Source organism: Mustelus asterias, chromosome 12, assembly GCF_964213995.1.
Source record: "Mustelus asterias chromosome 12, sMusAst1.hap1.1, whole genome shotgun sequence".
In the NCBI taxonomy this organism is placed as follows: Eukaryota; Metazoa; Chordata; class Chondrichthyes; order Carcharhiniformes; family Triakidae; genus Mustelus; species Mustelus asterias.
The window spans coordinates 79677833-79749921 of record NC_135812.1 but is presented as its reverse complement, the minus strand read 5'-3'; the positions used below and the strand labels follow the sequence as shown (position 1 = coordinate 79749921).

The 72089-nt window shown below is 43.7% G+C and overlaps 1 gene segment (V, D, J or C); it reads right to left on the bottom strand.

Annotated features, from left to right (window-relative positions):
- Positions 1–43215: 43215 nt before the first annotated feature.
- Positions 43216–68653, bottom strand: LOC144501965 (Ig kappa chain V region 12F2-like). The segment is given in 4 exon segments: positions 43216–44762; positions 47204–47346; positions 50754–51092; positions 68531–68653. Coding segments are annotated over 4 exon segments (591 nt in total).
- Between the last annotated feature and the right edge of the window lie 3436 nt (positions 68654–72089).

The following is a 72089-nucleotide window of genomic DNA, read 5'->3' as shown; positions in this document are numbered from 1 at the left end:
ACAAATTCTAAGTGCCAAATGAATGTGAAAACAGGAGAGAGTTGCGCTCATTTTTTGGGCGAGCTCCGTGTGGCAATGGCATGGCACTTAGAAAAAATGAGGCTAAATGTGATTCTCACCAGCAAGGGGAGTGGGTGGAGTTTATTTACTAGTCCGTCAGCTGCTGAGCTGTAGGGTCGCCATTGCACAGGCGCCCCGATCTCCCAGTGCACTTTGTACAAGTGTGTCGGATGCGAGGCTGATTTTGCCTGCAGAGTGGGGCTGGTAACATCACAAGAGGTGAGCAACTGAGCGTGAGCCTACTTTTTTGCCTCTCGCCTGATCTACTGGCTCTCCATGGCTCAACCAGCGTGACGAATCGGTAAGATTGCTCCCTAGGTGTGGGATGAATGTGATCAGATTCGCACTGGCATCACACTGGTTTTCTCACCCAAAATTACACTTGCGGCGCAATCTTATGACCTTGTCCCACTCGACCTTTGGCGAGACAAGGTGGTAAGATCGGGCGGTAGGCAAACATTCAAGTTCACGCTGATTTTTTGCCTCCCCTCATTTTACGGACACCATTTTGGCAGCAAAATCGGCTTGGGTGCGAAGCCGATTTCTCCTCAATGAGAATCACATATGGCCCCCACCAATGGGAACCAGACGTGATGGCCTCACCAAGTGGCCATTGAAGCCCCTGGGTGGTCAGCTAATACAATGTGATCCATGATATTCAATCATATAAGAAAGCAAAATAAAGAGAGGGGAAGAAAGATGGGGTCAAAAGAAAGATAAAAAGGACAAAGAATATGTTAAAGTACTATAACTTTATTTTTTAATATACTTTTATACCTCCAGTAAGAATTAAAATCTGAAGGAATGTGATTCCATAATTTTGTAAGTAAGATTTCAGTGCCAGAGAGAGTCACTGAAAATCTCCAACCTTGCCTGCGGCTGGGATTCTCCAGTCCCGCTGCAGTGAATGGAGTTTTGACTGAGCCCCAAATTCTCCATTCTCGCTGACAGCTGTGTGGGAACGGATGAGATCGGAGAATCCAGCTCATTGTTTGGCAATATTTTCACATCACTAAAAATTAATTTTCGCTGGAACGGGCAAGACCTAACATTTTCTTGTGCACTTAGTGGGTATGGATGAGTAAGTACCACAACTAAGACTTGTTCATATTTTGAATACTCAGTGTATCTGCGCAATATAGTGAAGCTTCTGGGGGAGCAGGCGGCTCAGGTAGCAGCTTCCTGATTTCCCTGTTCAACTATGCATGTGTGGACACTCGTGCCAGAATTTTACCGGCAGGTCAGCTCTGGGATCGGGGCGGAGAAGGCTTGCTGAATAGCATTCTCCATTGGCCTCGGGCGGGATCTTACGAACCTCGGGCGGGCAAGGCAGTAAAATTCCGGCATAGGAATTGCCTCATAGTTTACTTGTGTCTGGGCACGAATCATTTCACTGTTATTTTGACTGCAAAATTCAGCCATTAAAACTTCTCCTGGTGTGAGACGTCTATGCCCTCTTGTAGCACAACTGAAGACTCACCCAGGAAAGCTCTATGTTCCGAAGGCTTCAACTAACTGCTTCAATCTAAGTAAAATCATATATCTGGCTGAACCACTTCCCATTGTGACTTTGGCTGATATTGACTGAACTTAACACAGCTCCAACTTCCCTCCATTAAGATTTTACTACATTTTTTATTGAAAGTCCTGGAAACAACCTACACAGCACTGTAATGAACAGCAGATGAAAGCAGAGGTGGCACAGAACGTTGACTTTAATTACTATTCATTCATTTTAAGAGCCTTTCCTATAATTCAGATTGAATGAAACTCCAAGACAGTTAAGTACCAAAGGCTTGAGTTTCTTTTGTATTTAATCTCACTTTTATTTCACTGGTATAGGAAGGGATTTGAAGATATTTTCATCCCTCTCTCTGAATGAGCATTTGGTCATATTCCATCTCATGTGAAAGGCTAGGACGGAAAACTACTCCATGCTTCCATCAGTGACACTTTGGAACCAAGCATATTTCAATGTTTCCAATGAGGAACCAGATCCCCAAAACTTTCAAACACCTGAAGTAAAATGATCGGTTTCTTACTATTTTAGATTTAAGTGACTTATAATAGTGTTTTGTTTTAGAGATAGATGCTGGTGTTCCACTTTCATTTTTGTGTATCATCCCCAAATTTGGAAATCTAAACAGGTATCCTTTTAACAGTAAGTATTTCCAAATATACCACATCACTTAGATTACATTTGATCCACTCTCTGGAATTTTGAAATATTACCTTTTTGTTTGAAACTCAGTTAAAGTGTGAAGAAAGCTTCCTCAATGTGGAATGCATGATACCTCATTCTGTGAATAATTCCATACTTCAAAATTGGATAAGGTCAGCAATCAGGGCTAAGCCATTCTGACGCCTATCTCCTTAGCAAGTGCAAGCAGAAAGTCTGGTCTTTCCCCAAGTACCTGGTGACAGGGAAGTCTTCAGGCCAGGACTATGTCTTTGCCAAGAGCCCGCTCACGAGGACCTTGGTTGGGCGTTTGGCGGTAAGTAAAGTTGGCATATTCTCGAGGAATTAAGGGCTATGGGGAGAGAGCGGGTAAATGGAGTTGAAATCAACCATGATTGAATGGTGGAGTGGACTCGATGGGCCGAATGGCCTTACTTCCGCTCCTATGTCTTATGGTCTTATGGTCATATGACGTGGGGCTTGGTCATCATGGCGGCACGGTGGCACAGTGCTGGCAGCACAAAGATACAGTGGTTAGCACTGCTGCCTCACAGTACCAGGGAACTGGGTTCAATTCCGGCCTCGGGTCACTGTCTGTGTGGAGTTTGCACATTCTCCCTGTGTCTGCATGATTTTCCTCCGGGTGCTCCGGTTTCCTCCCACACTCCAAAGATGCGTGGGTTAGGTTGATTGGCCATGCTGAATTAACCCTGGTGTCAGGGGGATTAGCAGGGTAAATATGAGGGGTAACGGGAATAGGGCCTGGGTGGGATTGTAGTCGGTGCAGACTTGATGGGCCGAATGGCCTCCTTCTGCAGTGTAGGAATTCTATGATCTAAAGCATTGGATAACTAGAACATCACATGTTGGCCCTTGTAGTACTTTAAACCATTCTGAAAACTGGTATCCACTGTACTTCTGTTGAGAAAAATCCAAAACATGGGATGACAGCTGGCAGAAGATTGCGCTGTATATTAGCTTGGGAGTTTGCATTTTCCCCAGTTTGATCACCTGCAAATAAAGGGGGAAGGCAGTGCGGTACCAGGGTCAATAATTAAACACATACAGTTTGGAGAACTATTCCATGAAGAGGAAACCTCAAGGGCCAAAATAACTAGAAGGTTAATTTTATTTGACAGTTTTTCTTTGAATGTTAAATCTTGTAGCCTGGGCCTTGGGTGGTTACAGGACCTCCCTTCCTTCCTCTGCTTAATGGAGAAAGAAACGGAGGATCATGTAGGCACTGCCAGGCTGATTAGGCACTGTGGGCTACTTCTGCCCTTTACCCACTGGCGCTCACACCTCCCTGTCCATATATCCACAAACGGCCTTTTTTTATCATGACCACTCAGCGATGATTCAGATGGCTGTGCCTAGCTAAGGGAAAAGGAACTGAATTGTGCCATATGCCAGACAGCTGCATGCTTCATAAAGGAGGCTTTCAGCTGCCTAAGATCTGAGCTCATTGCCAGATGAATCCTGCCATTGTTGTCCCCTTTTGGAAATTAATGCAATTCAATTGTCTACTGACGTGTTCCTCTTATGCAAAACTAGCATGGCTCACTTTAGGGTGATTATTCTACTGATCCTTCAGGCAGGAATTCCCCCACCTTTCGTCCAAATCATTTTGTAGAAACCCTGTTCGTGACAAAAAGATCTCACTGAAAGCAAATCTGACACATTCCTACTGCTTAATGCTACACGCCTCCCCTTAGTGCTTATCTTTGCTATTCTTGCATTCCTAATGTCCAACTTCAACAGTGGCAGGAAGTGTTAAGGTGGCTGGCTGAACATTGGAGGATTAAGGTGGTTCTTAATTTCCCTTTAAGAAGAAAGTAGAATGAGTAATGATATTCTCTGCATGAAATTTTGGGAGAGCTTCCTTAATTATTTAAAATTCATTTATGGATTGTAGGCATTGCTGGCTCAGCCAGCATTTATTGCCCATCCCTAATTGCCTGAGTGGCCATTTTAAGAGTGAATCACATTGCTGTGGTTCTGGAGTCATATGTAGGCCAGGCCAGATAAGGACGGCAGATTTCCTTTCTTAAAAGGACATGAGTGAACCAGATGGGTTTTTACGACAATCGACAATGGTTTCATGGTCATAATTAAACTTTTAATGCCAGATATTTATTGAATTAGAGGGCAAGAAAAAGTGTTGACAAAACATCAAATGTAAGTCTTTCACTGCTTCCCTATGTGTTCGGCCGTGCAGCAGCAGAAGAGCCAGTGCATAATAACCTTGCAGAATTTCATACAAGTTGCAGATAAGGAGGAAGTGGGAAAGGAGATTCATAGAATCATAGAATCCCTACAGTGCAGGAGGAGGCCATTCAGCCCATCAAGCCTGCACCAACAACAATCCTACCCATCCTTCTAACCCCACGTATTTACCCTGCTAATCCCCCTGACACTAAGGTGCAATTTACCATGGCCAATCCACTTAAGCTACACATCTTTAGACATTAAGGGGCAATTTAGCATGGGCAATCCATTTAATCCGCACATCTTTGGACTGTGGGAGGGAACTGGAGCACCTGGAGGAAACCCACGCAGACACAGGGAGAATGTGCAAACTCCACACAGTCACCTAAGGCTGGAATTGAACTCGGGTCCCTGGCACTGTGAGGCAGCAGTGCACACAGTTGCTTTTTTACAAGTTATGAGCATGATTTTAGTGGGATTATTAACCATTCTTTCATAAAGAGATGACTGGAGTTGTCATTCCCTGGCAAGGCCACCCTTTTCTACTGGAACCAGATCAGGCCACTCCAGGGAGGCCACAAAACAGAAGTCCTCATTTGGCAGATTACTGAGAGTAACACTGTGACTGAAGTGGCTTTAAACTTGTGGACATAACGCCCTGAAAAAGCAGCATCAGATATCAAACTCAGTCACAGTGTCCATGAGACAAAGCCCTTTCAACTGCTGGAACATTGGATTCCTCCTCGTCCCCCACAGAGGTGGAGACCAAATAATGGATGATGTAAGCCCAGAAACCCATTATAAATCGGTGATGAAGGTATATCGAGGAAGATTGTAGTGATGTGTGGCGGAGTAACACTTAATTGTACAAGAGTTCCCAGCTCCACAATCTCTACCACCAAGGAGGACACGAACAGCAATATCATGGGAGCATCATCATCAAAGCCACTCACTGTCCTGATTTGGAATCCTTAAATTGTGCTGCAGCCAACATTCCAGAGCTCGCTACATAACACAATAGTGGCAGCACCATCAATCTGCAGGAGAAAGCACAGCACCCTCTCTCGGGGCAATTAGAAATTAGCCATATTGCTCAAGACAGAAGTGCAGTATTGGCAGTAAATCCACTGATGAGGAAAATCTCGTTACAAATAATGCGAATTCCAAACTCGAAACCTTTCCAAAAGTTTTATTTTTTCCAAACCATATGCTTTGGACAACTGAAATAATCACATGGCTATCCAGAAATATCTTTGCCTGTTTCCAAGATTTACCAATTGACATTTTCACATTGATTTCTCCTGTAGCATTAACATAGCGCCCTCATGTGGTCTTCCCCAAATAAGCATAAAATCGCTCGGTTATACAGCAAATAACCCAAATAAATCTTATTTATTTATTTCAATGTAAGCTTTCGTTATTTATTTTAGAAATATAGTTAACAAAATGATTAAACGTAAAGCCATGTATACCTATTTTGTTTTTATATAGATATAGAACCATGTTCAGGAGGTGAAAAGTTTATAATCTAATCGAAGAATTTAGCTGCAAACACAAAACCCAAGGCCTAGAAATCATAGAAATCATAGAAACCCTACAGTGCAGAAGGAGGCCATTCGGCCCATCGAGTCTGCACCGACCACAATCCCACCCAAGCCCTACCCCCACATATTTACCCACTAATCCCTCTAACCTACGCATCCCAGGACTCTAAGGGGCAATTTTTAACCTGGCCAATCAACCTAACCCGCACATCTTTGGACTGATAACTTGAGTGATTTATAAATGCTATCTGAATGCTGAGATTAGGTTACAGTCTTCCAGTTATGTATAATAATTAGTCAACATCTTTATTTAAATTAAATGGATTACTTGTCTTTCTTTCCCTGTAGCCTAATGGATGGAAGGGGGTTTTGAGTTGGCATTTTGACAAATACCTTCTGTGTTTTAAGAATCTTCTGTCAGTGAATAAAGCTGGCATCTTGATAATAAAAGAGTGAAGGAAGCTAACAGTTGTGAACTTATTTTTGATCGCATGCATTTTTGAAACATTTTGTGAGCACATGCCACTAGGATATATTTTCTGAAGTGACGGGCGGCATGGTGACAGTGGTTAGCACTGCTCACAGCGTCAGAGACCCATGTTCAATTCCGGCCTTGGGTGACTCTCAGCATGGAGTTTATACATTCTCCCCATGTCTGTATGCGTTTCCTTCGGGTGCTCCGGTTTCCTCCCACACACCAAAGACCTGTGAGTTCAGTTGATTGGCCATGATAAATTGTCCGTCAGTGTCAGGGGGACTAGCTGGGTAAATACATGAGGTTATGAGTATAGGGCCTGGGTCGGATTGTTGTCGGTGCAGGTTTGATGGGCCAAATGGCCTTCTTTTGCATTGTAAGGATCCTATGATTCTTTGAATGTTGTACACGAGGCAATGTCACTTCACTCATTATACTAACTACACACTGGGCACATCACCTCACTGTAAGACTGTATAACAATCATTACTAAGCATTAACTATGCCAAGCAGACTTGGAACAATCCAGAGCATCAGTACAAGCAACTGGTACAACTTGCACTCACTCACAAACCTGAATAGATGCCATCCTCGAATTGAGGGAGAGTTGAGGTTGAGAATTTTCACTTTGTATTCGCTTGCCCATGCACTGGCAAACCGCGGTTAGACTCATGCTGAAGCACATGAATTCAAATCTGGGGCATTGCCTCGAGATCTCATACTGCTTTATTCGGATAATTTCCTCTAGTAGCTCTTTGGGGTGGTAAACTGGAACAGAATCTTGGTGACGTGTTGGGAGTCTTGCCTGCCAGCTGAAGAGCTACCAAGGAATATAGTTAGTCTAAGTGAGCGGGTGAGGGTCTGGCAGATGGAGTACAATGAGGTCATCCATTTTGGTAGGAATAACGGCAAAATGAACTATTATTTAAATGGTAAAAAATTGCAGCATGCTGCTGTGCAGAGGGACCTGGGTGTCCTTGTGCATCAATCACAAAAATGTGGTTTGCAGGTGCAGCAGGTACTTAAGAAGGCAAATGGAATTTTGTCCTTCATTGCTAGAGGGATGGAGTTTAAAAACAGGGAGGTTATGTTGCAGCTGTATAAGGTGCTTGTGAGGCCACTCCTGGAATACTGTGTACAGTTTTGGTCTCCTTACTTGACAAAGGATGTACTGGTACTGGAGGTCAGGGGCGGGGTGGGGGTGGTGGGGGCGGGGGGAGGTGAGATTCACTAAGTTGATTCCGGAGCTGAGAGGGTTGGCTTATGAGGAAAGACTGAGTGGACTGGGACTATACTCATTGGAATTCAGAAGAATGAGGGGAGGTCTTATAAAAACGTATAAGATTATGAAGGGAAAAGATAAGATAGAAGCAGGGAGGTTGTTTCCACTAGCGGGTAAAACTAGATCTAAGTGGCTTCAAAATAAGGGGGAGCAGATTTAGGACTGAGTTGCGGAGGAACTTCTTCACCCAAAGGGTTGTGAATCTATGGAATTCCCTGCCCAGTGAAGCAGTTGAGGCTACCTCGTTGAATGTTTTTAAGGCAAAGATGGATAAATCTTTGAACAGTAAAGGAATTAAGGGTTATGGTGAATGGGCAGGTAAGTGGAGCTGAGTGCTCGAAAAGATCAGCCATGATCTCATTGAATGGTGGAGCAGGCTCAAGGGGCCAGATGGCCAATCCTGCTCCTAGTTGTTATGGTCCTTAAGAGACCCACGCAACCACTCTTTTGGAAGAGCTGCCGAACCACAAGCCAATGAGGCAGTGGTGATGCTTGTGGTCGGCCTTTCCCTGGGATCAAGAGCCCAGAGGTGGAAGGCTTGCCTACTGAGACCTTCAGACCCTAAAGAGGCTGGCAACTCTTGTGCTCAGCAGTACCACTGGGGAGGAGAGACACTGGAGTCCCAAGATCATGGAGTGACCCAGGCCACTGGTGAGTAATGTGGGGAGGCGAGGTTGGTTTTTACAGGGTGGTTGTCACGAGGAGAAGGGGGTGCAGTCTCTAAGTGGCCCTCACCATTCTGATGTTGAGTTCCTCGCTAGGCACTGAGTGCCTTTGATTGAGAGACCCGGGACCTCACCACTCCTAAATACGACAAGCTGGCTGCATGGTTTTATCTGTAATGAATGCCGCATCATGATAGGCCTGCCTACAACTGGGTTAATTTTTTAAAATATCAATCACCTTTCTTAAAGTACTGTGTATAGGAAAAGTGCCTGAGGATTGGGAAAGGTCACTTTTCTACCTTCATTCAAAATAATGTACAATTGGGAATTTGTACATTACCAAAAAAAAGTGTGAATTCTATCTGTGGTCAGGCCGCTGTAACTTTTTGTGTTCTTTTTATATTTCTTTAACACTCAATCAATATTGCAGAAGGTTGCCCTCCTGCTGGTCACCCTCAATGATTCTGTGGAGCAGATTTCACAACATCTGATCACGGTTTGTTCCTGTTCGGTTGCTTCAAAGTCACAAATGTTGTGTTAAAACAGCTGTGCACTAGTAAATCAATGCAGGAACAGGTGACACCAAGTTGACAGAAAGCCTGGAAAGGTCACTAATGACTAAAGTGCATTGTTGGCCTTTAATGCATGTGCTGGGAGGTTAGCCCAGTGTAGCCATACTTGAAATGGCAAAGGCAGTTCAGTTCCTAGTGGGAAATGGCCACTGACCAGTGCATTGCCAAGTTACACCGGCCAAAAGGTCTTAGGTTCGATCCCCAGTCTGTGGTAGTTAGCCAATCTCACTGAGGCAGCTTTTATTAGAATAGAACAATTACTCTTGTGTCTCGGGCTGATGAGGGGAGGAAAGTTAAACTTTATGCTCCTGATTCCATCCAACAACTCTGATTAGAAAATGCACATGTGAATGATAGATGACAAAAAGGGATTAGGCTTGGCTTTCTAGGTTTATACATTCAGAAAACCCTAGATAGGTTATATGCTCCAACAGACCCAAATCCATCAAATGCCTCCACAAAGAACAGGTACGCTGGGAAAAAAAACCTACTGTATACAGAAATACTAAAGGAAAAGGGAAATGATTTCAGCCAAACCATGAGTTTGGAGAGACTCCAATTACTAAATGGAAATGTTTCCATGAATACAAAAGAGTGAATAAGTAGAGCAGTTGCCCGAAGTTTTGTTAACCCTTTCACTTCACCGATTGTTTTAGTCTTCACAATCGTACAATGGGCAAAATTCTCCTTTCAAAATAATGGGAGGTGGATGACACTTGCCTTTTTTTGTTCATTCATGGGATTTGAGCATCGCAGACAAGACCAGTATTTCTTGCTCATGCCTAACTGATCTTGAAAAGGTGATGGGGAGCCATCTTCTTGAACCACAGAAGTCCATGTGGTGCAGGTATAACCTCAGCGCTGTTAAAAAGGAACGTCCAGATCTCAGTGAAGAAATGGTGAACAATTCCAAGTCAAGATGGTGTGTGACTTCGGGGCAACTTGTAGATAACAGAATTCCCATGCAGCTGCTGCCCTTCTCCTTCTGATGTAGGAGCCATGTGTTTGGAAATGCTGTAAGAAGTTTAACAACACCAGGTTAAAGTCCAACAGGTTTATTTGGTAGCAAAAGCCACACAAGCGTTTGGACATCTCCACATTTGGAAATGCTATCAAAGGATGTATGGCAAGTTGCCGCAGTGCATCGGATTATAGCATCTATGGTACACACTGCTGCCATTGTACATGGATGATACAGGGATCTTCCACGTCCCATGAACTAACAAAAGAAAATTAACAATACAAATATAGATGCCTTAAAAACTATCTCTGTTTCCCTGATTCTAAGCCAATTCACAGATGGCAATTCTGGAATCTTCCACTCCAATTCCCACAATCAATTGAAACATATTCTTGGAGATCAATGTGACCACAAGACTCATTGACCTTCATTTAACTTCTGAATAATATGAATATATTCCAAGGTGCTTTAAATTGACAATTACATTCACGGAGGGGGCAAATAACTTATTGGGAGGCAAGACTAACAAATGTGGCAGCCAACTAAGTAACACATTGTTGTAAGGTTGTTAGGCGTCTCACTAAGAGGTCTGGGCGTTTATGCAGTTGCACATAAAGGCTGGAATTTTACCGTCCTGCCCAGCATGGGAATCGGAGCGGGCGAGGGGTGGACCATGGTAAGGCCAGTTGACCTCAGGCAGGATTTTACAGTTTCAGGACAAGCACCCAACCTGTTTATTGTTATCACACAATCATCTCCAAGGTACAGTCTAAACTAGGTACCGCCTCCATGCTAACTTCTCTCAGACCCTTGTGGTGAACCAATGTTACTACAAGTATGTACCTGGACACACCCATGCTGCACCTGCCCCGAGACTCCTCCCTTTCCACCTGGGACCCCTCCCTTTCCACCCAGAGTGGGGTATAAAGGTGATGGTCCCTCCTCCTTGCCTCAGTTCTGACCAGGTCAGCTACAAGGGTGTGCTCCTGTTCTCAGTGAATAAAAGCCTATTAGTTTTCTTTCACTCTCAGAAGTCTCCGCGTCGTAATTGATAGTGCATCAATTTTATTCACTGAGAAAAAAAGAACAGGATGGATCAACCCTCTCCCTGAACCATCCTATGTCTATTGTCATTTGTTTTTCTACATCATAATGTAGGCTGCACTATTCTCCAGTCCCATCTTAACCCTTGTTATGCCAGACACTCTTATCCTACACCTCCATCTTTACCCTCCGTATTAATAGCACAATCTTTCTTTGCGTGCTGCCCCTTATGCCCCCTCTCTGATTTTACAAATTCAGATGGCCTGGAGGCTTTATGACTTCCCCAGACCTTGTTGCCTTCCACTTTCAGAGGAGTGGTAGTCCCAGTGGGTCTGGGCTGACTTTGTTGGTTCAGAATTGCGATTGTAGCGCTTGGTGTTTCTGGTATTCGACTGTCTCCATCTGATTCATGTTTTGAGCTCCTTCATGTTGAATTTCTCTTTATCCATCATCCATCTCATGTGGTCAGATACCATTTACTTTTCCAGTTCCTTCCGGAGGGAATAGTCACTCTGTTCATTCATTGAATGGACACGGATTTTGATTTTCCATGGGTCTACCAAGTTCTACATAGAAGCTGATATTTCAAAAAAATTGAACATCCGTTTCCATTTTTTTGTTTCAGAATTTCACGCAGATATTTGTTTACCCCTCTATTTTTCGATTCTTTTTCAAGTTTATTAATCTTTCATTCAGTTCAGCTACTACTCTGGTGGGTACAGTTGTCTTTGTTTCAGAGTTATCTGGAGAACTCTTATACAAGCTTAACAACTTCACTGGGCATTCAGATCCTGCAGCAATCGTTCTTCCTTGGTCACTGACTGCTCTTTAAGCTCAGTCGATTCACTCGTTAGATCCTCAATCAGTTTCTTAGAATTTTTCATTATCTGCCTGCAAAGTCTGGATTTGCTCTTCTATACTGTGCTGCTCATCTCTCATCTTCTTCAGTTTGGATTGGAATCAAGAATTTTATTGCTTTTTCACAATGAAGTTCCAACATTTTGCCAGTTCTGGTTGTTATTTCTGCATTCAACCAACTGTTCTGATTCATCGGTAATAATTTTTCCCCTTACAGGCATATTTCACAATCCTTAATAGAAACATTTGATACTTGAAATTCATCATTTAATTTTCCATTCGCAAACTCATCTTCCACATGTGAAAGTTGCTTCTCCCGGCTGAACAATTTCTCCTTAACAGTGCTTTAATCCTCTGTGTTATCATTCAGGCTCACGTTCTTTAATTTAGTTCTGCTAATAGTTTCTGAGGCTCTTCATTCTAGGTTCTTGATTTTCATTTCTGCCTTGTCATTTTACAACAAGTCAATGCTTGGAATTTTTCCATGAACTCTGCCCTCCCACCTCACCCCTGCGAGTTCAGTGGTTGGTGTTCGAGTGTGGGGAGAATTTGGCGCGAGGCCCAAATTTCAGTTGTACACCGATGTGAGCTTAGATTGGGACCTTCTGCTGGTGCTTGACATGGTGGATTGGGAAACCTTCTGGAGGCAGACGGGAACCTCATTTACATCCTGCTAATGGGATGCAGATGAAGGTCTGACCACCACTCCGCCCATGCTTGATTCTCTGTGCCGCAAACAGGAAAACATGCCAGTGCAAAACAATGTGATGTGCAGATGTTGGGACTCAACTGAGAGAAATACCTTGGGCTATCTCCAAGGTTCAGGATGGAGGCTGACGGCAACCCTGGACCCCAGATCACCTCAGCAGTGGTTCGGAGAAGCATTTTCGGGTGGACCTTCCATTTCCGTATCCTGGAAGGAGGTTCTTCTTCCAACATCAGAATGTTCCCAGAGATCTAACTTCATTTTCTGGAGGTCCACCTTCTTTCTTCAATAGTGGGTCAGTGATGTTGGGTGCCTTTCAATATGCTGCCTGGATAGGAAGGTGGATGATGCACCATCAAGCCTACCCTGCCACAAAATATGGTACAAGACACCCAGCTGCATAATTAATCAGGTTGGGTCTGGAAGATTTGGCATGCTTTCCCGTTGGCTTCTGCAGCGGGAAATGCTCCATGTCCCCACTCCGCCACAGGATTTCCACCACAGATGGAAGAATTCCACCCAATGATTCTCAGGCATTTGAATCATCCAATGCTTTTACTTTTAGTTCTTTGAACTTCAATGTCAGAATTACATTTTCCTATCTTTTTTCTATCCATTCTCTCTCCGCCTGTATCTGAATTTTGTCCCTGTCATTCAATTTGGTTTCACAGTTGGTCATGTCTCTCTCTGGTGAAGCCTTAACCTGTTTCTGTTCTGTAGTTCTGTTACTCATGGCTTCTGTATCCACTCGCAGCTTGGAAAGTTCTGCAACTTTTCCTTTCAATGCCTCCTCTTTTCCATTCAGCTGGTTCTTCAGTTTCTTTCTTGTAGCTTTTGGCTTCCTCCTGAAATATTGAACATTTCTGAGTCTTTTCTGTCAACTGGTTCATTATGAGTGACATTACATTAATTTTGCTTCTCTTTGCAATTTTCCAGTGGAACAAACTTTGACTGGAGGGTTTCCTTGGAACACGTGAAAGTCCTTCAACAGACTTTCTTTTCTTTGCAAAGTTCAATTGCTTCATCTTGAGTTTTGTAATTCAACCCAGTTTTCTCAACCTTTTTCTGCAGTTCCTTCATTCTGCTATTCAATGCAGTCTTCATTTCTTTATGTTGCTGTATGATTATTGAAGGGTGATTAGCAATTCGTTCAACTGTTTATTTTCTTGTTGATCTCATGTCAATGGATGCAATACTTCAGTGCATCACTTTGTCACTACTGATAGTTCGAACACAGCTTATTCTGAAGTAATATTCAACATCCTTTTTAACTCCTGATTTTGTTTTTCCAGGGGCACATATTGTTTCTTCAAAGAGGCTTTCAGAGCAACCATTTCTGCTTGCTGTTGTGCCTGAATGTACTTCTGGTTGAGTTCTCCTAACTCCACTTGGATATGAAAATTTTCCTGTTGAAAACATTGGTTTTGTTGCTTTGCACAACCACCTATTGTTGCAGTGTGGGTACTACGTCAGCATTTTCAATAGCTCTATTTTTAAGTATTTCTGCTGTTTCTAAGCCTATCCTTGCCCCTGTAGTAAACTCTTTGACTTTATTGTGCTGACATGGTCTGTGTAATAAGTCTTCGGAGGCAGAAGTTCCTTCATCAAAATCCCTTTATTTACAATTTCCAACAGCAGTACACAGAGTGCTATCAGTCAGCAGTCTATCTTCGGGAGTGCCAGAGGAACTGACAGGCCCGGTTAAATACAAGGAAAAGACTCCCTGATTGGCCCATCAATTGACTCCTTAATCAGGGAGTTAATATTCCAATAGGCCAATCTCAATGGCCTGACTGAAGTCATTGCAGTCTGTGACCATGCTGTGTTTTTCTTGGGTATCATTTCCCTTCCTTGGGGTTTTGGTGCTTTATTGGGAGTCTTTTATACCTTTTGTAAAAAAGATTCTGTGCTCTTCACAACTTCAAATATACAGCAAAGACTTTAAATATCTCACCAAATTTTGCTGAGGTTTCATCTACACCTTGTTTTATGATTACACTGTTGGCAAAATTCATCAACATGGACAAGAATATAATAACCTGTACTTCTTCTGATTCCCTATATAATCCTGGCATGCTCCTGTGATCGAAAAAACATTCTCCATGGTGCCAATTTTGTATCTGGTTTGACCATTGCAGGAGCTCACATTAGTCTGATAGGTTTAAGTTACTATCCATAGCTGTTTTGCATAACGGGGGAAGTGCAACTTTATTTTTTTCCTTCCAATATGATGCTGCAGTAACCATTTTGTTTTGTTCTTCCCACGCTTGTTGTGTTTTGGCAGCCTGCTGTTCTGATTTTTGATTTGATTTGATTTATTATTGTCACATGTATTAACTTACAGTGAAAATTATTGTTTCTTGCCCGCTATACAGACAGAGCATACCGTTCATAGAGAAGGAGACAAAAGAGTGCAGAATGTGGTGTTACAGTCATAGCTAGGGTGTAGAGAAAGATCAATGTAATGCGAGGTAGGTCCATTCAAAAGTCTGATGGCAGCAGGGAAGAAGCTGTTCTTGAGTCGGTTGGTACATGACCTCAGACTTTTGTATCCTTTTCCCGACGGAAGAAGGTGGAAGAGAAAATGTCTGGGGTGCATGGGGTCCTTAATTATGCTGGCTGCTTTGCCGAGGCAGCGGGAAGTGTAGACAGAGTCAATGGATGGGAGGCTGGTTTGCATGATGGATTGGGCTACATTTACGACCTTTTGTAGTTTCTTGTGGTCTTGGACAGAGCAGGAACCATACCAAGCTGTGATACAGCCAGAAAGAATACTTTCGATGGTGCATCTGTAAAGGTTGGTGAGAGTCGTAGCTGACATACCAAATTTCCTTAGTTTTCTGAGAAAGTAGAGGTGTTGGTGGGCTTTCTCAACTGTAGTTTTGTCTTGGGGGGACCAGGACAGGTTGTTGGTGAAATGGACACCTAAAAACTTGAAGCTCTCGACCCTTTCCACTTCGTCCCCATTGATGTAGACAGGGACATGTTCTCCTCTCCGTTTCCTGAAGTCGATTACAATCTCCTTTGTTTTGCTGACATTGATGGATAGATTATTGTTGCTGCACCAGTTCACCAGATTCTCTATCTCATTCCTGTACTCTGTCTCGTCGTTGTTTGAGATCTGTCCCACTACGGTGATGTCGTCAGCGAACTTGAAAATCGAGTTTATGGGGAATTTGGCCACACAGTCATAGGTGTATAAGGAGTACAGTCAGGGGCTGAGAACATAGCCTTGTGGGGCATCGGTGTTGAGGATGATCATGGAGGATGTGTTCTTGCCTATCCTTACTGATTGTGGTCCGTGAATGAGGAAGTTCAGGATCCAGTCACAGAGGGAGGAGTCGAGGCCCAGACCACGGAGTTTGGAGATGAGTTTCATAGGAATAATGGTATTGAAGGCTGAGCTGTAGTCAATAAATAGGAGTATAACATAGGTGTCTTTGTTATCTAGGTGTTCCAGGATTGAGTGCAGTGCCAGGGAGATAACGTCTGCTGTGGACCTGTTGCAGTGGTAGGCAAACTGTAGTGGATCCAGGCAGCCTGGGAGGCTGGAATTGATCTGTGCCATGACTAGCCTTTCGAAACACCTCATAATGATGGATGTCAGAGCCACCGGACGATAGTCATTAAGGCATGCTGCTTGGCTTTTCTTAGGTACCGGGATGATGGTCGTCTTCTTGAAGCAGATAGGGACCTCAGATTGTTGTAAAGAGAGGTTGAAGATGTCTGCGAATACCCCCCGCCAGCTGATCCACGCAGGATCTGAGTGCTAATCCGGGTACCCCATCCAGGCCAGTCGCTTTCCGTGGGTTGACCTTCGAGAAAGCTGCTCTGACATCTGCAATGGTGACCCCAGGAAGACGTTCATCCAGGGCTTCCAGGGTGGAGGGCATGCTCTCACTGACCTCTTGCTCAAAACGGGTGTAGAATGCATTGAGCTCATCAGGGAGGGGTGCGGTGGAACTGGCAATTTTACATGCCTTCAACTTGTGATCGCAGGATCAATTCTTTCAACTCAATTCAATTCTGCGGGAAACCTTCAAAAACAAGCCTTTTGGGCCAGCCACTGTTGTTTTTAAGCTTAGAGAATGGAATTGAAGGCAATTCTTCTGTTCTGGCTGCTGTCATAAAACATTTTCTTCGTATTCATTTGAGTTTGGTTACCATGTGGTATGACATTGATTCCAGGCTCAGCTGCAGTGTTCTTCCAGCTGTGCTGGTTAAACAATTGATAAGCTCTGGCTGGTTAGTGCCATGGTTATTGTTAAATGGTTAGTTCAGCCTCAAAGTGAATTTTGCTCACCCTTTTGAGATCTGGCTAGGTTCTTTGACACTGTATTCGATCAGGTTTGCAATGGTTTCCACATGCTCTACTGGAATCCGTTAGCTGCTCAGTGGATTTTGTTTTTGTCCTTTCGCCTTTAATTTCTTTTTGGAATTTTATTTAACCTTTTGTGTCCTGTCTGGATCCTTTGACCCTGGGTTCAATCAGGTCTGGCAATGGGGCTTTTTTAGGTAATCTCCAGCTGTGTCTTCAATTTAGGTGCATTTCACACTCAAGTTTCTTTAGTATTTCATGCTTTGAGATTCTGGATTCCTTCTCCAGAATTTTTGAGGTTATGGTTCATACTTTAGTTGCCACCATGTTGTATGTCTCCCATGTCTGCGCGTTCTCCCTGTTCTCCGTGGGTTTCCTCCGGGTGCTCTGGTTTCCTCCCACAGTCCCAAAGATGTGCTGGTTAACATAGAACATAGAACATAGAACAGTACAGCACAGAACAGGCCCTTTGGCCCACGATGTTGTGCCGAGCTTTATCTGAAACCAAGATCAAGCTATCCCACTCCCTATCATCCTGGTGTGCTCCATGTGCCTATCCATGAACCGCTTAAATGTTCCTAAAGTGTCTGACTCCACTATCACTGCAGGCAGTCCATTCCACACCCCAACCACTCTCTGCGTAAAGAACCTACCTCTGATATCCTTCCTATATCTCCCACCATGAACCCTATAGTTATGCCCCCTTGTAATAGCTCCATCCACCCGAGGAAATAGTCTTTGAACGTTCACTCTATCTATCCCCTTCATCATTTTATAAACCTCTATTAAGTCTCCCCTCAGCCTCCTCTGCTCCAGAGAGAACAGCCCTAGCTCCCTCAACCTTTCCTCATAAGACTTACCCTCCAAACCAGGCAGCATCCTGGTAAATTTCCTCTGCACTCTTTCCAGCGCTTCCACATCCTTCTGATAGTGAGGTGACCAGAACTGCACACAATATTCCAAATGTGGTCTCACCAAGGTCCTGTACAGTTGCAGCATAACCCCATGGCTCTTAAACTCCAACCCCCTGTTAATAAAAGCTAACACACTATAGGCCTTCTTCACAGCTCTATCCACTTGAGTGGCAACCTTTAGAGATCTGTGGATATGGACGCCAAGATCTCCCTGTTCCTCCACAGTCTTCAGAACCCTACCTTTGACGCTGTAATCCACATTTAAATTAGTCCTACCAAAATGAATCACCTCACATTTATCAGGGTTAAACTCCATTTGCCATTTTTCAGCCCAGCTTTGCATCCTATCTATGTCTCTTTGCAGCCTACAACAGCCCTCCACCTCATCCACTACTCCACCAATCTTGGTGTCATCAGCAAATTTACTGATCCATCCTTCAGCCCCCTCCTCTAAGTCATTAATAAAAATCACAAATAGCAGAGGACCAAGCACTGATCCCTGTGGCACTCCGCTAGCAACCTGCCTCCAGTCCGAAAATTTTCCATCCACCACCACCCTCTGTCTTCGATCAGATAGCCAGTTAAAGTAAAGTTTATTTATTAGTCACAAGTAAGGCTTACATTAACACTGCAATGAAGTTACTGTGAAATTCCCCTAGTTGCCACAGTCTGGCGCCTGCTCAGGTCAATGCACCTAATCAGCACGTCTTTCAGAATGTGGGAGGAAACCGGAGCACTCAGAGGAAAATTACACGAACACAGGGAGAGCGTGCAAACTCCACACAGTGACCCAAGCTGAGAATTGAACCCGGGTCCTTGATGCTGTGAAGCAGCAGTGCTAACCACTGTGCTACTGTGTACCCAGTTAGGTGCATTGGCCATGCTAAATTTTCCCTCAGTGTACTCAAACAGGCACCAGAGTGTGGCGACTAGGGGATTTTCACAGTAACTTCATTGCAGTGTTAATGTAAGCCTTCTTGTGACACTAACAAATAAACTTTAAAACAAAACTATGCTGACTTATCTCAGATCCTCTCTGCATCACTCTCTCCCCTGTTAAGTGTTTCTCTACATCTTATTGTGAGTGATAATAGTCTCCAGTTCCAGCTTAACCCTTCACATCCTGACCTGGAGAGTATCCACCAGATCTAACTTAAATAATGTACATTCATTTAAACTTACTGCATTTTTATTATTACTTCAATATACAAAAACGTATTTTTTTCTTTGGCCAATCATATTTGTTTGGTTCATTATCATTGCATTGGAACAGCACGGTGGCACAGTGGTTAGCACTACTGCCTCACAGCGCCAGGGACCCGGGTTCAATTCACGGCTTGGGTCACTGTCTGTGTGGAGTTTGCACATTCTCCCCGTGTCTGTGTGGGTTTCCTCCGGGTGCTCTGGTTTCCTCCCACTCTCCAAAAATGTGTGGGTTAGGTGGATTGACGATGCTGAGTTGACCCTTAGTGTCAGGGGGGCTAACTAGGGTAAATGCATGGGGTTATGGGGATTGGACCTGGATGAGATTGTTGTCGGTGCAGTCTCGATGGGCCAAATGGCCTCCTTCTGCACTGTAGAAATTTTATGTAAAAACTGAAACCAGTCAGTCTTGCATTGTGATTTTAATTTTTTTCCCCGAACATCCTTGGGGATGGGGTGGCATGGTGGCAGAGTGGTTAGCACTGCTGCCTCATAGTGCCAGGGACCCAGGTCCAATTCCAGCCTCGGGTGACTGTCTGTGTGGAGTTTGCACTTTCTCCCTGTGTCTGCGTGGGTTTCCTCCCACATTCCAAAGATGCGCGGGTTAGGTTGATTAGCCATGCTAAATTGATCCTTAGTATCAGTGGGATCAGCAAGGTAAATGTGTGGGGTTATGGGAATAGGGCCTGGGTGGGATGTAGTCAGTACAGACTCGATGGACCGAATGGCCTCTTTCTGTACTGTAGGGATTCTATGATCCTGGTGGAAAGCCTGCTTCAGCTTTTAAGAAATATAATCTGATCTGCAGCAGAACATTTCTCCAAATCTGTTCAAAGATCCCAGTGTGACACAATCCGCTTTTGCTGTGGGTTTCGAACAGAGAAACAACTTAGCCAACTTGGCGTCTCCTGGTCTAAACAGCAGCTTGTAATTTTTTTTTTGTTCAAATGCCAGATCATCGTAAGATGACTCGGCCAACTTTCCTGGGACCACAGCAAGAGGCAATCTTTCCAAGTGTCAGCCCGCACATGAAATGGAGGTCTGTATGTTTCTGGTCACGTTGAATTTGCTCACAGATGCTAGCAGCTGGTAAGACACACTGCTCACTGTACTGAACACCAGTTTTAAAGCTACTGCAGGAAGACACTGCTGGCACTGTAATCACTGCCTGAACAACAAGTACAGTATAGTATGGAAATAAACCAAATTAAAACTACATTCCAAAACTTCCCAGGCATTGATGTCACTTACTGTAACTATCCAGACAGAGAATATGTATTGAAGAGCCATTGACAATAGTACTGGCCCATATTAACAATATCAACTTTCCTTAAGTCGGATACAATTAAGGCTTCTTCTCAGAACACAGGGAGCCATTTTACAACAAAGTTGGCAACAATAATTTACAATGAATTAAGTTGCAATAAAATGAAGCGTAAAGCATCCCAGCGTAGTTACTTTCATTCACATGCTTTCTTACGTCCAACTCTTTCTCATGCGATGTCCTGATCTCACATACCTCATTTTTAATGTTCAACTTTACAATCTGTCATGTTCTCGGTAAAAGATATGTAACTTGTAGATTGCCAACAGATATGGAGAAATTCCACAACCTCCCCCAGAAGAGGGTGGTTAGTTTTCAGCCAGATACCACAGTGAAAACGTCATGTTATTGCTGTTGGTGGGGGGAGCATTGATGCAAAATAATTGTCATCTGTGATGAGGTGACAAAAGCAAATTAATTTCAAAAGTAATTGATTGCACAAAAAGCTTAGCATGTAAATGTGCTACATAAACAAAAACATTAATCAGACTTTGCTGACAATTTGGCAAAATTACTGTTCCTGTTTATATCTCGGCCAATTTAATATGCTGCATGAGACCAGAGAGGTGGTGGCAGGTGAGGACATGGAATCATGCAGCTAACCTAACCATTGATGTCCTACTACAACCTCATTGTTTATTTGCATTTTAACCCACTCTTCTGAGCAGGCAGCAAGGATGCCCACTATGGAGCTTTTCTCCATAAATGTAATAATTGATGCCAACAACATCACCAGATCCCAGTTGTGACTTTATCATAGAATCCTACAGTGCAGAAGGAGGCCATTCAGCCCATCAAGTCTGCACTGACCACAATCCCACCCAAGCCCCAACCCTATAACCCCATGCATTTACCCTAGCTAGTCCTCCTGACAGTAAGGGGCAATTTAACGTGGCCAATCCACCTAACCCGCGCATCTTTGGACTGTGGGAGGAAACCCACGCACATTCGGGCAGATTTCCACACAGACAGTGACCCAAGCCGGGAATCGAACCCAGGTTCCTGGCGCTGTGAGGCAGCAGTGCTAACCACTGTGCCACCGTGCCGTCCCTGGCCTGAGTGAAGAAGCAGCTGCTGCTGTGCCTTTCCCACCAGATAGATGGGAAAGGCAACCCAAGGACAAAATGGACCCAAACATAACGGGGAAGATTCTCCCTTCCTACTGCACTGCTGGCATAGTGGGCTGGAAGACTTAAGTGGAGGCCATTTAGCGGGCTTCCCACTGGACGCCATTGCTGTCGGTGATGTCAGCTCCGAGCCAGAAATCGGTGTGCAGCTGTATAATTTATTTAAATTGAAATTTGCCTATCATTAGCGGGCCTGGGACTGAAGTCCCCCCCCCCCCCCCTCCCCCCCCCACCGGCCAGGGGTGTTTCACACCAGCGGGGTTTACAGCAGCTCCCACTTGCCGGGAGCTGGTGACCCAACCCCGCTGGAGCAAAGGGGGGTCATGGAGGCCCTCCAGGAGGTTGGGGGTGAAGGAGGATGCCCCCTGGGCATTGCCAGCCTGGCAGTGCCATCCTGTCCCCTGGCACAGCCCAAGAGACAAAGTGGCGCTCCCCACTGGGCATCGGGCAGAGCCTCTGTGAGTGGTGATCGGTGGGGGTGGGATGTCCTGCTACCATTCTGCACTCAGCGGTGACAGAGGGAGGGAAGCCATCGGGGTGGGGGGGATGGGGTGGTCGGGGCTGGCCAGGACACGTTTAGCGGGGGCCAGTGATTGTGTGGTGGGGGGGAGAGGGGGGTGCGGCTCACATGGCCTGTAATGCAGGGTCATGGGCCTGGCCAGCAATTGAGCTGGCCAGTGATTGGGAGGCTGGCAGTGAGGGCTAATGCGCATGCGCCTGCTCAGCGCTATGCTGCTGGCCTCTCCAACGGGAATAGGCCCCAGCTCCTGATTGTTAATGAGATTGATGATGGCCCACTCTTCCGTTGCACAGAGTGAGGGAGATTCATTTTGAAAATCCCACTTAAAAAACCAACAGGATTTACTTCAATTTCTATGCAAATTCGACACTTTGAATTTTTTTGGGAGAATCCCACCCAATGTTTTCAAAAACAAAGCATTCTTGTTGCTACTTTCTTTTCACAGCACAGAGGAATTGAAGGTTCCCCTACTCCAAGCTCCCTCCACTCCTTTTCTACAAAATCATCCCCAAAGAACCCCACCCGGTGATTCATCCTTCCTCCTGTAAATGTCCCTTTGGTCTTGGCTGGTGACTTCCTGCCATTATTCATGTTTCTAACCTGCCCATCTAATTGCTGTTCCCAGTATAAATCAAGGCTAGAATTTTCAGTTTTAAAAGTCAATATGTAGATGTTTATTTAAATAGTTGTAGAGAAGTCTCTTGTCTAAATAAAGTTCATTATATTGGATAATGTTCAGCATCTGAATTTCTAAACTGCTGTAGTAATCAATAATTTACTAAGTGTGAAGTATCTTGGAAAGTGATTTTAATCACTCCATGTCTGGTCCATTTTCCTATCGCGCGCTATTAAACTGGGAAGCAAAATCAACTCTGTCTGCATGTTATTATGTTCCAAGGATCATTTGAGGAATGGCAAATGATAAAATGTGAATAAGTATATTTAATTAGATCAATGATTGTTCAGCATGAGACAAAAAGAGCAAAAATAATAATTGACCCAAAATTCCCCATCGGATGGACCACACATCATGAGATTCATCATTGTCATTCAATCTCTAAGCATTTTTACAGTGGTGCTTTATTATTTTGTTCATAAGCCATAACAAATGATACGAAAAATGATACGTGTGCCAAATGCAGGAATAAGGGAGAGACAGTAGCCTAGTGGTATTGTCCTGGACTAGTAATCCAGAGACCCAGGGTAATGCTATGGGGACCCAAGTTCAAATCCCACTATGACACATGGTGGAATTTGAATTCAATAAAAATCTGGAATTAGAAGTCTAATGATGACTATGAAACCATTATCAATTGTTCTAAAAGCCCATCTGGTTCTCTAATGTTCTTTAGAGAAGGAAATCTGCAGTCATTACCTGGTCAGGCCTACATGTGACTCCAGACCCACAGCAATGTGGTTGACTCTTAAATGACTCCAGGGATGGGCAATAAATGTTGGCCCAGCCAGCGATGCCCACATCCCATGAATGAAAAGAAAGAGATATACAGTGGGAATGACTGAAATTGTAATGATATATTGAAGGAATCTAGCTGTGGCTTTATATTAACTACATTGTATGCTTAATTCCCCGGGGTCCTTACAATAACTTCTTGTTTGCCACAAATCCATTTCGCAATTTGGTCTTGAATGTTACAACTAGGAAATGAAATGAAGAGCCAAAGCACACCGTTTAGGAGACCCACATCATGAAGAAGGATTGTTTGGAGCATTATTTATATGGCTCAAGCTTAATAGCTGGGGTTGGTGCGTTCGTAGTGTGTGGGCATTTCAAAGATTGTAGGTTTTTTAAATTTGTGAGCTAATTACTATATATATTTCCACACATTCAACTTTATTATAGGTTTCTCTGTTGAAACAACTCTAAATTATGGGCCTAGTGATTTTATTTAGATCAACTTTTTGTTCCAGGAGGTGTGATAACAATAACATGATATTTGGCTTTGCTTAATGATATGATCCAACTTGTCAAAATTATGCGGGGAAAGATTGGATCATACACAGCAGCCAGTCTTGTTTACACTATGTATTTATGTTATAAAACCGGAAAATGGTGCCATCACCTCAATTATGCATATTGTTCACCAAAGCTCATCAAACAATTCAGAGATTGTAGGTGAGCAATCAAATTTAATGAGACGCCAACAATAATCTTTTATTTATTGACAAATCACTCAGGTTCATAATAGTCCGATGGATTTGATTCCTTCTCTAGGCTTTTGGTACACGTTACCTGATTTAAAAAAATGTATTCCTTCGCTGTCAAAAAAAAATTGTGCTTTACTATTGGATGGGCACACCTGCCACCTGGGTGGCATGGTGGCACAGTGGTTAGCACTGCTGCCTCACAGCGTCAGGGACCCAGGTTCAATTCTGGCCTCAGGTGACTGTATGTGTGGAGTCTGCACGTTCTCCCCGTGTCTGCGTGCGTTTCCTCCAGGTGCTCTGGTTTCCTCTCACAGTCCAAAGGTGTGCAGGTTAGGTTGATTGGCCGTGCTAAATTGACCATTAGTGTCAAGGCAAATATGTGGGCTTGCAGGGATTGGGCCTTGGTGGGATTGTTGTCGGTGCAGGCTCGATGGGCTGAATGGTCTCCTTCTGCACTGTTTGGATTCTATGATTCTATAAGTTCATTGAATGCTCGTGGCAAATCTCGAGTAGACCTCAGCACCATAATGGAATAATTTGACTTTGTACACTCATGTACAGTCAAATTAAAACCTCATGTCGATACAAATGTACAAATTGGCAGTTCTGCAGGCATCACCTGTCTGGTTTAAGTTAAACCTTCAATTAGAACATCTCTTACATTACCAACCCAATAGGCTGGATTTGCTTCTGGTCTGTCACCTGGCATGGAACTCTCATCAACCCCCAGCAACGAAAACACTGCTGAGAAAAATCCATTCCTGTATTTCTGAGGCCCTGTTCTTTCAATTGGCAGGATTTTTAGGTCCCGCCTGCTCCGAGACTGGGAATTCCCACCCAACAAACCTTTCAATGGTCCATCAAATTGTCTGTCCTGCCCTCAACGATTCCCGTGGCGAGAAGGACTGGAAAATTTACCCCAGCATCTATAAGGCATATAGTAGTTTTCCCCTATTGTCATTACTCCCAGAACCTCCCCCAATCCCCATCACCCTAAAATCCTAAAGGGAGTCCTTTTCCTTAAAAATTGCTGCGGTGGAGGCTTTGATCCTTGACTACATTTCATTAATTAAATCCGCTATGTATCATAGAATCCCTACAGTGCAGACGGAGGCCATTCAGCCCACTGAGACCGCACCGACTCTCCAACAGAGCATTTTACCCATCCCTATCCTCATAACCCCACACACTTACCCCCCTAATCCCCCTAATTTAACATCTTGGGACACTAAAGGGCAATTTAGCATGGCCAAATCCATCTAACCTGCACATCTTTGGACTGTGGGAGGAAACCGGCGCACCCGGAGGAAACCCACACAGACACGGGGAGAAAGTGCAGACTCCGCACAGACAGTCACTGGAATCGAGCTTGGCTTCCTGGTGCTGTGAGGCAGCAGTGCTAACCACTGTGCCACCGTGCCTCCCCTGCAGAAGTTGACAGCACCGACTTTAGAAATGTTAAAACCCATAAAACCTATAATATATCAAAAAGCATGTGTGTGATAGTAAAGTTCATGCTCCTTGCTCCCCAGTGCTGAGGTATTTCACCACCTGGTATCCCAGACACAGTGTATTAAATATCTGTCATTTTCAGTGTAAATATCAAGTGCTATGGATCACATTGCCGACACTCTGTCAGCTCCTTCTTAAAACAGACGCCTACAAAAGGTCTCTCTTGTGAGTGTTAATCGACAGCCTGCTGAAACTGATTCTCCATTGTACACATGTATAATGAGAGGAAATTGGTAAACAAAAACATGTGCGTGATATAACATTGAAAATAGAAATCTCCAGCTGGGAGCATTCTTTATCTAGCAAGCATTTTATTTATCACAAATGACACCCTGTATGATTATGACTAAGGTAAAGCAGACTGGAGAAGCTAGGCTGGTTCTCCTTAGAGCAAAGAACACGAAGGAAATTTGATAGCTCCTTAAAATCAAAAAAGGGTTTAGATTGAAGAAATAAAAGGAAGCAATTTTCAGTGGTCTAAGCAGGGGCCACTTGGTGCTCAGAAAGGTAATTTTCACAGGCAACGCACAATGCCTGCAATCAATGGTCACATTAATTAACACTCAACAGATTTTCCTCTAATTAATTCTTAGCGAGGATTTTTGGAAGCTTTTTCCTGTGCTTAATTGTTCTTGGGAGAAAGGAATTAGCTAAAGATGCATGTTGCTGGTGTATACAGTTGGATCTGTTGGTTATAATTCTTTGAGTTTGATCACTTTTGGGCTTGATGTATTGTATTTAATTGTCCTTTCAAAGCTTTATAGAGACATGTCAACTTGTGGGTCTTCCTTCCGTTCTAGAGCTTGTGCCAGCCTAGCGATGTGTTCAACTAGGAGGTACTAGTGAGCTGCCCAGTGTTGAACTTTCTCGAGGAGGGTAATGCTTTTGGCAATATATGGGTTGCAAATGGTTATGTCATTCTCAGGTTGTGATCTGAGTAGTGTTTGGTTCAGCATTCCCATTACTGTTGCTGAAAAGTGAAAGAAGTTCTATTTCACGAACCCAAGTATTTCGGGTGCATTGGAGGTTGCTTGTTGACTATGCACATTCCACTTTTAATTAGTTTTGATATGGATTCCAAAGTAATCTCAATCTTTAGTAACTTCAAGGGGGTGGGGCGGGGAATCGTGTATTGTATAGTTGGGTGCTAATGGACATCAAGTATTGCTGATTCACACGATGATGCATTTCTAAATGTAAAACTTAATTCCCCAAAAATTGGCCCATTTGACAAGGTTACTCAGAACTTCCTGAAGTGGGCATAAATTTAAAGTGATTAAAGAAATTTTGCTGAAAAGAGACACATATCGCAGAAGTTTTTTGTCTTGCACCCATCAGGCCAAATGCCGGGATGTTGAATTGTAAACGATCACAACAATTTATACTATTAGACAATAGGATGTTGATTGGTTGGTGAGTCAACTCCAAGTAACAGGGAATTATTGGCCCCAAGCTCACAGAAAATTCTAGAAAGGTAAAACGTTGGAACGCATTTTTTTTTTGTTGAGCCTGGGTTGCTGCATGTGAATGTACACCACTTATAGCGGGTATAAATGAAGCAGATGATGAGCTTGGCTGATTATCTACAATTGGCTGCTAGTGTACCTATTAGCATATTCAGAATTATTCAGTAAGTGCTGTCCATTTGCAGAACCACATGGCAACACTGAAGCCAGAGCATCACATGCAATGGCTTGTCTTCCTGCTCCCATACCATTATTTCTGGTGTCCCCCAAGGATCTATCCTTGACCATTCCTATTTCTCACCTACATGTTGCTCCTCGGCGATTTCATTTAAAAACACCACTTCAGTTTTCACAGGCAAGGCTCGACACCTTGCTCGACATCAATACCACCTCTCTCCACTCTGTTATTGTTCCAAAATGATCAAGTTGCTTGTATGATATCTAGTACTGAATGAGCAATTAAATATTTGAAAGATAAAAGCTATTTTCTTGAGACCCCACTACAACTCTGTTCCCTAGCTCCCAGCTCTTTCCACTTCTTTGGCAATTAAGAGAGATTAAACCAAACTGTTTGCAAAAGGTGAGCTTCTGATCACAAAGCCGCACCTTCACTAAGACCATCTCCATCTCAGCTCATCTGCTGCTAAAACCTTAATATAGGCCTTTGTTATCTTGAGACTTGACTATTCCCAAGCACACATCAGCCTTTCACATTCCACTTTCTGAAAACCTTAGGTCACCAAAAACTCTGCAACCAGTGGCTTAACTCACACAACGCCCTGTTCACCCATTACTCTATGATCGGTGACCTACATTGACTCTGGTTAAGTAATGCATGGATTTTAACATTTTCGTCCTTGTTTGTAAATCCCTTCAAAGACACAACCCCTACTTATCCCTGTCATCCCCTTCAGCTCTACAAACCTCCAAGATATCTGCGCTCACCTCATCTGGCCTCGAGTGACCCCGATTTTAAATTGCTCAATCAATGGTAGCCATAGCTTAACTGCAGCCTAAGTTCTGGAATGCCCTCCCTAAGCATTCCACCTTTCCTTTTTCCTTTAAGACATTCTTTAAAATCTACCTCTTTGGCTCAGGCTTTTGACCATCCGCCCTTTGCATTGGGATGTTTTATGGTGTTAGAGGCACTTTCCAAGATGTCATTCTTGAAATTCGGTTGATAATGTCGCATATGTGGTTGGGATATTCTGTGTTTGAATCCACAACAGCACTTCTATCTTACAAGCTGACATCTCGGTACACATTGTGGGAGGCAGCATCCCTTCGCAGCAGATGTTAAACCACTCAATCTGGTCTAGTGGTTCTAGGAGAGGGCTGAAGATCCCGCAGAAAAAGAACATGGTGTTCTTGCTGTGTGCTGCCAAGCATTCATCTCGTAACCAATAGCGAGAGACACCACTGATCATGTGGTTTTGTGACTGAGGGAGCTTGCTGGCACAGAATCGTTGCTACATTTATCCTCATAATTAGTTAGATTACATCAGGCAATGCACTTCAAATGTCATTCATTGTGTAATGTTCTTTGACATAGGGAACTGTATGGGAGGTCCAGTAGCTGTAATATATGGGGTAGATTAAGAATACACAGTAAAAAAGGTTTCTAAAACCACTTTACTCTTTCAAATTACACATCGATTAAAATTAAGCACCAATAAAATTTGGAAAAGTACCTTTTCTTATAATATCTATATTCAAACATAATTATATATTTTGCAGTTTGTGGAGGTGATATTGTCATTTCACAGGAAATATTCACCTTTGGAAAGCAATGGTCTAAAAAGTCAGATTTTCAACTCAACCCACACGCCAGACAAGTTAGATTCACAATTTAGTTCAAGCTCCACGGACGTACATTGCAATTACTGAACCGGCATTTCAAGCAATCAGATCAACAAGGGGAGGGAATGGTCTAGTGGTATTATTGTTAGACCATTAATCCAGAAACTCTGCTAACGCTCTGGGGACCCGGGTTCAAATCCCTCCATGGCAGATGGTGAAATTTGAATTCAGTAAAAAAAATCTGGAATTATGAATCTACTGATGACCATGAAACCATTGTCGATTGTCGGAAAAAACCCATCTGGTTCACTCATGTCCTTTAGGGAAGAAAATCTGCCGTCCTTAACTGGTCTGGTCTACACGTGACTCCAGAGCCACAGCAATGGGGTTGATGCTCAAATGCCCTCAGGCAACTAGGAATGGGCAATAAATGCTGGCCAGCCAGCGACGCCCATATCCCATGGATGAATGAAAAAAAGGACAATTAGAATTGATCAAATCATTCGGAGAACTGTACCGAAGGTCAAATGAGTTCATCAGAATTCTGACAGGTGAGTAAGGAGGCTGCTTGAACCAATCATATCAATCTCAGGGCAGAACCAGGGGCTGTCAGGAAAGGACCAGTCAGATTGGTTGGAAAGTGGAACTAAAGATTGTGGGGGGGGGAAAAAAAATCACAGTACTTTTCCAGTGCTCATTGAGTACCTATAGCAGTAACCATGTTTTCAGTTGCTTCCCGAGTCACCGGCCTGTGTTTGCTTGTTTTGTGTTTGTCCAAAAAGATATTATGCACTCCAAACAATGTGCTAAAATGCAGCTTTTTACATTTCCCTTCAGACTTCCTGGCACATGCCAGGGAATCGTCTTTACGTGAAGGCTTATTTTCTTTGGGGATTGCTGCAGTTAGATTTTGGACAAGGATGGTGTTCTGAGCTGCAAACAGGCTTTATCTGAGATTTACCATTGCTACACCGCTGTCAGAGTGCAGACAGATCCGCTTCATTTTTTGTTGAACATGGCACAGACACACACAGATTTACAGGAGGCTTAGAAATTCTAGAAAATATGTCACAGGCTGAATTTTTGACAAGTTAGGGGATTGCCCTATACCCACCTAAAAAGTAAATCTTAATCCTTTCGTAAGCACAACTGTTTCCAAACATTTCTGAATCCACTCCGCCTTCAAATTCTGAAACGAGAAATTAGAAGCATTGCACAATTCTGACATGCTCTAGTGGCAGGTCAGAGAATTTCACCACTCGCTTGAACCAGGAAATTGACCTTTTCCCTTTAGATGAACACTGAGGGATGCTGTGTCCGCGTAGCCCTGTTTTGTTTCAGTCCATGCAAAGGCTTCGTTTGAAGATATTTCCGCCTATGCACAATTACATTTCAATGCTAGACTGTAGGGGTTAACTAACTCTGCTAAGCTGAACAATTGTAGCTAGCTTGACAACATGTAGAATCAGAAGGCATGATGGGTTAGCTAAAAATTGACTGCATTCCTGAAGGGTACACAATGCAGGCAAACAGTAGTTTCCCATAACAACAGCTGCGAGGATTATTTTTCTAGACAGAAACAGCATGCAAAAAACACTTCCAATAATGAGATAAGGGTTGAAATATATTTTGATTTTAGAGTGTGTATATTCAGTACTTAGATTCCGTTCATTTCAGTAGATGTTTTTTTTTGTAGAGGGTCTGACCGAGAAACTAGTCTCCAAGTTTGCTTTCTGCTTTTGTCATGTTAATTTTTAAAGTTCTTTTCAAGAAAAGAAAACCATTTTAAACTCGTACCAGTGCAGTCCCCTCATCTCTTCAAACGAATGAATGGACCCAACAGCACTGAAGATTCATAAAATGAATCCCTCAGCCTGTAAAAGCTCAGTCTATTTATATTTACTGATCTGCGCTGAACATTCAGTCGACCACAGAGGGAGCTGTGTTCGCTATAAAAATTTATTTTAAAATTAAACAGATTTTTATTCAAGAGTGCTACTTTGCCACAACTCTCCTTAAAAACAGAAAAATCCTCTCACCAAAATTAAACACAAAAGGGTTTTTTTAAAATTTAATGTTTACTATCCAAATTTGTTAACTTTTTGTCTTGGCAAAATTATTTTTAAATTTCTTTTGGAAAAGGCAATTTAATATATCTAACTGAATTTTATACAGTTAAAGTTAATAGAGTAGAAAATATGGCAGATAACTGTTTCTTCCCAGATACTGAGAAAGTTAATTTCCTTTTATACTATTTTTAAAAATTCCTTCTGACAATCATAGAATCCTTACAGTGCCGAATGGGGCCATTTGGTCCATCAAACCTGCACTGACAACAATCTCACCCATATCCCCAGGTATTTACCCTGCTAATCCCCCGACACTAAGGGGAAATTTAGCATGGCCAATCCACCTAACCCGCACATCTTTCGAACTGTGGGAGTAAACCGGAGAATCCGGAGGAAATCCATGCAGATACGGGGAGAACATGCAAACTTCACACAGTCACCAAAGGCTAAAATTGAATCCAGGTCCTTGGCGCTGTGAGGCAGCAGTGCTAACCACTGTGCCACCATGGAGGGTGTAGTGGATGTGGGTGCCAGGCCATGTGGCACACAGTGAATAGTGTTCCTACCTCTGGACCAGAAGATCCAAGTTCAATTCCCATTCAGGACTTGATGGCCATGGAAGGTGGATGCACGATGTGGCCAAACAGGTCGAATTATCAGCCAGTAAATCCATCCAATGCATCTGATGGCAGGTGGTAAAGAGTGGGAGAGTTTCCTGGTTAGCCACCTTGCAGAAGGTAACTACTGCAGTACTTTGCCAAGCATCATCATGGGCCAATCCAATGGGAGTCCATGTTTGCCAATGCCCTCTTGGGGCATGGTTCCTGCAGGAGGAGGATGGATGTAGGTGTTCCTGGTAAAGGTGAGCATTTATTGCTCATCCCTCATTCTTTGCAAAAAGGTGCTTGTGTGCGCCCCGTCCCCATTGAATACAAGTGGGAGGCATGCCAGGCAATTCCAAAGGGCCGTTAAGAGTCAAGCATGGTGCTCTGGATCTGCAGTCACATATAGACCAGGCAAGAATGGCAAGATTTCCTCCCCAAAAACCTTATGTAGAATACTTCAAATTAGAACACTGGTTACTGAAGTAAATAAATTGCTCAAGCAGCATGATTTCTAGGCTTCTCCGCTAGAGGTCAGTTATAGCTTTACAGTTCCTTCCTGTGCTCGTGGTTGGAAATTGCAGGAAGTACACCAACACTTGTTCCAGGTGAAGCAGCCGGAAGTATTCAATGCGTTAAGATTTGTTTTGAATTTCTATCTTGCTTAAACTGCAGCACACCCAAAAATGCATAGCAGCCATCTGTATTAACTGCCATCACCCCAGTAATCAGGTCGGGAATAAATATCTACATGTCTATATTTGAGAATGCCATTTACAATTCAGAAATTTTGCCCAATGCATGCGATAGAGACCATGCAATTTCTAATCCCAATTCCACTTCTACCAGTGACTGCCATGCTTATTGTCGACAGGGTGCGTGACCACAACTCACCACGTTTACTTTGACCACCGTTACTGCAGAGCAGGACGTGAGTAGCAAGCACGCAGAAATACCGACATCTCTGAGTTAGCACCCAATGCATATCCCATCCTGACGTCAACATTTAAAACTGTCCCTCATTATCATTTAATCAGAACCCTGAAATTCTCAAATTAACACCAGGGGCACCACCTGCCATGGGGCTATGCCCCTGTATATTGGAAATAAGCCAAATGGAAATTCTGCAATTTGAACTGAGACACATCTGTCCGTGGGAGGTTTTCCTGTTTTCTTTTTATCAGGTTGGGGCGCAAGGTTGCTGGTGGGGGTGGAATCATTCAGAGCACGGTTTGCCCAATCAATCTTAAAGGGCAGCGACCCTATTTGAGAGCCTTTTCTGCCCGCTGTTGTGTCTGGCTGTGCTACTGGGTGAGTTCTTCCAAATCAGCTCTGATGTTCACATTTTCCTGCGGAATAGCTTCATTTTCCTTTTGCAGGGTTTGTTGCTTTTGGGTGACATCAGAGAACTTTCCTTCACTCACACCTAGCTCTACACTGCCACCTGCTGTTGCTGGTTGGGTAGTGTGTCGGCATTTTCAAAAACCTCCAGGCGGAATCTTGAGCCCACATTCGCCGCCCGTGGGATTGACGGCGACGGCTCAATATCCGGCAAAAGCCGGATATAAGCGAATCTCGCTGGCAAGGTCGTGACTTCCAATTTTCACCAGCAACACAGTGGAACAGTTGTTAGCACTGCTGCCTCATAACGTCAGGGACCAGGGTTTGATTCCTGGCTTCAGTTACTGTCTGTATGGAGTTTGCATGTTCTCCCCGTGTCTGCATGGGTTTCCTCCAGGTGCTCTGGTTTCCTCCCGCAGTCCAAAGATGTGCGGGTTAGGTTGATTGGCCACGCTAACTTGACCCTTAGTGCCAGGGGGATTAGCAGGGTAAATAAATGGTGTTACAGTGATGGAGCTTAAGTGGGATTGTTGTCGGTGCAGACTGGGTGGGCCAAATGGCCTCCTTCTGTAGGGAGAATATGATTCCATTATTCTATGGACCTGACTGACATACATTTCCATGGATTTTAATATAATTAACACAGCCACTCGCTGTATGTTCGCACACATGACGTCAGCACAGTTTATGACAGGTTCATTCAAGTGTGAACCTGTGATTGGGGCCTCCCCAGGGGCATAAATGTGAATACAGCCCCGGGGGGAGAGGGACGTGGCCAGGTAGTGGCCTGGCAATGCCTCTGGCACTGCCCCTGGCACAGGTTGGCACTGCCAGGTTGGCACCATGCCAACTTGTGCCAAGGGGCGGACCCCAGTTGGAGCCTCATGGTCGGGGGGGGCAATTTATTTTTATGTGGGTGGTAGCTGGGAGCAGATGTGGGAGATGGGGATGCTGGCAATGCCTTTTGGGGGGGGGTGGGTGGTGGGGGTTTGGGTGCCGGCATTGACTGTGTGGGTGGAGAGGTCCAAGTTTGATCAAAGTTGTGGGGAGCCCCTTTGACCTCCATGGTAGGCTGGGGGGCGGGGGGGGGGCGGGGAGGGTGGGGGGCGGTGGATCATTCATGTTCTGATTAGGGTGCCCCTTAAACACAATGCTTCAATCTTTGTGCAGCTGGCTTTTGCTGGTGTGTTTCAGCCCCACCGCAACCCACCCCCCCCCCCACCCCCCCTCACCCACCCACTCCCCATGACGGTGTGAAACTTTTGTGCCAGTGTGGTAAGATCTGGAATTTAAAATGATCTGTTTCTCTGGAGAGAAACACGTTGGGAGCAATCTTACCAGCTCATCACACTGATTGGTGTGGCGAGCCAGTAAAGAACCAGTCTTGTGCTTGGTTTCTCAGCCTCTCGTGATATTACCAGCCCTGTCTGCTGGCATGAGCAGATTTGCACGCAGGAAGTGTACAAGGCTGATTTAAATATGTATTAATTAATTTAAATATTATTCGTGAGCCTGGGACGCAATCATCTGGGGTCACTTGCCTTAAGGCCTCCCAGGTGGTAGTCCTCAATGGCATGGATCACGTATGGTCCCCCACCAATGGGGACCAGTTGTGATGGCCTTGGAGGCGATTGAAGCCCCTTCGATCACCTTCAAGAGTGGTCAGGGACAGGGGAGGGCAGTGCCCTTTGAGCAGTGCCAGCCTGCCACTGCCAGCCTGGGACCCTGGCAGTATTAGCCTGTCACCCTGGCACTGCTCACTGGGCTCTGGGCAGTGCCAAAGGACAGGGCCTAAGGGGAGCGGCAGAGCCTGAGGGGAGGCAAGCTGTGGGGAGCTATGTACTCTGTGTCAGGTAACATCGGGGTGACAATGATCTGAGTACGGCGGGGGGTGGAGTCGGGTGTCGGGAGCAGAGATTGGTGGAGGGCAGGGTGTGATTGGGGGAGCTGGGGTGCGAATCCTGGAGGAGTGGGGGGTAGTGATGGATTCCCAGTGCTCTCTGTACTTGTGTACACAGTGCACTGGGAGATCAGGATATATGCACAATTGCACCTTCTAGCAGTCTGCAGCTGACTTCCTGGCGTGAATAGACTCCGCCCACTTCCCCTCCTGGTGAGAATCACATTTGGCATTATTTTATTTTCTAAGTGTCATAAAATAGCGTATGGGAGCTCACCCAAAGAATGGGTGAGATTCGCTCCTGTTTTCATGCTTGTTCAGCACTTAGAATTGTTTTGGTAAGATTGCCGCCATCTTTTTCTTGCCAGAACCAACATGCTGCAAAGCCCCCTCTATTTGTAAGCCTTTAGGCTGCTTGTCTTTCCCCTTCATGAAGGCCGCAATTTCCCCCAATCAGCTCTCAGTGTCCAGGCCAGCGGGAAAACTGAAGGCAGCAGCTTTCAGGTGGATTCACCCATCTTTAGAATGTAATAATATGCATAATGGAAGACACACCGGCCAGCCCGGCTTCACTGAGATCAGGGCATCCTTGATCTCCATGTTCAGAGAGAGCCCCCCCACTCCCGCCACCATTGAAAGGGTGAATCTCCCCCACCAACCTCGCAGGAAAGAGAAACATTCTCCCCCCACAACTAAAATAACAGGTCACCCCCCCCCCCCCCCATCCCCCAACATCACATAGGCAAGAGGGTAACCTGAATCACCCCCCTCAGGCATACCCTCAGGCCACCCCTCTTGGCAGTGCCAACAGTGCATTATCTCCTGGCACACTAGCTGTGATACCCTGGCCTGGCGCATTGGATCCCAAGGGAGGTCAGGGAGTTAAGTGCAGTACCCATGTGCCCCTCTGTCCCTGACACTGCAAGGCTGCAGAGGAATGGTCCCCCAAGGGTCCAGGGGATAGAGTCGGCTCAAGCTGGTGGCAAGGGGTTGACCTTGGCACTCTTCCCTGGGATAGGTGCCTAATGGCTAAATTGCCCCTTCTAGTACTGGGAAACCTGAACATTGCTCCAGGCATGGTGATTTCAGGCATCTCACTGATCAAAGTCTTCATTCCTGTTTATCAACTATGAAAACTTTGAGGTGGCCTGGTCACTTTAATATCTATGTCTGTTCCATGGCACCTGGCAGCCTTCCAAATCCCTATGGCATTCTAATCAGCAGAAGAGATTCCCTTTTCTCACTCTAAGAAGCTGCAGGTGTGAGAAAACCCCTTTCAAGTCCTCTGGCTGTCAGGAGAAATCATTTTCACTAGAGGAGGAAGGCTCCCTTCCTCATTCACCCTCATTCCTTGAACACAACATTTATTTCAAGTCCCTGAGCCTTCAAAGAAAGCTCATAGCCTTTGAAATCTCTTCAAAGCCTTTGAAGAGCCTTGTTTCCATTCAGTTTCAGTCCAGTCCTTTAAACTCTCTTTTGGTCGACAGCTTAATGGTTTTTAGACAGTATGCAGTTAGCTTTGTTTGTTGATCTTTCCTTTCACAGTTGAATGCATGTCAAGTACCTCCCATTCTAACCACAGTTTATTCAAAGAATGAGTTGAGAGCACTTGGCTGCCTCGAAGTTGCCAGCAGCTGCTTGTGGTCACAAGACATATCGGACAGGATAGACATAAAGCTTCAACAAGACGTATTTCCTCAGCAATACTCAAGTTCTGTACTACAAAACGATTATATGTCTGATTTCTTTCTTAACCCTGAAATGCTCCTGTAATCTACAAATTTACTTCTACACGATGCCCAATTTTGTACCTGGTTTGCCCTTGCCTGAACACAAATTGGTCTGGTAGTTTTAATTTGTTATCCATGGTTGTTTGTCATCACTTGGGTACAGCTCTGATTTTTTTTCAAGATGGTGCCTCAGCAATAGATTTTTCTCTTCTTCGCCGCTTGTTAGATTTTGACAGGGCTCCCTTAGTGATCACAGAATGCTCTTTAAAACTTTGTGATTCTGCAGGAAGCCCCACTGAACCCACACCAGTCACCTTTCCTGGGCCCAACCTGATCCTTCTCACTCATGTAATTTGTGCCACTCAATGACCCCCCCCCCTCCACATGAAAACTATACCCGCCATACCCAGCTCTGACCCTACCACCCTACCACTCCCTCCAGCATCACCATCCCCTCCTACCAACAGCACCCCCAGGCATTCTCCTCTGGACAACCTCCCCTCTTCGTGTCTTATACCGAACCACCCCTTCCTGTCCCATCTCCTCTCACTTCCCTACCCTGTATCTTCCATGTGAACCATACCTGTGATCAACTCCAGTAGTACAGCCAGCTGCGACTCTGAGTGCTCTAAGAGTTGCAGTCAGGTAACAAAATGACATAAATTCCCGCTGGCGTGGTGGAAGGTTTGACAGGAACGCACAATTTTTCTGCCGGACATGCATGCACACAGCCGTCCTCCAGATGTTGTCAATGAGAGATGGACTTCATGTATGTGCCATTGTTAAGAACCACCTCCATTCTGAGGACATCAGTGTACAAAAGCAGACCAAAACATTTTTGGCTCCAGTGATATATATTTGAAGTGTTTAATTATGAAACATACAAAGTGATGTGAAGTGTTACCATGGTGAATCCATTCACGATTGAGGCGACATGGCACTCACAAACACTCATTTGCAGTGTCCCTCATGTTGCCTCAGAGGACACAGAGTTCTCCCAGAGTTGCTCAACTCCCATGCAACGCGGCATTGGGAAGTGTGGTGGCCATCTTTATCATGCAGATACCCACTGGGGACCTACTTCACACCGCAGCCTCTGCATTCCTGTTGAAAAGAATCCACAAACACCTCATGGTGGCTACTGAAGACATTTTCTTGCCCTTCCTTGAGCCACAAACACTTGGGCCAGAATTCTCCCTTCCCACCTGCCATTGGAGTTTTAGCTGATGGGGAGCAGGGCGGGGTGGGGGGGGGGGGGGGGGGGGTGGGGTGGCGGGGGGTGGTAGGGGGGAGGTGTTGGTGGGTGGTGGGGGGTGGTGGACACCACGTAAAGGTCCGTGGAAGCCAAGCGGGAATCTCCAGTTTTCAAGCCAGTGTGGCCAGAGAACCCCACCCTTGATTTGTTCCACAGAGAGAGAATGAATCCTGTCCCTTCTTCAATCCCTCTCTTCAGAAATGGTGGTGTTATGCTACAGATCTCTCAGGGAGTCAAGAGTTGTGGTGGCAGCATGCACTTTAATATGCATGTTGTACTCATCATCGAATCCCTATGGTGCAGAAGGTGGCCAATCGGCCCATCGAGTCTGCACCATCAACAATCTCACCCAGACCCCATCCCCACAACCTCACATATGTACCCTGCTAGTCCCCCTAACACTAAGGGGCAATTTAGCATGGCCAATCAACCTAACCTGCACATCTTTGGAGTGTGGGAGGAAACCGGAGCACCCGGAGGAAACCCACGCAGACATGAGGAGAATGTGCAAACTCCACACAGACAGTGATCCAAGGCCGGAATTGAACCCGGGTCCCTGGCGCTGTGAGGCAGCAGTGCTAACCACTGTGCCACCCTGTGCCACAGTTCTGCCCTGGATTTATGGATAACGATGGCAAAGGCTGCAATATTCTAACCACAACATGCAATCACCAGGAATCTCTCCTGCACTTATTGCCTGCTGGTGCTGTGTTGGAGGGATCTGCAGGTTTATACTCAACCTGTTTGACCACATTGTGAACATAACTTCCTTGGCCAACAAATCCTAATGGACTTGAACCTAATGCTTCTGGCTCAGAGGCAGTGACTCTACCCATTGCACCAGAAAACCGGCTAGCCTTCCAGGACAGTACAGAAAAACCTTACGCTCAATCGCACTCTCTCAGCCTAATCCCACACCATTCTTCTTCATAGGCTAGTAAAGTGATGGATGAGGGAACAGAGTTACCTTATTGTGCAGTTTTCCCGTGTACATCTCATATAAAGTTCTTCTATGACCTGTGCATTCTAAGGTGTGGTAAAACTGGTGGGTCCCGCCTCCTTTAATGCTGTCTGATTCTTCTGCTCCATCCTATGGTGCTCCGGCTTTTCTCTATCTGTGGTAATGGGTGGACAATGATTGGTAATGGCATATCTCGTTCCTGCCAAAGACTCAATGTGGAGGGGGGATGAAAGAGTTAAGATTTCCGAATTCCAAACCCACACACTGACAGAAGCAGTGAGAAACAACATAAGGTTTGTGTCAGCAGAAAGGTCAAATCAACAAACGGTCACTTACAGATGCAGAACTGAAAATCTCCATCCGTCAAGATGAGAAACCACCTCGTTTCCCCTAAATCAGCTGAATCTGGCAACAGCTGCAACTTGTTGTTTTCAGTTTAACTTAATCAGAGTCTTCTGCCGTCTCAAATTACGTGTTTCAACCACATTGGTGCGAGATAGGTTATATTTTGACACGGTCATTTGGACTCAGTGAGCAAGTCATGGGGGGGGAGGAGTTCAATTTGTAATGTGGAACCAGCACAGTGGCACAGTGGTTAGCATTGCTGCCTCACAGCACCAGGGACCCAGGTTCGATTCCCGGCTTGGGTCTGTGTAGAGTTTGCACATTCTCCCCGTGTCTGTGTGAGTTTCCTCCGGGTGTTCCCGTTTCCTCCCACAGTCCAAAGATGTGCGGGTTAGATGGATTGGCCATGCTAAATTGCCCCTTAGTGTCAGAGGTTCTAGCTAGGGTAAATTCATAGGGTTATGGGGATAGGGCCTGGGTGGGATTGTGGTCGGTGCAGACTCAATGGGCTGAATGGTCTCCTTCTGCACCGTAGGATTCTATGATTAACAAATTCTGCTCTCTTCCATTAGCAAAGTAAAAAGGGACCACCGCAATTTAACACAAATTACATCAAGATTGGCATGGACATTCTGCACCAATAAGTTGAATTTTAGCCTGAAGAGCTGCATTGATTATGTTTAGGTGGGGTATACTGTGAACATGTCACATTCAACTCACCGGCCCCAAGCGTGCTGTGCTGTTTGCATACAACCTTCTTTTGAAAAGTGGATGCTCAATAGCATGTGCTGAATTGCTCAATTGGAGTGATGTTTCAACTAATGTTTAATTTAACGTGTGTCCCAGAATTCCTGAACTCGCAAGGCAAGAACTCAATAGCAATTGAGGAGTTCTGTAAACCAGAAGAAAAAGCAGTTCAGATCAGTATTCTTATTTCCCTGTTTTTCCTTCTGGGAATTCAGGTCATTGAGGCTGGACCCATGGGCTCTTTCCAGTGGATAGTGCCCCTGCAGCTTTTGCCCCCTTGTTATTGTTCATTCTCTTCTCTCTGCTGTCTTCTCTCCCAACAGCACAGATTGTTTTATTTTCCTTATTTGCTATTTGTCTTTACAAATTTTTAAAACCTGTTTCACGTTTCATACTTAAGTGAGGGGAGGTTCATTGAGGCATTGTAGTGTACTTTTGTCCAATTATATATCTTGACACAGAATTGCATATCTGGGTATTAACTTTTTCCACATTGTTTATTTGGTACCGATCACTAGTCCTTCCCCGTAGCTGTGCATGATGGAAACAAAAGGGTGGAAACGGTGGCACAGTAGTTAGCACTGCTGCCTTACAGCTCCAGTGACCTAGGTTAAATTCCAGCCTTGGGTGACTGTGTGCAGTTTGCACATTCTCCCCGCGTCTGCGTGGGTTTCCTCCCGGTGCTCCCATTTCCTCCCACACTCCGAAGGTGTGCGGGTTATGTTGATTGGCAATGCTACATTTCGCGTTAGTGTCCCAATATGTGGAGGTTAGGGGGATTACTGGGGTAAATATGTGAAGTTACAAGGATAGGGCCTGGGTAAGATGCTCTGTTAGAGTGTCAGTGCAAGCTCGATGGGCCAAATGGCCTCCTTCTGCACTGTAGCAATTCTATGATTCTAAAAGGAAAGGCAGGTTGAAGGTTGCACTAACATATTCTAATCGCTCAATCAGAGCAACATTTTACCTGACTTTTAAATTTAGTGACCCATTCATATGTTTACCGAGCTTTCTGCAACTTGCCAATGCAAGCAAAACAAGTAACGATGGCAGTTGAGGAGGTTAAAAATCCTTGGCACTTACAGCTGCTTTCTTACAACAACATCTTATATTTATATAGCATCTTTGATATTGCTGCCTTTTAGTTCCCGATTTTGTTAATAATCACACTTTAGGCTTTGAAAGATCAGAACCGTTCATAGAATCATAGAACCCTACGATGCAGAATGAGGCCATTTGGCCCATCGGGTTTGCACTGGCCACAATCCCACCCAGACCCTATCCCCGTAACCCCATGCATTCATCCTAGCTAGCCCCCCTGACACTACGGGGCATTTTCGCATGGCCAATCCACCTAACCCGCACATTTTTGGACTGTGAGAGGAAACCAAAGTTCAGTTTAATATTGTCATGCTGCCTTGAATAACAGAAGGCCCCAGATTAAACTGGTCCTGGTATACATCACATGATTATCGGAGAATTATAAAACAAAGTGTGACACTGAGCCATATTTGGTCAATGAGGTAGATTGTAAAAAGCATCTTAAAGGTTGAAAATGGAAGTGGAGAGGCAGAGCGATGTAGGGAGAGAATTCCAGAGCTTAGGGCCTCGGCAACTGAAGGCATAGACTCCAGTATTGAAGCAATTATGATTGGAAATGCACAGGAGACCAGAAAAAGAGGAGCAGAGATGTCCCAAAGGGTTGGAGGAGATGGCAGATAAAGGTGCAAGGCCATGAAAAGATGTGAAAACAAGGGTAAGAATTCTAAAATCAAGACAATATTTGACTGAGAGTTAATGCGGGTCAATGAGCACAGCGGTGTTGGGGAATGAGCCTTGCTGAGAGTTAAGATACGAGCAGCAGCAACTTGGGTGACCTCAAGTTTACAGAGAGTAGAATATGGGATATCAGCCCGTAGTACATTAGAATAGCTGAGTCTACAGTTCCGACTGGGTTTGTTCATCTATGGCCCCTCCATTTCTATATAGGGACCTAAAGCAGATCAGGTTTCCAGAGCACTGGCTTGCTGGCTCTGTTCTGCAGCTGTTGAAGCTCCCTGACATCTTCAAATCTATAAACAGACTTAAAAGATGGCCATTAAGGTAACAATCTTAATCTTAACTGATGATATCCGTCAGACACCCGATTAATGAAGCTCAACAACACTAGAATGAATGTCATATGACAACCAGATGTGTGATTGAACAAATCGTTAACATACAGAAGATATGCTTTCGTTCCATAGGTAGATATGGAAGGGCCATATCCATGTGCACCTGTGTGCAGGGGCAGAATCAGCTATTGAAACACATGGCATCAAACTTGGTAACTGGCTGATGGGTTGGATGGACAACGGATGAGAAGTGCGTGTGCTTTGAGCTGATGTCCCCTTTCACCATCTTCTTTCTTATTGCTTAACTGTATTTCACTGCTGTCAAAGCTAAGGCATTCTGTTTAAGATGGCAGACATGTTGTCACTCAGATTTGGAATGGTCTTGGTCAAGGCATGAATAGATTTCTGTGATTGGAACGTTTGATGTTCCACAGATTTGGCCTCTCTATCCTCAGAAGAGCACCTTATTGCAACTAAAAAGTCATTTCAGTTTTCCCACAACAATGTCAGGATTCTGAAGCTTTTGCAGCCAAATATCGAGACCAATGTTGTCTTCCATCATTTGACTGTCACATTTCCAGCACCATATTTCAGTCAGAGAAAAATGAGCACAAACTAATAATAAACAAATATTCTTTTTCCAAATATCTTAAGGGCCAATTTCATAATAATGCTTAACAATTCATTCCATTTATTATAACAAAGTCGTTAACGAGGAGAAGTTTATTTATTAGTGTCACAAGTGGGCTTACATTAACATTGCAATGAAGTTACTGCGAAAATCCCCTAGTCGCCACACTCCGGCGCCTGTTCGGGTACACTGAGGGAGAATTTAGCATGGCCAATGCACCTAACCAGCATGTCTTTCAGACTGTGAGAGGAAACCGGAGCACCCGGAGGAAACCCACGCAGACGCGGGGAGAACGTGCAGAATCCGCACAGACAGTCACCCGAGCCAGGAATCGAACCCGGGTTCCTGGTGTTGTGAGGCAGCAGTGCTCACCATTGTGCCACTATGCAGAAGACTAACCAATCCAGTCACTTGGAATAGTTTTTTAGATCATGACATTTTCTGCCAACTTCAACCATGCATAAAGTTAAAATTTGAATTGATATAACATTTGAAGATAAAACAGGAGTGAGACTAATTAAGGAATAGAAGTAATTCGCATTGAGCATCATGTATTCATCGAATCAAAAAATTCACTAAGCACAGCATGACAGCAAAAATAAATGGAGACGATTTAAATGGAATTTGTGTCCGGTTCAGCTGTTTATTTATTACTGCTGCAGCATGACAACATATTGTTAATTAGCCATTTATAAAGAGGAACATGAGAAATGTCATTTGGAAGATGACAAAACTGGATGATTAATTTACCTTTGTTGCTAGTTTCTGCTTGGCAACATAGGAATTGTCTGCCACGCCAATGCCTGCCCTTCTCTTCCCTTTCTAGTTCCTCTGAGGGGATCTAAAACAGGCATGAGGTCCTTCGTTAACATATGTAAGGGATCTAATGCTTGTTTTAGGTGGCAAACTGGGATGCCTGAATCGTGGCATGACCCAATTTCAGATGAGGTATCGCACTCGCGCTACAAGTGTGACATTGGTAAGGCAGCAAGGGCTTGCGGGATTTCTCACTTGTCTGTGGAACAGTACATCAACACTTGAAGGCACTGAGAATGCGGAAGAGGAGAGAGGAAGGGAATAAACGAATGTACAAATGACATCTGCCCCACGTACAATTGGGGTGTTTCTCCACCTTAATATCCATGAATTACACACACAAACACCACCTTCTACAAAGCAAGCTCTGCACATATTCTGCAAATATAAAACAAATGGGGCTGGACTTTCTCAGAAGGTCTGATTGCCAGGAGTCACATAGGCTGGCACCAGGACTGTCCGTGGCGTTTTACCCTAGCAGCAGCCAATTACGAGGCTGCCATTGGGATTGCCATCCAGTTGAGGGTGGCGTCTTGCCTCCCAGCACTGCCAGTCCAGTCAGAGAGCTGGCAGAACTGCAGTCTCAACATTACCATAGCTGGAATGGTGCAGGAAGAAGGAAAAGATTCTTCCATGTTGAGGTGCCCTCAAAGAGAAGGTAAATTTTTCTTTCTAACTGTACTTGGTTCAGACAGGCAGGCTGTCTCGATTGGGGAGAAGAAGCTCTACCTTCTAACGGTGACCCCTTAGTCACAAGGTTGACAACTATTGCTGAGAGGAGCTGAGCCCCTTCCTTGGCCTTGGAGAGGACATAATGGAGGGCCCAGGCCTCAAAAAGTGGACTTTAACTAGTTGTGTCCCCATGCAGCAGTGACACCTCCCAAAGCTGGCAAAATGGTGGCGGGGTGGGAAGAGGCCCTTTGTTGGGCATGTAATAAGCATAATTAGCCAACCAGCGGGCAGTTGCACCCCTGAGATTTCTGCCACTGGTGATATACTGTGGCAGTGGGAGGACGTCAAGCTCTCCATCCAATGCCGTCCACCACCAAATTACCAGCTCACCCTCCTCCCAGTAGTACAAGAGAGGTGGTAAAATGCAATCTATAATGTTTTTTTAAACAAACCCCTACATCGCAAAAACGTTTGGCGAAAATGTGCTAAATTTGAAAGAAATTAAGAATTTTACAATTCTCTGCCTACATTTGATCTTTAATAGAAAAAGCATAAGGTGGCCTGAGCTTGAAGTTAATGCAAAATAATGCAACGAGCATCCCCTTCTTTGTGTTCGCACCAGGTTCAGATCGTCATACAATGAGTTAGCTGCTCTCCCAACGAATGTTTTCTTACCTAAAAATGAAGACAGTTTTTAAAAATCACATTCATCACAATGGTTGCTTCAATATAAGGCAGTGGTAATGTCACTGGACTAGTAATCCAGAGATGCAGGTTAATCCTCTGGGGGACGATTGGTTCAAATCCCATCATGGTAGTTGGTGGAATTTAATTCAATTCATGAAACCTGGCGTTCATGGAGGCAACCTGCCATTATTAGCTGATGTTGAGGGACCCTGTGTATGGTTTGTTTCATCTATGAAAATACTTCATTTTAAGATATTTCTGCCTTTACAATTATGTTTAACTGCTAGACTGTTGGGATTAACTTGACTACATACTAAAGCTAACACTTGACTACATTTTAAAACTCATAAGGCATGCTGGGTTAGCTCGGAATTGGCTGCATTTTTAAAGAGTGCAAAGCAAGCAGAACAAACTTTTCATAAGCCAAACAAGTTTTTCATAAACAACATCTGCAAGGCCTGTTTCTCCAAGTTGGGGACAGCATGTGCAAAACAATTTCAATAACAAGATGACGAGTGACATATATTGTAGTTTCAGCTCTGTGTTTGCCGTTCAGCTTTGTTTTTGAGTTCAGTATGTGATCAGTACAGGGCTGGCTCCAGCTTTTCTCTTTCTTTTCGCTTTTATACTGATTTCATTTTAAGTTCTGTTCAATAAAAGAAATTCATTTCAACACCGTACCAGTGCTGCCCTCGTCTATTCAAAGGAATGAATGGACCCTACAGCTGGTTTGGTCTACATGTGATTCCGGATTCTCTGCAATGTAGTTGACTAATAACTGCTCTCTGAAATACCCAACTCAGCCATTCAGTTCAAGTGCAGTTAGGATGGGCAACAATTGCTGATCTTGCCAGAAATGGAGAACCTTGGACCCTAGGAAGGCTGAATGATCCTGAAAATGTTGTTCATTTCGCATTAGCTATCTATATTTCTATTATTTCTATTCTTTAATAAATGGCTCTGAATGAACACCTTCCACTGCCTTTCTGAATTTTCTCTGATCATTGAGGGAAGACTGATAGGGTGATAATTGGTTGGAATGATTTGTCCTGCTTTTAGTGGACATAGACATTTCCCATTTTAATTGGGTAGATATGAGTGTTGCAATTGTACTGAAACATCTTAGTTAAGGATGTTACTAGTACTGGGGTACAAGTCTTCAAAGCTACATATGGGGCAGGGCCCATAGCCTTAGCTCTATTCAGTTCCTTCAGCTATTTCTTGAGATCTCACGGAGTGAATCAAATCGGCTGGAGAATGGCATCTGTGATCATGAGGTTCAACAATACATATGTTCCGGGAGAATTCTGGGGTTGTAACTCACAGATTTCCAGGGTCCTACTGTATTTATTTGACAAATTTTGCTTTGAGTGTTAAAGGGGTGCTTTTCTAAGACTAACAAAGTCAAGTATTGGTTTTATTAATTATATATTTCAGAAAAATCAATATCAATAGTGTAATTCAGTTGATTAGATTTTTTTAACAATAAAAATTCTTCTGAAATGAGAGGGAAGTTACAGAGAATCATTGATATGGGGATCCCAGAATCTCTTTAATGTTTATGACTCAGGTTCTTTGCGTTGAATTTAATCCAGGCGATGGGGGTCTCACTCACTGGATGGAGCGCTGGCAAATACCCCACATTGCCTTCTTTGGGGGAGACCCGTGATTTGAAGGACCCATCAGGCAAGTGCCAGGCCTTCCCCAGAATCAAGGTCCCATGAGTGGAAATCCCTCCCGCTGTGAGCTGCCAGCCAATCAGACACTGGCGGATGCTCAGTATCATCAGTGCCACAGGGACACCAATGCTGGCTTGTGGTTACACTTCCACCAGAGGCTCAGGTTCAGTCAGGGATCAACTGCACAGCTGAGTGACAGCAGGATGGGGGGTCACAGTGAGGGAATCATTGACTGGTGAATACAGTGGGGAGTGGGTAAGAAGCAAGGGCAGGCAGTGGGAGTGGGGAGAGTGGCTTTCAGTGCCACCCCACCCACCACTCTTCCCAATGCCAGGTCTCTTAATCAGGAAATGAGTGCCCTTGAATGAGGATTTCCACAATGGTGAATGCCCCGCCAGTCACTGAGTTAATATCAGCAGAGGCAGGATGAGGCTTTAGGTGAGCATTCACTCCCACCCCAGACATAACCAGGGTGCAGTTAGGAAGATAGTGAGGTCCTCGCCCACCACCCCCCTGCCTAATTCAGTGCCTTGGTGAGGACATTGAATTTTGCCCTATCCAAACTAGATGAAAGCGGACATCCAGACATCCATTTTTAAGTGGACAATAAGTTACATATAACATGTGCTTTTTCCCAATTTAACAATCTGGATAACTGTTCACCAGCACAATCTGTATTTAATTGCATCAATTTCACTTCCTATTATTTAATACCTATAAATATTTGTTATAAAGAAAGCAGGAACTTACATGCAAGAATAACAGAACTAATGCACAAATACTGGCAAATATTGCAACAGTAATCACACAGATCAGGATTGAATTCTTATATGAAACTTCGCTGTAGTTTGCTGCTCCCACAGAACAGTTTGCATGGTGTTCCATTTTAAGCCCTGAAAAAATATGTAATTGTTTTTGACAAAAGAATTGCACATTTTATATCTCTGCATTGTCATGAAATTATTTTCATCTTCTATCATCTTTCTTAACCGAAAATAAAGATGAAGTACAAAAGACAGAATATGTTGTGTCGCTGATTAGAATACGCCAATCATGTTCTGTGTTTAAATCTCTGAGTACACTTACAAGCTCATGACTTCTGCCTTCAAACAAGATAGGCTGTCAATAGCTGAAGTGGAGTCACACAAGTGCCAGCAATGGCACTAATTGGAGAGGGACAGGCATGCCCTCACTCCCATGGAGGTGACGATGCTGGCCATCATCGAAGATGATGCCCTGCGGGAATAGTGGTGCTGAGAATAAACCCACTGTCCTCTCTCAGGGTGACAGCACTTACCCTTCCCATCTTCTGCCAGTGGCCTTGCTGTTGCCCGTCAGCCAGCCTGACTGACTGCTGCCTTTGCTGGGGTGCTTCATGCAGAAACCGGACCTTCTTGCCCAGAGCTGCCCATGAGCTTCCTGTTCATCTTCCTGCTCCTGCGCTGTTTGCCATATTGGATGTGCCCCCAAAAAAACATAAACAAGGAAGTAGGCCATTCAGCCCCTCAAGTCTCTCCTGCTCTTTACTAAGATCATGGCTGAGCCTTGACCTCAACTCTATTTGCCCACCTAACCACCATATACCTAACTTCCTTGGAGTCTTTATAAAAAAAGTTTACTCTAAACTATCTCCTTTCATTCAAGGTAAAATGGAGCAGCTTGGGAGCTGTACAAGACTTTTATCTGAGTCTGCCTGGAAATAAATCCATGTGAACATGTACAGAGTCTGGCCAAGGACAAGCCTATGCAATGTCATATTGAGTTAACCCAGAGAAAAGCCCGTGTGTCTTGGTTGCCATGGGGACAGGGGCAAAGGGCAAAACCTATGGAAAATAAGTTGCAAGTTTGAACACCTGGATGATAAGGAGGAGGCAACTGGTCTGATTGCCATACAGGCTCACTGACCCTTGGGGCAGTAAGATGGAAAACATTGGGGAAGAAGACCACAACAGTGGTTGCCCTGCCTGGCAAAAGAAAAGGATTGCTTTTGGGTAAATCACCAGATAGAGTGCGAGTGAAAATGGAACTCATGGTCAAGGAAACAAGGATTGTTCATTAGAGGGTGCCTTGCAGTGAGAAATCCAGTTGATAATGCTCAAAGGGTTGAACAAAGGGGGTTTTGTTTTAAAGGATACTGGAAAATTCACTCTGGTGAGGCAGGGAGAAACGTACCATTAAAGCCAGGAGGAAGTTTGTTCTTTAAAATCAGTGCTGTAGTCTGGATTTCCATAGAGTCAGGGATATGCTGGAGGTATCAAAATGGCGGCTGGGACCCAATTACAGGATTCCCAACCCTATTCCCACGGCCCCGATTTGCGTGTGGGTTGCGATTCCCACACCCTGCACTGCTGACCTGGCCAGTTTCATTATGGGGATAGGTATGACCCAGACCTCCACATTTCTTGTCGTTTTGGGCCAGCTTTTAAAGGACTTGAGGTTTATGACCCCTCAGAGGCATCATGATTCTGGATGAGGGAACCTTTTGAAAGGCAAGTTCAAATGGTTTCACCCATACCGCCATGCAAAGCTATATCCTCCACCAACTACTCCATGGCCCCTCATACCGTCCATGCCAAGTTATGTCCCTTGGTGCAGCACCCACTCCCATGGCCCTTCATACCGTCCATGTCAAAGCCATAAGTTATAGCAAGTGTTAAGAATTGGTATGAAGTTCTGTTAGACATTTAATTTAACTTTGATTAACCAAGAAACTTGCTAAAGTAGCTTGTGTCAACAGTAGACATGGCTGCAGGAGATACTTGCCAGGTTCACTCACCTTTAAGAACAACTGTGTTCTCTGGCTATTGTATATTCTTATTTGCAGGCCTCAGAATAAAATAACTGATAGTGAAATGAATGGGAGAGGATGGAAGACAACTCAAGAAATGATAAGGAAAAAATGAGGTGAGACTGATCAAATATGGCTGTAGGGTACATGCAAAAGATTTTGATCTGGACTCAACACTAAGTTCAACAACTTTAGATTGTGAACTTTCTCCTCCATGTTGACCTCTTTATATTGTTTGTCTCAACACAAAATCGCCCATCTCCCCCACAGGGCCCTCTGCCACTTGTTGAAATTGACAAAAAAACCGGCCCATCAAAGAAAAATAATGAAAGAAGAAACAGACTACTCAAACGGCCAGAAGAATAATTTAGGGGTGGCACGGTGGCTCAGTGATTAGCACTGCTGCCTCATAGTGCCAGGGACCTGGGTTCAATTCCATTGTTGGGTGACTGTGCGGAGTTTGCATGTTCTCCCCGTGTCTGCGTGGGTTTCCTCCGGGTGCCCCGGTTTCCTCCCACAGTCCAAAGATGTGCAGGTTAGGTTGATTGGCCATGGTAAATTGTCCCTTAGTGTCAGGGGGATTAGTAGGGTAAATACGTGGGGCTATGGGCCTGAGTGGGATTGTTGATGGAGCAGGCTCAATGGGCTGAATGGTCTCCTCTTGCACTATAGAGATTCTATGATTCTAATAAAACTAAATTCCAGGAATCTCTGGAATGAACTTCCCTGAGAAAAAGGAAACATTAACAAAGTGCAAAATAAAGCAGCCAAAACTTCAAAAGTACTCGGAAAATGCAGAGAGAAAGCTGGCAGCTGCTAACAGATGAGCAAAAAAGATGACAATGGCAATGCATTTAAAGACGTAATACATTTAAAGTGATGTTGCACTTAAAGTAGCAACCACAAGAGGGAACAAACAGCTATCTACAAGAAAATTGGAGAAGACCCCAGAGAGAGGGCAATTCTCAAAGAAAGATCGATAAGAAATGAAGAGCTCATGGAAGAGGCAACGGAAGACGTCAGAGGAGGCAACAAAGACCTCAAAGAGAAGGCAAAAAATACATCAAACAGAGGGCAAGAGAAGCCTCAGAAAGGAGGCAATAGAAGACCCCAGAAAGTGGTAAAAGAATTAACCAGAAAGAGAGCACTGAAAGGAGGGCAATGAAATACCCCAGAAGGAAGACAATGAAAGATCCCACAAGAAGGTTAATGCGAGAATTGCTGAATGGAAACAAGTCAACTCTTGGTCAGAGTCAGACCTGACCAACAGTGAAGTCAAAAGGATATGGCTGAAGTTATGCCAAGTAGAAATGAAGGTTCCATCTATGAAATGTAATGATGCACTTTCATAGACTTCATTAAAAATAGAAAATAATTTATTAATAAGAAGAACTGTACAGCAGGCACATAGCTGCACGTCATCCCCTACATGTCTCAATACAAATATTGCTTTTAGGAAATAAATTTTAATGAATAAATTTGGTGTCAGATGAAAATTTGAAAGAAACATACCTGACACTATCAACATTGTTCCTTGTCCAAATACATTTGATACTGTAACTTTTCGTATTCCAAACACGCAATAGTAAATATCTGTGTCATTTTCCTGGAGATTATTGAGGGTTACAGTGAAGTTTTGTTTGCTTCCTTTAAACTCAGTACGGTTGATATATGCGTCATGCACCGTATTAATACGATCGTGGACGTAGATCAGATCGGTGGGAACTAAAAGATTTCTTCTTAAATAGATGCCCACAATGGTATCGTCTTCAGATGTAAATCCGCAGTTTATTGAAACAGATCCTCCCCCTTTCACTTGTTTAACAAAAGGAGACTGAAAAATGCGACTGTCTGTAAAATATAGAATTAAAGATATAGTCAGTACGGTCATAAAGCTCTGAATGTGATCAATTATCAAACGGAATGTTCTTTTAAGTCAATATTTATTTGAAGAAGAATAGTGGTATAGAAATAAGGGATTGTTCTGTGTAATTTCTATTATTTCAGATTCCTGGAGTAAAATGGCTCCTTTCAGTAGCTGAGAGTCTAGTTGCCACTTCAGTCCATCACTTCATGGCCTAAATAATACCCTCTGCTGCAGGGAGTAGGTTGCACACCCAGAAGTTGGAGCCTTAAAGAGACAATTGCCTCCCCCTTTAATTCCTTTTTACAGTCTTTAATAACTAAGTCACGCAGTCGTGAATTATAACTAAATATGGTGTACATGAGTTGGACAGTTATAAATCAAGTCCTTGAGAGGTTTTTCTGTATCTTGTAGAGTGGTATAATTCTGTTGTCTGAAATGCTTCCACGTGATCAACATTAATAGGAACTGCAATAAGAGGCACCTCTTCTAGTACAGGCAGTTCATTACTACGTGCTCCCATAGAGATATCAGTTATGTCTATAACAGGTCGAGCAGGCGCTTACAGGTTCAAAAACATTTCTTAATGCAATGCTGACTGCTGAAGTCTCTCTCCACTCCTCAAGTGATCCATATGTTTATGAATGATCCGCCCTGCCAGGTCTACTTGGTACAATAGGGGTCCGGTTTTAGAAACAATAATTATGGGATCCAATTTGATCCACTGCTGAAGTTTCATATTACGGACTTTAGTGTGTTTTTTATTATTGTTGCAGTGGTGATGGCTCATTGATGGGATCTTGAGGCTTGTGTGTTTAACATAAACACTTTTATTGTAGTCTTTAACTATGTAAAGTTCCAAATATGGTTGTGTATGGAGCTGTTCCATGCAGGCATGCTCCTGAGTTCAGTTCCAGACAGTTCTCTGACCATGTGATACATCACCCTGTGGGCGATGCCACTGTCTAGTCCCACGTTGACCCTTGCTCTGCCAAGCACCTTACATTAAAATGCATTCAGGCACACATATCACAATTCAACAAAGTCTTGTCCTGACAGTTCTTTCACAATCCTGGTCTATCATGTATGAAGGAATGGTCATGGTATTCTGTTTCTGGTACTTAGATCATGTGATAAAGTTTCTTCTCTTTCCAGCATTTCAATTCAGCATCTTTTTCATCAACCATTTTATGATATTAGAGACAGAGGTATGCAGCACAGAAAAAGGCCCTTCAGCTCATTGCTTCTGCGCTGGTCAAAGACAAAGTACACAAACATGCTAATCCAATTTTTCAGCACTCAGCACTGAGCCCATAGGCTTGTATGCCTTGGCATCGCAAGTGCACATTTAAATACTTCTTAAAGTTATGAGGGTCTCTGCTTCCACCACCCTTTCAGGCAGTGAGTTCCAGACTCCCACCATCCATTGGATGAAAAAGTTTTTCCTCACATCCCTTCTAAACCTCCTATCCCTTCTAAACCTCCTGACCCTTACCTTAAATCTATGCCCCCTAGACATTGATCCCTCCACCAAGGAGGAAAGTTTCTTCCTGCCCACTCTATAGATGCCCCTCATCATTTTATATATTTCAATCATGTCCCCCCTCAGTCTTCTCTTTTCCAAGGAAAACAACCGCAGTGTATCCAATCTCTCTTCTTAACTAAAACTCTCCAGCCCAGGCAACATCCTGGTAAATCTCCTCTGCACCCTTTCCAATGCTATCACATACCTTCTCGAATGTTGATTGCAAAAGTGCAACTATACTCTAGCTGTGGCCTAACCAATGTTTGATATAGTTTCAGCATAACTTTCCTGCTCTTAAATTCTATGCTTCGACTAATAAAGGCAAGTGTACCATATGGCTTCTCAGCCACTTTATCCACTTGTCCTGCTACCTTGAGGGACTGGTATACAAGCACACCAAGATCCCTCTGATCCTTAGTGCTTCCCAGAGTTCTGCCATTCATCATGTATTCTCTTGACTTGTTTACCCTCCCCAAGTGCATTACCTCACACTTATCTGAATTGAATTCTATTTGCCACAGATCAACCCATTTGATCAGCCCATCTACATCCTCCTGTAATCTAAGGCTATCCTCCTCATTATTTACCACCCCACCAATTTTTGCAAAATCTACGAACTTATTGATCAACCATCCTACATTTAAGTCTAAATCATTTATATAAATCACAAACAGCAAGGGCCCCAACACTGATCACTGTGGGATCCCACTGGGCACAGTCCTCCATTCCCAAAAACCACCCCTCGACCATCACTCTTTGCTTCCTGCCACTCAGCCAATTCTGCATCCAACTTCCAAACTTCCTTGGTTCTTATGCTTTTCTATTAGTCTGACCAATTCAAAAATCGTGTTTTTGCAAGTAATCTCAGTTTCTTTCTCTGTCTGAATTGCTGATTCTTCTGTCAAATTCAATGTTTTTACCTCTTGGGCCTCTGACGGAAATCTTTGTCTCTTCATTGGACACAGGTGAGGTCCCTGAGGATTGGAGGATAGCGAATGTGGTACCGTTATTTAAGAAGGGTAGCAGGGATAACCCGGGTAATTATAGGTCAGTGAGCTTGACGTCCGTGGTAGGGAAGTTGTTGGAGAGGATTCTTAGAGACAGGATGTATGCGCATTTAGAACGGAACAATCTCAATAGTGACAGACAGCATGGTTTTGTAAGAGGGAGGTCGTGCCTTACAAATTTGGTGGAGTTTTTTGAGGAAGTGACAAAAATGGTTGACGAAGGAAGGGCCGCGGATGTTGTCTATATGGATTTCAGTAAGGCATTTGACAAAGTCCCTCATGGCAGATTGGTTCAGAAGGTTAAGGCTCATGGGATACAAGGAGAGGTGGCTAGATGGGTAGAAAACTGGCTTGGCCACAGGAGACAGAGGGTAGCAGTCGAAGGGTCTTTTTCCAGCTGGAGGTCTGTGACCAGTGGTGTTGATGTGGAGATGCCGGCGTTGGACTGGGGTAAGCACAGTAAGAAGTCTCACAACACCAGGTTAAAGTCCAACAGGTTTATTTGGTAGCAAATACCATAAGCTTTCGGAGCTTGCTGCTCCTTCGTCAGATGGAGTGGTCTCTGTTCCACAACACCACTGTTCCAGTGGTGTTCCACAGGGTTCTGTACTGGGACCTCTGCTATTTGTGATATATATAAATGATTTGGAAGAAGGTGTAATTGGTGTTATCAGCAAGTTTTGTGGATGACACGAAGATGGCTGGACTTGTGGATAGCGATGAACATTGTCGGATATAGATAGGCTGGAAAATTGGGCGGAGAAATGGTAGATGGAATTTAATCCAGATAAATGCAAAGTGATGCATTTTGGAAGAACTAATGTAGGGGGGAGTTCTACAATAAATGGCAGAGCCATCAAGAATATAGAAACACAGAGGGACTTTTGTGTGCAAGTCCACAAATCCTTGAAGGTGGCAGCACAGGTGGAGAAGTTGGTGAAGAAGGCATATGGTATGCTTGTCTTTATCGGATGGGGTATAGAGTATAAAAGCTGGAGTCTGATGTTGCAGCTGTATAGAACACTGGTTAGGCCACATTTGGAGTACTGCGTCCAGTTCTGGTCGCCGCACTACCAGAAGGACATGGAGGCTTTAGAGAGAGTGCAGAGAAGGTTTACCAGGATGTTGCTTGGTATGGAGGGTCTTAACTATGAGGAGAGATTGGGTAAACTGGGCTTGTTCTCCCTGGAAAGATGGAGAATGAGGGGAGACCTAATAGAAGGGTATAGATAGGGTGAACAGTGGGAAGCTTTTTCCCAGGTCGGAGGGACGATCACGAGGGGTCACGGGCTCAAGGTGAGAGGGGCGAGGTATAACTCAGATATCAGAGGGACGTTTTTTACACAGAGAGTGGTGGGGGCCTGGAATGCGCTGCCAAGTAGGGTGGTGGAGGCAGACACGCTGACATCGTTTAAGACTTACCTGGATAGTCACATGAGCAGTCTGGGAATGGAGGGATACAAACGATTGGTCTGGTTGGACCAATGAGCGGCACAGGCTTGGAGGGCCGAAGGGCCTGTTTCCTGTGCTGTACTATTCTTTGTTCTTTGTTCTCTTCAGTTAATTTCTCATTGCCAAGCTTCTCTTCTTCAAAATCTTATTTTCCTGATTCAATTTTTCACTGGATATGTTCTTATATTCATAGAATCCCTACAATGCAGAAAGAGGCCATTCGGCCCATTAAGCCTTCACCGACAACAATCGCACCCAAGCCCTATCCCCGTGACCCCACGTATTTACCCCACTAGTCCCCCTGACACTAAGGGGCAATTTAGCATGGCCAATCCACCTAATCTGCACATCTTTGGACTGTGGGAGAAAACTGAAACACCCAGAGGAAACCCATGCAGACATGGTGAAAATGTGCAAACTCCACACAGACAGTCATCCGAGCCAGAACTGAACCTAGGTCCCTGGCACTGTGAGGCAAAAGTGTTAGCCACTGTGCCATTGTGCTGCTAATTGCTTTTTCATGGAATTTGTAATGTACAATGTGCAATGTAAATTTATCCAACAAAAGTTTGTTGTCAGTCATTTCACCTTGTTGTTTTAATGTCTTCTCTCGAGCTTTAATTCTTTTTGCTGAATACTCTTTGTGTTGAGTAGTTCCTAATCCCCTTTGAAGTCTTTAATTTAAAGAGGAATCCATCATGTTCTTACTGGACATACACATTTCACAAATAGTATCTTCATTTCGACTTGTCTTAACTTCAGTCAAATCCTTTTGCGTTCACTGTTGGTTGGGTCTGTCTCCGACAAAGTGTTGACTTCTTTCCATTCTGCAATTCTCTCATTGCCCTACTTGCGGTCTTTCATTTGGCTCTCAGCCAAATCTCCATTCACTGCAGCAGGACGGGAGAATCCCACTGGCGTTAACGGCCAGAGAACCCTGCCCATTGTTGCCAACAGATAGAAGGAAGAGGCTAGGCTCTGACATGAATCTGGAGTGATTGGAAGAGATCTAAGTGTTTGGTACCTCGCACATAGATACAGTGATTTCATCACAGCAGGTGGCTTCCCACATTCAATCCCCACAATCTGACCTCCCTAGCATTCTCCTGCACAGTACACCTCAGGCCAACACTCCCTGCAGCTCCAGCCATTCCTCTTTCTCAAGATACTCTTTCATACGTTGCTTGCATGGCCTATCTTACCTTCAGTAACTCCAGTCTGAGGAAGGAGGATTACACATGAACATTATAAACAAGAGAGGCTACAGAGTAGGTATTCACCTCATGAGTATTGACTGTACCATCTGCTCCACTGGGACTCTAGCATGTGACTGCTGAAATCATGATATACATCACTAACTCATTAGCATAACTATTAACCCTTTCTGCTACCTCCTCAGATCCCCATCTATGCAACAACTACAGACACTCAACTACATTTATTGCTGGTCACTCACAATGCACCTGCTCGTAATATTCCATTTTTCACACTGTAACTTTTTTGCTTCCTTTCCTCTCAGTCGATGAGAGCACAGAATTCCATGGAGAGGCAGAAAACGGAGGTCCAGTCCTCTTGTATTTACCACCCTCACCATGGTAGATTCACAAAAGATGGGCAGAGTGACAGAATACATGGCCACCGGAGACGAATAGATGGGGGACTTCATACAACCTCAAATGTTGCCTCCTCCCTCAATGACAGAGTCTTCGACTGCACAGGCACCTTGAACTCAGAGGGTCCAAAACCCAGAGGACTTTGTGAAGGAAATCTTAGGTGCCACAACAAGGGAATGAGCAGTTTTGTATTGGGGGTGGCAGTAAAACAAAATGTTTAACAATCATATATTAACATTTTAAAGAAAAAGTCCAAACACCTCGGGATTAGCCAAGAAAACAACATCGTAAGATTACACATTTGTAAACAAAAACAAACTTTATTGCACATTTAAGGAAATTAAACTCAGTTAGCATTATCAAATTAAAACTGCATTTTATAAAGACTTGTGTTATAAACGTATTTCTACTTTCTAATTCCCCCAAGAATTTCCTTATCTTATGAAATCCTTAAAGTTAATTATCTCTTCCTGGGACCAACTCAAAAGTCACATCACTTCCCTCTGAATCCGCTCTGATTTCAGTTCAGTGTTCCAGCTATTCAACAAGGTACAAGATGGAAGGGGTCCTTCCATTAGCTTGTGACTACACAACCTTCCAACATTTCTTTATTAATTGCATAACTGTGGATTTGTGGCCGCTCTGTGACCCCTGTGCGGTGGCCTAAAACACCCTGGATTTTTCATAGCCCACTGCTGTGATTTCAAACAGCAACAAAAACTGAATCATTCCATATCTCCAAGTGCAATAAGGTTAGCTCGTTTTCATTGAGTGGATTGCGATAGATTTCTTCCTTTAACTCCCAGTTAAACAAACCTTCCAGTTTATCATTGATTGGGAGGGGGGTGGGGGGGGGGGGGGGGGGGTGTAGTATAGAATTCTAGTATGAGGCCCTTCATTTTAGTTTTACTGTAAGTAGACTAGATTAAGGTAATTATAAAGTGCCTTATATATATAGTAAGAATTCACGATGTGCCTGGAACAAAATATACAAAGGTATTATAAACTGCAACGGTATTATAAACTGTACAACCACAAATTAACCAAGTATTATAAGCTTAAACTATAATTTCAATACATATGGATTGTGCTCCTTGGCCAACTTTGTTCTGAATGCAGCATGATGGGAAACACAGTGGTAGACAGACCAAATTCTGTTAATACAATGGAGCACAAAAAGGCAGCTTCTGTTATCTGTTGTTGGATACACGACAACACGTTTAAATCATAGGCCTGCTATTTAAGGGAGTAAATTCATTCATGGGTAGCAAGGCTGGAGCAGTCTCTCAAGCTGATAAAGGAGGCCCCAGTTCCAGTGAAAGAGTGACTCCTTTCATCAATTAAAAATCACAGATGTTAATAATGGTCTTGGTTACGAGTAATGACATGGGTTATGTTTCCTAGGTAAAGGGGAAGGAACCTACATGGGCAATAAGCTAATAAGCTCCTATTCCTGTTGACAGATGGAATGTTATTGGCTGAGGTAATAATGTGTGATGTAGTGATTGGGCCCTCTAGTCTGATTGACAAGACTGGGTGGGATATTGAAATGTTCAAAATAATATAACAATGTTACCTAGCAATATTAGCTCGGAGAGGACAGACAACACTCATTGGCTGTGTCTCTCTCCTGATGCATGCATTAGCAAATAAATTCCTTTTCATTCTTTAACTATATACTGTCTTTCGCAGTCTATATATTGGTTGAGTGAGATTCAACAACTACAGAGCACCCCAGGGGATACCTGAGAAAATTCCTCTTATAATTTGGTGCTGCGAGCAGGGTACTCACCGGTGACCGGTGGCGAGACATGTTCCCAAAAGGTGGGTGAGTGTTTTCTTTAAATACCACCCAGTAGTTAGGGGGCTACGGAAGCCGTAAGTTGAGTAACTCAGACTGGGGTAGAGGTGCAAAAGCGGTGTATATGTAAAGAGCCCATGCTTAACATGGAGGGGCCAGGGACGGACTCTCAGATCACCTACGGAGCAGAGCGAAAAGCTGCGTGGGTAGAAGGGGCGTTTGCAGAGAAGCTACGTTTAAACATAGCGGGGCTGGGGACGGACTCTCATGCACTCCTATGCAGCGGAACCAAAAAAGCCACGTAGCTAGAGAAGCGTCAAGTGGCTAGACATGTGTACAGACGGCGGCTGGCTCGGGTGCAAGGAACTCACAGGGAGGCATTCCAGAGGTAGAGGTGGGACAAGGCCATGTGAGAGAACTGGCAGGGAGAGGTCCCAGGAGTACAGGTCTTCTGTGAGAGAGAGAGAGAGAGACAGGTTAAATTGGTTGGTCTAAAACGTCATAGACCAAAGAGGGGAATAAAGGGTTAAAAGCAGGACGGACTCGCTGTGTATGGCATAGAGAGAGAGAGAGGATATAACTGTACAATTCATGGTCATTTTCAAGAATAGGAATCCGCCAGAGATTTGAGCTCTGCCATGTTGGGAAAGGAAAATCAATTCCAAGATGGTGAAAACGTCTGAAAAGTTGTCAGGAGAGTTAACCATTTAGGCACACAGTTGATTTGATTTTGCATTTGCCTGTGTTGGTTATGGAGGTAAAGTTGTATAAATAATTAATCATGCAAATTTTGAGCTAAACTGGAGAGATTGTAAGTAAGTGTAGAAGTTTTAATTTAGTAGGGATATTTAAAAGTGATAAAAATAGATTTAATTTTGGATTAATCTGGATCAAGATTGTTGTTACTTTCGAAAATGTATTCTTGATAGAACTGACAATGAAAAGATAAATGGAAAGAATCATTCCGGAGTGTTTGAAGTGAAGATGTCAATCTGAGCGAATTTACTCCGCCCCTGATAAAACAAGCAGAGATTTAATCCTTTCTGTCCCAGACAGGATGGGTCTTTGTGTTATAAGATTTGAAGTAGTTTTAAGACATAAAATCAAAAATCTAACAGAAAGGAGAATTGCATAAGATAGAATGGGAGTGCGTGTTTAATGATGGGAATTATTATACTGCCATAATGCATTCTAGTTAAAATATGTGACATGGATATGCAAAGTAGTGAATCAACCACAAAACTGGTGAAGTAGTTTTGAACACAAAGCACACCCTGTTGTAAATTTTGAATATGGGAAGGTTGAAAGCTGCATTAGATGCCAGAAGGGCTAAAAGGGAGAGCCCACCTATAACACCAAATTGACAGATTAATATGATTAAAGATGAGGGAAATAATTCAGTGGAATAAATGAGAAAGGAAAATGAACAGGATAATAAAAGATACGTTATAAAGGAGCTGATAGTAAACAGAGGAGGACAGAATTAAAAGTGGGATTCATTGGATACAAGAGAGACATTTAAAGGGATTCTCGGAAGTAGAACGCAGTTTAGGTGATAGCTATAGATGAAGGAACAAAGTTTTCTTAAAGGAAAGAAGAGATAAGAGAGACACTAAAGGGCAGTTGAAAGCCCAAAACACTGTTTTCTGAGTTTGGGATGATTCTGACATAAGAAAATGCGCTGTAAGCAAGTTACCTTAATAAAATGATGTTATTTAAGATAAGGACAAACAATTAAAATAAGTTATGGCCTGGGATCAAATTGAAAGGTTTGATTTCTATTTCAAAGATGTTATGAGGTTATAGTATTCGGGAAAAAAAGATAGTTTCCAGAGGACCGGGGAAAGTTTGTTTGTGTACAAAGGCTTTTCATCGGAAAAGGGGTAAGACAAGCATTGAAGACTTCTTAACTATTATAGGAATTTTGTGGAAGATTGTGCCCGAGTGGTAAAGCTCTTACAGGACTTGATAAAGGGAGGAAGGGCTCGTCAGGGAAATATAGAGTGGGGAGATGCAGAAATACAGGCTTTTTCAGATTTGAAGCAGGCTTTGGTGACAGCCCCAGCTTTGGTCACCAAACCGTTACACATTTTTTGTGAGGAAAATGATGGAATATAGGCAGCTGTAGTTGCTCAGCAGCATGGGGAATGATTGAGACTGATAGAGTATCACTCCGCTCAGTTACTCAGTTGCCAAAGGGATGCATCGGTGTGTGAGGGCACTAGCTTGTGCCTCGTGGGCGGTCAGTGTGTTGGAGCCCCTCACTTTGATGGGAAAAATGATCCTCCATAGCCCGCATACTCAGGAATTTACTCCAGGCATCCAGTGTTCGTTTAGAAGCAGCAGTAATAAAAGTTCAAGCTCACAGGAAAATTGAGAATAAAGCACAGCAAGGAAATCATTTTGCCGACCAGGCAGCAAAGGCCTTAGTAAAACAGGACTGGGAGTGGACACAGCCTGTAGGATTAGCAGTTGTAGCAGTTGAGGACAATCCAGATATTGATGTAAAACAAGTGCAGGAACAAGCAGATGAAGAGGAAAAGGAGTAATGGAAAAAAGATGGAGGATGATGAGGTCATGATGGAATATGGAGGAGAGAAGGGAAAATAATAGTTCCTAAAGTAAACAGCATTCGCTGCTGAAGATTTATCACGGAACAGCACACACGAGCAGGGACAGAATGCTTGATTTATTGAAGAAATGTTAGTATTGTCAGAGGTGTCTGCAGTGCACCCTAGTGGTGGCAGGACATCCCTGCAAGATTAAAATGGGAAGTCAACCCAGACCCAAAGGACCCTGGGAAAATTTACAAATGGATGTTACAGGGCCGTTACCACGGGTACAGGGAAAGCGTCCTGTTTAGTAATTGTAGACCAATGGGTTGAAGCATTCCCATGTAAAGATGCCACAGCTTCAACAGTAGCTGTGATATTACCAAATGAGATAATTCCCAGGTGGGGAATGCCTCTTCAGCTGGATTCTGATCAGGGAACTCATTCACGGGCAGAGTTTTGAAAGAGATCTGTCGTATGTTGGGAATAAAGCAGAGGTTTCACATACCATATCACTCTCAGAGTTGAGGGATGGCGGAGAGGGTGAATTGAATATGGAGGGATCCAATACACAATCTACATTTTCTCAAAAAGCAGGTGATCACGCAACAGCAGCATGGAGATTGGACTAAATTGGCAGGAGATAAGGTAATGGTGAAACTCATGACAGACAAAAAGGGGCTAGCAACTTGCCGGGAAGGGTCTTTTGATGTGGTGGTTACAGGGCAGACATGTGCCCTAATTGATGAGAAGTGCGGCCTGCCCTGGAGACACTGGACTCAGTTAAGGCTGTACCCTGGTGGTAAGCCCCAAGATAGCGAACCTGACCCAGCGACTGAATGATTTAATATAATAGTAGAAGTGGAGAGAATCTGATTGGACCGAATTTATTCTGATTGCTAAATTTAAGGTCACGAGGCCATCTGGATTCTATTACAGATTATGCACACAGAAGATCTCTGACCTGCCACAGCTACAATCAAGGCACAGCTCCAATAAAGATTGACCGGACATCCCCCAACGCAGAAACAAGTCAAGTGGCGAGTGCGTGCAAAGTGTGGCGCGGTGATTGTGCAAGTTTCGTAAACAAGCTGTATGATTACCTGACATTGATCAACAATTGTGTTTGATTGGAAGACAGAAGTTGCAGAGACTGCTATAATGAATGCATGTGATTATATCTTTTTAATATTGAATGTACAGATTTTGACTCAGGTGGGACCAGCAACTGAGGTTCTTCAGCGTTCCCCTCGGGAGGTACATGTTAATACTTATATATGGGCACACACATATGCTAGATTGACTAGCACATTGTTCACACATCCCCATACATGCAGGAGGGGGAATCAGTAGAGAGGTAAGGAAAGAATTTCTTAACAGTGAGTCTTGTGCAGGGAAGTTAGGTCATATAAACATATGTACACCTATCTATAACCTCGGGGAACCAGCTCCTAGTTTAGTTTTAAAACAGCCAACACCAAAACCAAAAGGGATATATTGTGCTAGAAATATGGAAGGCCAAGGGGAGAACTTGGGCATGAGTGAATGTGAACACATGGTAGATTGAACCATGTGGCTATGCCTGAGTCCACCCAGTAATGACCAATCTTGCAATATTTCTTATTGCTTTAGAGGAGGAAACACTTACCCAACTCTCAATGGAACATATTGGATTTGTGGGGATAGGGCATATCCTTGGCTCCCTGTCGGATGGAAGGTGTCATGTTACCTTGGATATGTAATCCCATACATATATCACACTCCTAAACTCCCTCCTCTGCCAAGATATCGACAGGCTGTTACAGAAACAGAATGGTTCTTTGGCATATTATTTCCCCAATATGGAGTAGCTAAAGCGATGCGTGAATTTCTGGTTCTACACTCCATTTTGGAACAAGTCACCAATGATACAGCAACTGCCCTTGCTAAGGTTAATGATGAGATAGTAGCCATGCGCACTGTGGTACTTCATCACAGATTGGCATTGGATTAAGTCTTGGCGACAAGGGGTGGGACTTGTGCAGTGATTAGATCAGGGTGTTGCACGGACATACTAGATAGTTCAGAAAACATAACTAATCTGGTTAATCATAGCAGGAAAGAGGTGGAGAAACTCAAAGACCTTGAACCATTTACCTTCGGTAGTTAGGCTCCTTGGGAACATCAATCCTACAAGGGATTGCAATATTCTTCATGGTGATCTTGGCACTGATGGTGTTTGTCAATGTAGTTAAGTGTGCCTGTGCAAGGTTGTCCAAGTCCACAGAAGGGGTAGTACCAGTGATGGCAGTGAAGTTGAGCAAGCAAGGATACGAAGGGACCAGTCTTCCTTCAGGACACAGGAACAAGTATTGGGACACTTCTATTTAGTGGCTTTATCTTAGGCTATAGCCAAGGGCCAAAAGCAGGGACTGATGGGGGGTAGTATAGAATTCTAGTATCAGGCCATTCATTTTAGTTTTGCTATAATAAATAGACTAGGTTAAGGTAATTACAAAGTGCCTTTTATGTATAATAAGAATTCACAATGTGCCTGAAACAAAACATACTACAAAGGTATTATAAACTGCAAAGATATTATAAACTGTGCAACCACAAATTAACCAAGTATTGTAAGCTTAAACTGTAATTTCAATATATATGTATTGTGCGCCTTGGCACACTTCGTTCTGAATGCAGCATGATGGGAAACATAGTGGTAGACAGACTAAATTCTGTTAATACAATGGAGCACAGAAAGGCAGCTTCTCATATCTGTTTTTGGATACACAAAAACAAGTTTAATCATAGACCTGCTATTTAAGGGAGTAAATTTGTTCATGGGTAGCAAGGCTGGAGCAGTCTCTCAAGCTGAGAAAGGATGCCCCAGTTCCAGTGAAAGAGTGACTCCTTTCACCAATTAAAAATCACAGATGTTAATAATGGCCTTGGTTACTGGTAATGATATGGGTTAGGTTTCCTAGGTAAAGGGAAAGGAATCTACATGGACACTAAGTTAATAATCTCCTATTCCTGTTGACAAGTGGAATGTTATTGGCTGAGGTAATAATGTGTGATGTAGTGATTGGGCCCTCTAGTCTGATTGACAAGACTGGGTGGGATATTGAAATACTCAGAATAATATAATAATTTTACCTAGCAATATTAGCTCGGAGTCGACAGTCAACCCTCATTGACTGTGTCTTTCTCCTGATGCATGCATTAGCAAATAAATTCCTTTTCATTCTTTAACTATACACTGTCTTTCGCAGTCTATGTATTGGTTGAGTGAGATTCAACAACTACAGAGCACCCCAGGGGATACCTAAGAAAATTCCTCTTACAATCATGTTCCAGTATATTATGAAGTTTAAGACAGTAACTTAAAATTTTGTTTGCGAACAGACTATTAAAATGGCTGCTGCAAATCATGTGAATGTTTTGCATTTTTAGCTCTAAATAGTCCTGAAGCTCATACAAATATCTAAATAAATATTACACATTCACAATTTCGCGGTCATCTGGGGAATTCACACATCCTCATGTTTGAGTCTGGATGATCATGAACAGAACTATAACATTCCAACAAGCCCATGTTTCTGTTTCACCATGAACAGAAGAAACAGCTGAATTCAATGGGTGGATTTTCTGACCGTGTTCACCCCAAAATTGGAAAATCTCACCCAAGGTCAATGGACCTTTGCATGGTCCGCACCCTCGCCCGCTGAGATTCCCTTGGTGGACGAGACGGGAAAACTGCCCCCAATGTGTGTACACCCTCAACCTTCCATTGCAATATGACGACCCCCTCATCCAAACAAGGCTGGATGAATTTCAAACAACAATGCAAGAGATATAATCAACGTGCCACCCCTTTTTGTCAAAAAGGGACTTTGAACCTGTACACGCCACGTGATGAGGAAGCTATTTTGATGGCTGCTAAAACAGCAAGAAGTCGTTGTGTGCACAGAATTTCAGCAGAAAACCATTAAACCCTCTAAATGTCATTCAAGCAACCAGGGTATACCCGAAAGTGGGAGATTGACTCTTCTCAATCCAAGCCAAATTTGTGTTCTGCCATTCAGTGAGATCAAGGTTGATCTGCATCTTAACTGCATCCACATCTCTTGGCTCCATATTCATTTACTCCCTTACCCATCCAAAATCTATCGACCTCAGATCTTAAACTATTAATTAAGCTCGTGCTTACTGCTTTTTGTAGGTGAGAATCCAACATTTGTCATGAGCATGCAAAATAGGAACAGAAAGTAGACCATTTGACCCCTTGAGCCTTTTCAGCCATTCAACAAGATCGTGGTTGGTCTCTTTGTGTTTCAAGTTCCTCATTCCCAACTACCCCCAGTAGCATTTAGTTCTCTGGCCTCTTGCAAGATCTTAAAATCTTGCAAGATTCTGGGCGGAATTCTCTCAAAAGAATTCTAAGTGCCGAATTTGCGTGAAAACTGGAGTAATTCACACTGTTTTTTCCAGAGAAGAATCTCCCACACTCTGTGCACTGCAGAGGCCACTGTCCCATGCCCCATGTACCTTGTCCCTTGGGCAGTGCCGGGGGCACAGGCTGGCACTGCCAGCGTGCCAATGCCCAGGGGGCACCCCCACCCCACCGCCCGACCACCGTGCATCTAGGGGGCCCCGATTGCACCCCCTTCACTCCAGCGGGGTTGGGCCACTGGTTCCATATTAGTGGTGAGCTACTGTAATCCTCACTGGAGTGGAATACTCTGGCGGGGTAGGAGATGCTAGCGGGCCTGGAGACTTCAGTCCTGTGCCCGCTAATCGTATTTAAATTCTATTACAATGACCATGTAAGTGACCTTTGCAGCTCCCTGCCAATTTCCAGCACAGAGCAAACACCACCGGAAGTCCGGCGCTGGGAGATGCAAGTGGGACGTGAATGCTTGCGCAACCTCATGAATCGTTCGGTGTGAGAATCTCCCAGCCCACTGCGCTTCATTTGTAGTGCAGTGGGATGGGAGAATCGCGGTCTCTATCTATCTCTGCCTTGAAAATATTCAGTGACCCATCTTCCAATGTGTTCTGAGGCAAAGAGGTCCAAAATCACACAAACATCTGAGAGCAAAAGTTTTTCTTCATCTCTGTCCGAAAAGGCTGACCCTTAATTTTAAAACAGTGCCCCTTAGTTCTGGACTCACCCACAAAAGGAAACATCCTGTCCACATCGACCTTGTCAGGATCAGCCTGAATCTTATATAGCTTAATCAAGTCACCCCTCACTCATCTAAACTCCAATGAAAACAAGCCAAGTCTATTCAACCTATCCTATCCTTCTACTCTGCGCATGAAGAAACATTTCCTAACTTTTCTCTTGAATAGTTTGGCTCTGATTTTATGCAACGCAAACTTGTCTTGGACTTTCTCAACAACAGGAAAAGTTTCTCTCTAACTTAATAGTTGTTCTCAAAATCCGAAAGACCCTCAATCAAATAACCAAATATCAATAAGCTAATATTGGATGTCTCTAATCGCAAACAATAGATCTGAAAATTAACCATTGAAGCATTAAAATATGAGAATATTAAAAATTGCTTAGTTTATGAAACCTGGTTTTGTGAAGGGTAGGTCGTGCCTCACAAACCTTATTGAGTTTTTTAAGAAGGTGACCAAAGAGGTGGATGAGGGTAAAGCGGTTGATGTGGTGTATATGGATTTCAGCAAAGTGTTTGATAAGGTTCCCCATGGTAAGCTTTTGCAGAAAATACGGGCACATGGGATTGAGGGTGATTTCGTGGTTTGGATCAGGAATTGGCTAGCTGTAAGAAAACAGAGGGTGGTGGTTGATGGGAAATATTCATCCTGGAGTTCAGTTACTAGTGGTTTTCCGCAAGGATCTGTTTTGGGGCCACTGCTGTTTGTCATTTTTATTAATGACCTGGATGAGGGCGTGGAAGGATGGATTAGTAAATTTGCGGATGACACTAAAGTCGGTGGAGTTGTAGACAGTGCGGAGGGAAGTGGCAGGTTACAGAGGGACACAGATAAGCTGCAGAGCTGGGCTGAGAGGTGGCAAATGGAGTTTAATGTGGAAAAGTGTGAGGTGATTCACTTTGGAAGGAGTAACAGGAATACAGAGTTCTGGGCTAATGGTAAGATACTTGGTAGTGTGGATGAACAGAGGGATCTGGGTGTCCATGTGCATAGATCCCTGAAAGTTGGCACCCAGATTGATGGGTTGTTAAGAAGGCGTACGGTGTGTTAGCTTTTATTGGTAGAGGGATTGAGTTTCGGAGCCAGGAGGTCATGCTGCAACTGTACAAAACTCTGGTGCGGCCGCATTTGGAGTATTGCGTACAGTTCTGGTCGCCGCATTACAGGAAAGATGTGGAAGTGTTGGAAAGGGTGCAGAGGAGATTTACCAGGATGTTGCCTGGTATGGTGGGAAAATCGTATGAGGAAAGGCTGAGGGGCTTGAGGTTGTTTTCGTTAGAGAGAAGAAGGTTAAGAGGTGACTTAATAGAGGCATACAAGATGATCAGAGGATTAGATAGGGTGGACAGTGAGAGCCTTTTTCCTCGCATGGTGATGGTTAGCATGAGGGGACATAGCTTTAAATTGAGGGGTGAGAGATATAGGACAGATGTTAGAGGTAGGTTCTTTACTCAGAGAGTAGTAAGGGCGTGGAATGCCCTGCCTGCAGCAGTAGTGGACTCGTCAACATTAAGAGCATTCAAATGGTTATTGGATAAACATATGGATGATATTGGAATAGTGTAGATTAGAGGGGCTTTAGATTGGTTCCACTGGTCGGCACAACATCGAGGGCCGAAGTGCCTATACTGCGCTGTAGTGTTCTTTGTTCTATGTTCTATGGTTGCTCAATATCTGCTGAATGCAATTTTCATATTTAATAAGCTATCACCACATCACCCCGCCCCCCCCCCCCCCCCTCCCTCAGGTTGGTCGCATCAAGTCCTTTGTTTAAACTTCTGAATTACGTGGAGATACTCATTCGTTCAATGCTGTTCTGGCAAGTATTTTAATTATACTACTTTACTTTTACTATCTAAGTAACAATTACTTTGATGCATTTGTTTCATCATTCTAAACTTAAATCAAAACGACAATTAAAGGTATCACATTGCCACATAAAAGAACAATAGCTTGCATTTCTATGAATTACTTCTAACATAGAAATACATTAGAATGTTATGCAATGCTCTACAGAGTGGTAAGGAACTTGAACACCAAGAGAGCAGTCAGCAGAGATTAGGCAAAGTGTGATTAGAGGAGTTAAATTTCAAGGAGAATTTTAAACCTGAAGTTAGAAGGGGAGGCAGATGTTTCATAGGAGAATTTCAAAGACAAATTGAGTGTCTCAGGCAATTTTAGTCTAGTCTAGTATATATTATAAAGTGGATCTTCAGAATTATTTTTATGCTGAAGATATGCCAGCATTTGTACCAATAAACTCCCATTGTCAAACATTTCAAAGATTTCACAGAAAAGCCATGTCCTACCTGCAGCAATCACAAGAACAAAAAGAATCTGAAGAAGGTGGAATATTTGTACAGCCATGCTTGATGTCCGCAGTTTACTTCTCTCAAGACATTACAGAATGCACTGATACACTTCCATCTAAACTTGCGCTGGTGTCAGTCCAACCCACAGAACAGAAACCACATCACATTTCCCTTGAATGTTTATGGGAAAAACAAGCCTTAATATTCCATCCTCTGCTGGTAGCAATGCTTGTGTCTCATTACAACTGAAACCAATGCGTGTTGATGTAATTAAGTGCAAAGACTCAAAAGCTTATTTTATGAAAACAATATATGGTTTTGTAACTTTTAGTAAACATTCTAACTAATTCAATAAATCAGTTTGTGGACTAAACATAGTATGTTGAGAGCAGTTAGTAAAATTAGAGTATCTTAGGCCTTATTCATAAGAACATTGAGTACAAGAGTAAGGGGGTCATCTTGAACTTGAATAAGACACTGGTTAGGTCTCATCGGCACTACTGTGACCAGTTCTGGGTGCCAGTTCTGGCCTTTGGAGAGAGTCATGATGCGGAGATGCCAACATTGGACTGGGGTAAACACAGTAAGAGTTTTAACAACACCAGGTTAAAGTCCAACAGGTTTATTTGGTAGCAAATGCCATTAGCTTTCGGAGCGCTGCTCCTTCGTCAGATGGAGTGGAAATCTGCTCTCAAACAGGGCATACAGAGACACAAAATCAAGTTACAGAATACTGATTAGAATGCGAATCTCTACAACCAACCAGGTCTTAAAGATACAGACAATGTGAGTGGAGGGAGCATGAAGCACAGGTTAAAGAGATGTGTATTGTCTCCAGACAGGACAGCCAGTGAGATTCTGCAAGTCCAGGAGGCAAGCTGTGGGGGTTACTGATAGTGTGACATGAACCCAAGATCCTGGTTTAGGCCGTCCTCATGTGTGCGGAACTTGGCTATCAGTTTCTGCTCAGCGACTCGTGAAGGCTGCCTTGGAGAATGCTTACCCGAAGATCAGAGGTTGAATGCCCGTGACCACTGAAGTGCTCCCCCACAGGAAGAGAACAGTCTTGCCTGGTGATTGTCGAGCGGTGTTCATTCATCCGTTTGTCGTAGCGTCTGCATGGTTTCTCCAATGTACCATGCCTCGGGACATCCTTTCCTGCAGCGTATCAGGTAGACACTGGCTGTCCTGTCTGGAGACAATACACATCTCTTTAACCTGTGCTTAATGCTCCCTCCACTCACATTGTCTGTATCTTTAAGACCTGGTTGGCTGTAGCTATTTGCATTCTAATCAGTATTCTGTAACTTCATTTTGTGTCTCTGTGCCCTGTTTGAGAGCAGATTTTCACTCCATCTGACGAAGGAGCAGCGCTCCGAAAGCTAATGGCATTTGCTACCAAATAAACCTGTTGGACTTTAACCTGGTGTTGTTAAAACGCTTACATTGGAGAGAGTACAGAGGAGGTTCACAAGGATGATTCCAGCAATAAACTTTAACTTTGAGGGTAGATTGGAGAAGTTAAGACTGTTTCCCGTGGAGAAAAAAAGGCTGAGAGGAGACTTGATAGAGGTATTCAAGATCCTTTGGGGTATGGACAGGGTAAATAATGAGAAATTGTTCCCACTCAAGGGAGCGTCAAGAACCAGAGGGCACAGATTCAAAATAATTGGCAAAACGAGTAAATGTGTTATGAGGAAGCTTTTTTTTCAGGCAGAGGGTGGTTGGAGTCTGGGATGAACTTTCTGAGAGGGTGGTGGAGGCGGGTTCGATCAAGCTATTCAAAAGGGAATTGGATTGCTTTCTGAAAAGGAAGAACGTGCAAGGTTACGGGAATAAAGCATGGTAGTGAGGCTGGGTAAATTGTTCCTTCAGAGAGCCAGTGCAGACTCGATGGCATGAGTGGACTCCTTCTGCATTGTAAAGATTGTTTGATAGTGCTTTACCTCCTGTTTAATTCTTCCTTTTTGCAGCCTTGTGAAAGTGCTCACAATCTGTTTTTATGTTTCTGCTAGTTAACTCTCCGACTCTATGTTGTTCCTTTGTATCATTTCCTTATTTTTTTATTGCTGATTTTTAAAACACTCCTAATCCGTTGGTTTACTCCTTTTTGGCAACATTGTAAGAAGCCTCTTTATTTCGAATGCCATCCTTACTTCTCTAGTTAACCATAACTGTTCCACTTTTTGATTTGATTTATTATTGTCACATGTATTAGCATACAATGAAAAGTATTGTTTCTTGCACGCTATACAGACAAAACATACCGTTCATAGAGAAGATAATAAGAGAGTGCAGTCATGAAGCCCATTGTTAGAGAGTTTAAGAGAGTTAGAACGAAGTTTTAGAAGCATAGAACAAGGGTAAAAGATAGAATTAGAAGGTATGCTGGGCACAGCTTGCAAGAAGTCGCCTCACTCCGGTGCCATCTTGGAATAATTTTCCTGTGGGACTTCTGTCCATCAAAGAACGTTTGTATGTGTTGAAAGTTGTGAGTTGTTTCTTTACATATGCGAGTACCATGAACAAGAAAGGTAAAATTGAGAAGAGTGCAGAGATCACCCGGTGTCTCGGCCAAGACTCTGAAGTCAACAATTGCCACTGAAAACAAGTCCTTCATCTGATTTTCCATTTCTGGGATCTTACTATGCATAATTGGCAAAACAAGAACACAAGGACTATGGTAGTGTTGCCCCTTTAAGGGGGCGATCCATGAGGGCCATCTGATTGGGCCGGATCCTATGGAGAGGCAGTGTAGGAAGCCGAGCCAATCGGGAGTAAGGGCATGTGTCCTCGGTCGGGGAGGAACCTCAGTTGGAGCCAGGGTGCAGAAGAGAGTAACCATATTTTGCAGTTCTGTCAGACCATTGCCTATACATATGTAAATATTGTTGGTATTAAACCCTTCATAACTTGAAGCCACAATGAGCCGCCTTCGAAGTTATTAGATAATGATTGACATTTTGCAAAAGTAATCAATTGGTTGTGACATACCTTGGGACACCCAGAGTGAAGTGGTGAAGTGTTGTAGAAATCAACTTCCCTCTGAGCACATTTAAATAGCGCAATTTTAAAATTTAATTTGATATTTAATTTCAATTCCAGCAGGGGGAGCTATTTTCTCACCATGACAAAAGCTAACTGTTATTTTACTAAGAAGCACTAGATGGAATGTAAGCTCAATTCAACTGAGTTACACAGAAGCAACAGGGAGAGGAAGACAAAGATTAGCATATGAAGAAATGCAATGTTAAGTTTCAGTTGCTTAAATTTAAATTGCACAAACATTTGCCCAGACCTTGTGAAGGGACTAATGGTAAAACAGCTACCGTTCACTATAACTCCCCCGCTGAAGCTGACAGCTACTATGGGAATCTGTATGTGAAGTGGAGATGCCAGCGTTGGACTGGGGTAAACACAGTAAGAGTTTTAACAACACCAGGTTAAAGTCCAACAGGCTTATTTGGTAGCAAATGCCATTAGCTTTCGGAGCGCTGCTCCTTCGTCAGATGGAGTGGATATCTGCTCTCAAACAGGGCATACAGAGGCACAAAAT